Source organism: Hyperoodon ampullatus, assembly GCF_949752795.1.
Source record: "Hyperoodon ampullatus genome assembly, chromosome: 4".
In the NCBI taxonomy this organism is placed as follows: Eukaryota; Metazoa; Chordata; class Mammalia; order Artiodactyla; family Ziphiidae; genus Hyperoodon; species Hyperoodon ampullatus.
Window position 1 is genome coordinate 134144361 of NC_136917.1, and position 72089 is coordinate 134216449.

Genomic DNA, 72089 nt, shown 5'->3' on the forward strand with positions numbered 1-72089 from the left:
CCTAAGACCCAAAAGTCCTCTCCCACAACCAGAGGAGAAAAAGTAAATCAGAAATAACCCAGCTCATACCAGCCTTGGTTTATCATCACCTGGTAGTTCAGAAAACCTCAGGCCTTGAACTTGAATTAAGCTGATCCCAGATTGCCAGCACTCCCCAGAAACAAACAAAAGTCTTTTTTTGAGGATGATTAACACAAGTCTAGGCTTCAACATATTTCCATAACTTATTTTTCATATACAACCCCACCTCTCAATGATTGCCAAAACATGAGGAGACAAGGCCCTGAATAAGAACCAACAGGAACAACAGACAACAGATCCACAGGGAATCTAGCTATTGGAATCATCAGACACAGACTATACAACACAGTGTTCCCCGCAGAAATGTTCAAGCTTGGCTGATGTCATGTTAATGTAGCAGAGACTTTCTCACAGAACCAGTCACTTGTCCTCTCCTCTCCAGCCCTTCCCATCTCCTTCTAAGAGCTCCCTCCCTCATTTTATCTTTTCCAGAATCTTCTCTCTTTCCTGAAACACATCTTCTCTTCTTTTTTTCAAGGTTCTTAGATTTGCCTATAGTGTTTAAACAGGCAGGCTCTGGAAACAGCCTGCCTGGAATTCACTCCTGGCTCCACAGTTTACCCAGGGCAAGTTACTTAACCTTTAAGCTCAATTTCCACATCTATAATCTACACCTACCTCATAGGGTTGTTATGCGGGTTAAATTAATTGACACAGGCAGTGTATATAAGAGGGCATGGAGTTAGACAGTGTTCAATAACTATTAGCTATTAAAACTCCAGATCACTAAGCTTACTGTTAGGGCTATATAGTCAGGGCACACAGGCAACTTCTTCCCTACCTGAAGCTTCTATTATGGGTTTCACTTCCCCCTGAGCTTCAGTCATGTCAATCCCCCCAGGACCACCAGCCCCAGGGATCCACTTCCTCTCTAAAGCTGTGGCATAAGCTTGGACAGAAATCCACTCACCCCACCCAACATCGTAGCACCAGTGTCACATGTAGGGGTTTCAAATGTCTTTCTTAATTTATCAAAATACTGAAAGAAAACAAAAGAGAAAGTGTATGAAACGTGTAAACCCTCCGGCTTAAACGGTAGAGGTCTCTAGAAAACAAAAGAGAAAGTGTATGAAACGTGTAAACCCTCCGGCTTAAACGGTAGAGGTCTCTATTCCTACCGTAACTCAGCCTCCAGCCTGCCTGGCCTTGTTCCACTCTGCTCCCCATCTCAGTATTCTTCTCGCAGCTTCTAAAGGGTGTTGGGAGGTGCTCATGGGCTCCTCTCACTGACCCTTCACTCTCTACGTCTCAGCCCGTCTCCCTCCATCTAGGAGAAACCGTGTGGCCTACCACACGAGAGCCACCATTAGGCGTCTCGATTCTTCTGGAACTGAGGCTGAAGAATGAGTCTAATTGGTTTCTGGCAGAAATGACTTCGCCCTCAGGTGGGCATTGGCTCTTCTGTACAAGGAAGAGACCATCCCCATGATGGGTCAAAAGTTATAAGAGCACCGAGCAGGTCTGGGACATGTTTGCCGTCGGGTGCCCCCCTGGCCAGTCCCCTGCTTTGCTCTGTGTCCTGGGGCCTGACCGCTCCTGGGTGCATTTCCCAGGCTCCCCTGTCAGTGAATGTCCAGCTGGACTTGGCCATGGGAGGTGCTGGAGGGAGACTGGAGTGGGTGGAAGGGAAAAGCTAGAGTCTATCCGCCCCGCTATTCCCGGGATGCTCGGGCAGCAGCTGCACCTCTTCTTCAGCCAGTTTTCCCGACAGGCCCACCATTCCCAGTTTCTACAGGTGAAATTGGCCTCTGAGTTCCAGTGATGTGGCCTCTTCTCTTTGACCCTCTAGACTTGGCAAGGAAGTGGCTTCCTGCTGTTGCTAATTTCTAGGTTGCCTCACTGTCCTCAGTTTGGCTTTTTGACTTTTTCTGTCACCTACATAACAAATTACATGCATTAAATCCCCCTGTTTCAAGTAGTCATAGTGGCTTCTGCTTTGCTGGTGGGAACCGTACTGATACAAAGATCTTAATAACATAATCACGACATTTAATACAGGAAGGATCAAACACCTATGATACCGTGGGCTGTGTGTTCTGGTAAGTTCTATCTTAAAAGACCTTTGAAAAATCTGCTTCCCTTTCCTGATTTTTTTTTATTGCCCAACCTCTCAAAAGTGTACCCCCTCACCACGACCACATCATCTTAGCCAACTTAAAAGATGCCCTGTGCCCTGGGAGGGTGGAGAAGTGAGAAGCATGACAGGAACCAGGTGTTCCTTTCCTTACCCAATGTACTAGTGATGGAAGGGAAGAAACCAAGCTTCATTTCCTCTCCTCAGTACTTTTCAGCTCACTGTTAAACCTCCGGGCTTCGTACCTGTACTCATCTTCTACCACCCCTTCAGAGTAGCCGACCGGGAACTTCTTACATTGTGCGGATCAGCTGACTTCCACAGCACTGAGTTGCCCCAATTCCATCTTCCAGCGGTATTTCTCTCCATGCTCCTTCACCAACTTTTTTTCAGGGAGATTCACATGTTGTGGTTTCAGCTCTTAAATATATATGAAGTCTCAAACTCATACTTCCAGCCTTGCTTGTCTTCTAGGCAGACAGCTGGAAGGCAAGAATGAATGAGGACGTGTTTCACGGGCCCTGCCCATCGGTGGCCCAGCCCACGCACAGAGGGATCAGGTGCTGGTTTTGTTCTGCCATATCCTCATATTTACGTAATGTCCATTCAACCAAACTGAAACCCTGGAAGCCTTCTTTGGAACTAATATAATGAGCAATATAGAATTGTTCTTGAGTGGGCGGAGCGTGTTAGGGTTCATCCTGCCTTTTCTTTTTATCTCTGCATCCAAACCCCTGGCTTTCCAACCCCTCTATCAACCAGCCCCACCTACCTCTCAGCCTCCTGTTGCAGCCTCCAAAGTCCAAACCTTCACTCTGGTCAGGCTGGTCTCTTTACTGACCACCTTCACAAGGAAGGATTACCCTAAACCCCTCCCTTGGACTGAGAAATCACAAAGCAGGGTGAGGTGAGAGAATGGAGTCTGGGGTCAGACTGCCTGGGTTCAAACCCCTGTTCTATCTCTTACTAATATTGAACAAATTACCACTCTCTGTGCTCTGGTATCCTCAGCTGTAAAATGGGGGACATAATAATATTTAGATCATAGCGTTCTTTTAAGGAATAAATGACTAATATGTGTAAAGTACTTAGAACTTTCCCGGCACTTGGGTCACACGTGATTGGAAAATCAGGCAGCGAAGAACTACGTCACCTATTTCTCTGCCACAGCTTGGCTATGGCACCATGTAGTCATCAAACAGAAAATGACTTTCTAATTTTAACCAATATTTTATATTTTATTCCAATTTCATAGATGTGCAAATTGTTGCACAAATTTTAGGGAAAAATTGCTCTGCTTGCAGAAGGATTCTTTTTTCCTCCCTCCTCCCACCCAAGTTCTATCCCATTCTTTAAGAGCCAGCATAAGTCCCATTTCCATGAAACTCTTTTCTGTTGCTCAACCTACACCAGATTCTCATTTCTGGACAGGTTTATATGGTAGGTCCACACCATACAGGTTAGTATTGAATTGCTTTTATGGATCAGTATGTTCTGTTGGGGTCTCCAAGGGGGTCCCCTCAATAAATAGCTGTCCAGTTCTCAGACTGAGTTCTGAACAAATGGAGAACTAGACCAAATGGTTGGCTGGCAGAATCCAGTCATCACCTGTATTGTTGACCGAGCTAAGTTGGAGGATGTGCTGTAGAGTGAGGGTCAAATGAGCCTCCTGTACCTGCATTAAAAAGATGCACCTCTTCCTCATGGGGTTGTCCCCAAGGTCACCCCACTCCAACTGAGTCACTCCACTTCTCACGAGGAGGACAAGAATATGAGTGGCCCTGGATATGTTTCAGGAAAAGTCCTCCCCTTGCAAACCAAGAAGTGGGGAAAGACCCACACCTCTAACAAGGTCTTCCCATGTAAATCATAAACTCTTTGTGGGCAGGGCCTAGATCTTAAGCTTCTGCTGCATTCTCTGTAATACTGAGAAGGATGGGCACATAAGAGCTGTGCAATAATAGTAATTCCAGGATCTGTTCTAATCACTTCCCACATATGAACTTAATCAACCCTTAGAACAATCCTAGGAAGCAGCTGGTAGTAACACTATTGTTTTCTTTCTTTTTTTTTTTTTTTAATGGGGTGCTGTCTCAATTATCCTTTATTTGTAGTTTACCTTGAATTACTCTGGTAACCTATTGAGGTTTTTTTGGGTTTTTTTTCTCCAATTCACGCTGTCTTGGTGCACATACGTGTCACCAGCTCTTTTTTTTTAAATTTTATTTATTTATTTATGGCTGTGTTGGGTCTTCGTTTCTGTGCGAGGGCTTTCTCTAGTTGTGGCAAGTGGGGGCCACTCCTCATCGCGGTGCATGGGCCTCTCACTATCGCGGCCTCTCTTGTTACGGAGCACAGGCTCCAGACGCGCAGGCTCAGTAATTGTGGCTCACGGGGCCAGCCGCTCCATGGCATGCGGGATCTTCCCAGACCAGGGCTCGAACCCATGTGTCCTGCATTGGCAGGCGGACTCTCAACCACTGCGCCACCAGGGAAGCCCCAACACTGCTGTTTTCTTGATGAGAAAACTGAGTCATAGAGCTGAACCCAGTTTGGCCTCAGAGTTCTTGCTTTTAACCACTAGCTGACACTGCCCTGATTGAATTTCAAGGGCAATAGTGCTGGTAGAAGTGGAGATTCTGAGAGTTCAGGAGCTAGATGGGAGCAGCTTCGTTAATGTCCAGTTAAGGGAGTTCTGTATCAACTAATGCTTAGAGAGAATCATTGGAGAAGATTATATAGCCCAATTCCTGTTTTTAAACTGTCAGAGACTACCACAAATCCTGTGAAACAATCAGTTATGTACTACTATATGAACTTGGAAGGAAGTCTGTTAATTCATCCTACTGAACTAATTTCTTTATGTAATACTTAGTCATGAGTGCAAAAATGAATCCAAGTGGTCACCTTTGATTGAAAAAGAAAATAGTTTCTGGCTCTGATTCTTTTGTTGCTCATAGGATTAAACTGCAATTTGTTTTATAATAGGTAAGCAGGTTGTCCTTCATTTCATTGTTTTATAGGATGGTGTGAAAGTTAAAACCCTATCCAAATGTTAATTATATTTGACCCCATGGTTTTTACATTCTAGGTATTTCTGTGATTTCAGTCTGAATCCAAGTAAAAAAATAAATGTCCTTCAGGCGTTTTACCCGTTTACCACTAGAGGGCACTATCTAGTCTTTTATCTCTGAAACAAGCTCTAAGTGTTCTGCTGTTTCCCATATGTTTCTCACATATAGGAGGAGCCGTAAAAGGCTGTTATCAATCTGTCTCAGATTTATTATCGGGAAATCATTTAAAGTAGGAATAAATTTCAAGTCAAGCCCGCTGATATGCTTTATTTGGTGGAGACAACTATTGATTTGGGCCTATTATGGCCTAGCACAGAAGTGCTAGGTGCTTTAGATACATTACTTCTGAATCTCACATTACCCTCCTTTTACAGATGAGGAAATCGAGGCTCAGGAAAGTCATATAACTTCCCCAAGGTCACACAACTGCACAGCAATGACTTAATTTAGGCGCTGAACCTAAATCAGGATTGAATACAAAAGGAAAATTTCCATGATGCCACTGACTGATTTCCTGAACTGAGAAGAGGCCCAGAGAGTTTCATCCACCTGGCGGTTCACTCTGATGATGGGAAGTTATAAGGAGTTGAAGATAAATGATAGTAACAACTCTAAATGTAATTTAGAGCTAACAGATTCTAACAAAACAGCCATGGAGATGCACTAGAGCCTTTGTTTTAAATTCCACGTAATCTAATCTGTCCCCACCCTGGTTGCTTGAATGTAATTAGTGGGATCGTTTAAGGGGCCAGATAAAACAAGGCAGTTTATTTCATAAAGGAATCGTGTATTCTGCCTTAGACCTGACCTTCTGCTGACCTTCCTCAGCTACTCTTTCTTGGGTGATCAAGACACAAGTGTAAATGCCTAGGAAAGGGACCATTTTTAGTGGTGACATCTATGGGTCTTGATAGTACAATTTCTGTTATGAAGCGGTACTGTAATGACTTCCTATTTTTCCACAAACTTGGCTGCATTTGACAGTGATGTGCATTAAATTTACTCATAAACTCACACTAAATAATGACTCCATTGAAATTGATCAGGCATGCACTTTATAATCATTTCCGGTATTGTCCTGAATCTAAACCTGTTCACTAAGATCAGAATGAGCTTAGAAGTATTATAACACCTTTGCATTTCCTGGTCTAGGTGCTGTTTAATAAGGTGCTTATATTATTTTCTATGAGGAGAGGGAAAATAAAATTTCAGTCCTGACTGTACCAATTATATACAGAAAAAGGCATCCAGAGTCATCCTGTATGAAGCACACGCTACCCAGAGATAAAACTACTTAAACCTTAATCTTCAAGGGCAAGAATAAAGAGCACACACTATCCGTGAGAGTTGTTTTGTATGCAGGGCCAAGAATTATCCTTTTTGTTCTGTAATCGTAGGCTACCAAGCCATTCCATATTTAGCCTGTGAAATGTAACGTCATAGAGCTAAAAAATCTGAAGAAAGAAAGTACAAGGAATCTTTATACATTCCACACATATTCCAAACACATTTCAACTGAGTTAGACATCAGGCACTTTCAGTCTAGAAATGTCTTCAGCTGGGATCAGGTTTTTAATTCCCCCTTCTCCTCTGGAATCTTGGAGCAGCTGTTGTTTCCCAAATGAGCTTGTTAGTGTAGATTTGTTTTTTAAATTACTACTTTATTCTAATAATAAATAAGCTAGTTAATTCCATTAACTAAGAGCCTCTGAAAGGAAGCAATAGTATCTAAAGATTTTTTATTACTGAAATATAGTTGATGTACAATACTGTTAGTTTCAGATGTACTACATAACGATTTGACATTTGCATATATTACAAAACGACCACCATGATAAGCCTAGTAACCCTCTGTCCCCATACAAAATTACTACAATATTATTGATCATATTCCTCATGTTGTATATGATATCCCTGTGGCTTATTTATTTTATAACTGCAGGTGTGTTCTTCTTAATCCCCTTCACCCTCTGGCAATCTAAAAAACAAACAAAAACAGACTCATAAATACAGCATCTAAGGATTTTAAGATCTGTCTGTAGAAGCATGGCCTGCCGTGCAGAGCTGTTCTATCACAATATCAGTGCAAGAAGTAGACCCAAGTGTGCATGTGAAACAGACCCAATTATGGTCTATTTTGGTCACTGGCATTCCGAGGCCTCAGGCCCCTCTCCTGGGCCTGAGATTCATTCTTCCATATTCAAGGCAGCAACAGCTGCCTTCGTCAGAAGCAAGATCCAAATCATAGCAGATCAGGTGACTCTGAGTTTTCATTCTGATGAGACGAGAATGCAAACTAGCTCAGCGACTCCTGGGGAACTCTGCATCACTTTTAAAGCTTCAAGTTCGATTATCATAAGTGGAATGAGTGGAGTATGAATAAGGGAATGTGATTTTAATTGCATGTTTTATTTTGAAATGATTGAAGATTCATATGCCGTTGTAAAAAGTAGTTTTCCTGTACCCTTTTCCTGTTTACCTCTGGACATCTTGCCGGACTCTAGTACAAGGCCACAGTCAAGATACAGAGCTGAATATAATTTCCTAGGAAAGTAATACTCCGGGGATCAGACCCATGGCCTCTTTATGTACGATCTGTCAGTGGCATCAGGGACACTATGGGAGAAGAGAGGAGTAGTTTCTCTCAGATATCATCCTTAAAACTTAAGTATACCCCAACCTTTACAGTTATTTTAAATCACTTCTAAGAGGGAGCTGGTCATGAGCACATCTAATTCTTGTCTGCTGAACACCTTTCACTTTTGCCCTTGCAGAGCCACTTTCCAACCTCCTCCGCCCTGCCTTGTGCCACCGGGGACAGCCAGCAGGGAGCTGACTTGTGTGGGCTGCACCAACGGACTCCTGGACCGTCTGGCTCCCAGGTGAGTTTGGCGGAAACCCAGAGGGCAGGAGGAGAGTGAAGCCAGCATGTATGCCCTTGGCCCTGCCAAGCGTCCTTGGATCGCTGGGTCCCTCTCGGAAGGCCATGGCTCCTGATGGACAGCTTTCTCCACAAAGATCCTCCCCTGCGTGCCCTCCCTGCCCTCACCCCTGCAGGCCTGGTGGCAGGTGGTGCCTCAAGGTCCCTCTTGGTGCTCCCCCCACCCCTGACCACAATTCTGTCAAGAGTCCCTTCATCAAGCATTTTCCGTCTCTCCCCTTGAGTCTGTTGTCTGTTTTCTCCCGAGACCCCAACCGTTACATTCAGCGACCACCACCTTCTTCCTATTTCTCTCCTCCTCCTTGCTTTATGGACACCAATCTCCCTGGTTTTTCTACTCAGAGATGTAGAAGAAGTCAAGAATGACATCCCAGGAAACCCCAACATTTAAAAGGAGAGCAGTGGTAACGAAGAGAATAGGATGCATGGTGGACACTCCCAGACTCTCAAACTCTTGAGTCCTAGCTTACCAGCACCTTTTTTGTGCTCCGGAAGCTTCTTTCTGGAGGCCCATAGAAGCCCCAAACTAAACACTTCATGGTGAATGCTGTGATGAGCTGCCCAGATCCCTCCTGAGGAATAAAGGACGGAGTCACCCAGCTGGTGAGAATATTGTTGGTAAATAGCCTCAGCGGACTGCCCTCTTCAGGGGCTGCCTTAGCTGAAGGAAACGGCCTCGTCCAAGTCATCCTCCTTTGAGGAGCGGCCTGCACCCCATGACTAGTCAGCGAGTCAGATATAAAGGCCTGAACTCCTTGGCCCAACTCAGGACAACTCATTCCTTATCTATGGCCACATGATCTCAAAACTAGCAACTTAAAACATTTATTATCTCACATTTCTGGAGGCTGGGAATGCAGGAGTGCCTTAGGTTCTGTCTCAGGATTTCCCATGAGGTCGCAGTCATCTGAAGGGCCCACTTCACTGTTGGCAGAAGGCTTCGGTTTCTCACTACCTGGGTCCCTCCTCGGGGTCGCTCACGACATGGCAGTGACAGCTGTGTCAAAATCCCCTTTCCCGTGGAAAGTGGGCTTCCTTAGTGATGTCAGCCCAATGCTCTAACTTTCTGGCCCCCTCAGTCCTGAGAACAGTTACTTCCAGCTGTTCAAACAATGACTTCCTACCCGTAAGATTCAGTGATCTTGTCTCAAAGCTCTAGTTTCATCCCCAATCACTGTCTCTCTTCTCTCCCATCTCCTCTCCTGACCCCGCAGCAGAACAGGGCAGTGGATGCGGTCTGGCCCACACAGACCTGCCCATGTCTTTCCATCCCATACCCCTCTGGTAGAGCTCAGGAAGGAGGGTTAAGGAAGGGAGAGGGGCCTTGCGGGACCCAGCTTACTGTCCTTGTGCTCAGTGTGGGCAGATGGAGGCTGACAACTTCATCTGAGCAGCAGCTCTGGGTGTTAGGGGTCCCTCATGAGAGAGCTTCCTTCTCAGCTTCAGGCCCAGCCCCTAAGCTGGCAGCCATATACCCCATTCCTCTTTGCTGTGGCTTTCCCAGGTAAGAACAACGCTCCAAATATGATCTACTCACCACAGCCAACTCCTGCGTCTTCAGGCACATGTGGGATCCATCTTCCAAACCGTGTGGGGTTTGAGTGGGGACAGTCTTGGCCCTGCTTCACCCGGCAGGCCCGCACCATAGCATCTCTCCCCCATGTGCATTTCCTCTACCCTGGTAGCACGGGGGCTGGACAGTGAGCCTGTGCCCTCTAACCGTCCAGACAGGGACCGGCACAGGCAGAGACCCACACACCTGTGAGCAGTTCTCTTGTCACCTCCTCCCCTTGGCTCTGAGGATGAGAGGTAGCCCAGGGCCACCCTGCCCTGTTCTGGAAAATAAGTAGTTCTACATGAGTAACGTACTTCTACAAAAGGCAACAGCCTTCTCCCTTTCAACCTCATCTTATATTAGGGTGGGATGTGGTGGTGCTTGTTCTGCTTCCTGGTTTCTCTTAGCAAGCCCTGCTGAGGATGTATGGCCCTAACAGCTGTGATTCTAGGAATTTAGAATGTGGGGTATTTAGCTCATTGGATCCTCAGCTGTGAGCTTTAGGACAGCCTTAGTCACCAATACTTAGCAGCTGTCACCCATGTTTAAAGTTAATCATCTTGGGCTTCCCTGGTGGCGCAGTGGTTGAGAGTCCGCCTGCTGATGCAGGGGACACGGGTTTGTGCCCCGGTCTGGGAGGATCCCACGTGCCGCGGAGCGCCTGGGCCCGTGAGCCATGGCCGCTGGGCCTGCGCGTCCGGAGCCTGTGCTCTGCAACGTGAGAGGCCACAGCAGTGAGAGGCCCGCGTACCGCAAAAAAAAAAAAAATTATCTTTCTCCCAACCACACTCTGATGCCTATTACTTATTTTGGTAAAAGTTATCACTATCCTTCCTGTAGGGTGATCAACTGCCCTGGGCTGAGGGAGCATCCGTACTGAAAGCATGATACTCCAGGGAAATTAGAAAGGTCAGTCACCTTACTTCCCATGTCAATGACTCCAGCCAGAACCTGTGAGTAATTCAATACCTCCCTGTCTTCATGGCCCCTGCTCTGTTACTTAGTGGTGTTGTTCCTCTACCTTTAATAGCCCGAGTATCTATGCCCCCTTTTTCCATTCTGCAACCGTCTTATGCTACTGATTCTCAACTTCATGTCTCACTGGAATCACCTGGGACAATTTATAACTACTGATATCTGGATTCTATCTCCAGAGATTCTGGTTCAAATGGTCTGGGGTGGGCCCTGGACAGTTACCGGGCAATTCTTGTGTGCATTCTCCCAACTGAATGACTGCTAAGCTGAATGATCTTCCCTACTGCAGAGTTTCCCCCTCTAATCCATCCTTCACACTGCAGCCAGAATTATCTTTCTAAAACACAAAGCTGACCATGTCAGAGCCCGACATAAAACTACACTCTGGGCCCCCCCTCCCCATTGCTCTCAGGATAAAGCCTTAACTGCTCAGCATGACGGAAGGGGAGCGGAGCATGGGAGATGGCAGCTGGAGAGGGAGGCAGGGCCCGATCGTGCAGTACCTGGACCCTTTGACTGAACTACTTGCATCGTGTCTGTGCACATCCACCATGCTTTATGGCAACACCATCTTTTGCTCATTGAAAAGCTATTTACTGAGCACCTACTAAGTGTGAGGCAGTAGAGATCAATGATGAATAAATCAATCACAGTCACAGACCTTCTCCTCCAGAGCTGGTAGGCTAGATCTCTACAGGGACCACAGCCCAGGGAGAACAGACTACACCCTTACCTTGTAACCTGAATATGCTTTGACTCTAGCACCTTTCACCTTTATTATTCATATGTATGTAACTTTCTAAAAACCATAGCATCCGTGCCTTGAGGTCAAGAATTACACTGTTTTCATTGTTTTATCTACAACACCAAGCAGAGTGCTCAGTATGTATTAAATGCTCAATAAGCGGTTTGCTGAATGAAAACAAGGAGCAATGGTTGAGTCTGATTTCCCCCAGAAGTACTTGAGAGTCTTGGATTTCACTCCCTTCATCTGTTACGAATCTCAGAGTTCTGTGCTTTCCGCTAGAATGAATTAATTACGGAAGAATAAGTCATGTATTCAAAATTATCTAATTTTTCAAATAGGCATCGTGTGCGCCTGGAAGCAGGAATCCTCTCTCACAGGGGAAGTGAAGAGGTGACAAAGCTGCTATTCCTATGGCTCCTAAAAATAAAACAAACCCTGGGTCATCAGTTAGCATCGCAGTGGGGATGAGTTATATCATAGTATGGCCTTTGACTAAGGATATTGGCACGTTCAAAGACAATCTGAAGGTAAAAGAGGAATGGTCCTTTTCATGGTAGAACAACAGGGATGGTGAAGCTTGTTTTTGGTCAGATGCTTTAGCCCCTAACTACTGTAATTCGCTCTGAGCCAGAGCACTGGAGAAAGCCACAGAAGGCTCTTCGGGGCTCCACTGAGCCCCTGAGAGAACTCCCACTCAGCTCGCCAATGAGAAGTCTCTGATCCTGCAACTCAGACTGGTAAGACTCAGCCTCCACAATGTTTCCCAGAAGAAGGAAGAGCCATTTCTGCCTCTTCAATGCGTCCTCCTGATTTGTCGGTTACTCTGGAATAGACTACGTCATCAGTGGGTTTTACTCAGCTCAAACATCTCAGTGCCAAAACTCTCCTCTTTTCTCCACAGGCAGGGCTACACATCCGCTTCACAGCCTTCAGCTCTAATGACCAACTCAGTCTCTCACACTGATCTTCCAAGTCTCTTTTAGTCACATACTTGGTTTCTCTGGTCCTTCAGAGAAAGGACCAGAGAAACTCTTGCTAATAATTGGTTCTGACCCCTATTTGGTTTATTTGCATTTGCATGCTCTTCCAACAATCACTAATTAAAAAACTACAGCAACCCAGCAGGGTACTACCAATAACAGTGTTACTCCCCCCTCCACCTGGTGTCAGAGTATTATTTCCCCAGGTTACTGGTTAAGTGGAGTGATCAGCCATCCTGGTTGGCCTGGGACAGAGGGGTCTTAGTACAGGGCAAACTGGGACAGCTGGTCCTCCCACATCAGGCAGCTGGCCTGTAACATCCAAGGAATAATACAGGCACTAAAGGTTCTAGATCAAAAGGCCGGAGGGACTAAATGCTAGAGAGAAAATGAAAGAAAGAGAAGTAGATGGACAGAAAGTAAGCACAGGGGAAATGAAGGCACTTGGGGAAGAAGAAAATACAAGCAGAAAACTTAAAATAGGAGAAGACAGAACCCTAGGAAAATTAAACCTTCCAGGTATAGAGAACTATACTTGAGAACCACTGCAGGAAGAGTAAAAAGGTAAATGGACAAGCATTATGCATGCCATGTTGATGAGCAGTAAGTAGGAAGGGAATGAAGAACAAGACTTGTCAAAGAATATCTTTTTACACATGGTTATTTCTTTTCTTTCAGAATGTCCCTTCTGAAAGGAATAGTACTCTCTCTCCTGGTGTTACATATAAAACATAGCATTATATAATCTTTGAAGAAAATAAGAACAGGAATAAATCAGTTTAAAAATAATTGCTTGTATGAAAGTAATTTTCCCTTATCCCTCAAGAGGAAGATGTTATCATCATCTGCTGGAAAATTACCAGGTCAGCCTATATTTAGTCTAGCTCCTTGGGATATTGATAATTTTGTTAAGTTAACAAACGTTAATGGAGTGTCTAAATGAAGTGTAGAGTTCCATTTAAAATTCTCTACAGTGGTTGTCCTGTTTCCAGGGTTTGTTTTGTGTACTGTGTTGGCTCAAGCACTGTGAGATGTTTATCATCCTTGGTCCCAGGGCATTAAGTGCTTGGAGACGCCCAGGCATAATGACAATCCCTGGCTGAGAACCATTTCCAAACTTGCTCCATCATAAACGTTTCAGGGGACACCAATCAATTACAGGTTCAAGGGCTCTCCACCCCCTCTCTGAATCAATATCTCTATTGGAGGAACCCGGAAATCTGTATGTTTAATAAGAGCCCCAGGTGACTCTTAAAACCAGACAAACTTAGAAAACAATGGCTCTGCATCCCTTTCCCCTGATTTGTCAATGTGATCCCAAGAGCTTTTGGTCAGCCAGGAGTTTGCCACGATCTGAGGTCACCTGATAAGCTCCCTCCTAGTCTCTGCAATACCCGAGAATAAGGACAAAAGAGAAATTTATATCGTTAAATAGGACTGACAGGTAGGAGAGGACTGATAAAGAAGTATGCTCAGTAGGCCTTCTTATTTTTTATTTTATTTTTTTTGTGGTACGCGGGCCCCTCACCGGTGTGGCCTCTCCCGTTGCGGAGCACAGGCTCCGGACGCGCAGGCTCAGCGGCCATGGCTCATGGGCCCAGCCGCCCCATGGCATGTGGGATCCTCCCAGACCAGGGCACGAAGCCGCATCCCCTGCATCGGCAGGTGGACTCTCAACCACTGCGCCACCAGGGAAGCCCACTCAGTAGGCATTCTTAACTAGAAATGTTTCACATGGAAATATTGTATCCAAAAGCTTGATGTCCCCTAAATGACTTTTTATTTGTTGTACTAAAAAGATTATTCTACAAGTCATTTCTTATTGTGACAAAGCTTCTTATCTTGCCACAGTGCACTTCTGAAGAAATATGTACTTACGTACTACTTCACAGAGCGATGTGAGGTTTTTCAAGACTTGGCGTCAGTAAGCAAAAAATTAGACTTGTAGAATTTTAGAAATAACTAAGTAGACCTTAAAAATGGACAGTGATGCTGATCTACTAATGAAGCATTTTTCTGGTTATGTGTTTTAGTCTTTTTATAAAGCTTAAAGTCGAGATGTGTCTAATTAACCTATGTAGAAAACATGTCCATGGGAATATGCTTAAAGATATTTGTAATACATAAAATAATGGCTATCATTTATGGATACCAGGCATTATATAAGTACCTGACCTCTTATAGGGTGACCAGCCATCCTAGTCTGCTCAGAATATCTCAGCTTTAGCACTGAAAATCTTGTGTCCCAAGAAACCCCTCAGGCCTGGGCAAAAACCAGGCCTGTTGGTCACCCTATATCTTCATCTCATTTAATCTTCAAAACACATGTGATCAGTACTATAATTACCCCCATTTTACAGGTGAGGAAACTGAAGCATAGAGGGGTTAAGCAAACTGACCAAAATGACCAGATTAGAAAGTTGCCAAGTTGGTACTCAAACCCCCGTCTGTCTATATTTGTTTGCTTTCAAAGTCTACTTTCCTAATTACTCTGTTTTTTGGCCATGAAGTTACAATCCTTAGAGGTTTAGTTATTTCTTCCTTTCCCCAAGAATAAAGTTTATTCATAGACTTAGCACCAAAAGAGCCTATTTAGAATTTCCTGGCAAATTAAAAAAAAATCAGTTCCACAAGAAATTAATTGTATCCCATTTGATAGCAACTGAAAATTAAAGCCACACTGAGTTCTCCAAGACTTTGAGCATTGCTTGGAGAATTTGAGGATACTGGGCTTGGGGAGATGAAACAAGAGCACAAGGAAATTCCACCCTTTCGAAGAGTAGTGTTTCAGGAGAATGGTATGTGCTTGGCAGCTGCTTTGAAGACCCTGGCAACCCCAGTGTAGCATTTCACAGAGGGACATGATGGTGGCTGCCCCATCCAGTCAAATCCACCAGGAGAAGTGAAGAAAGGAGACATACTTTCCTGGCCTGCCGTTCAGCCAAGACAGCTCATTTGATCTCCCCCACTAATAAACTCTGAGCTTAAATGAAGTTCTGGGCTGCGTCTACAGTTCAAATTGGAAAATAATTTGCAATGCACTGAAAACTAGGCTTTTAGAAATAAAAGTGATCTGTGCTTATTGCATTTTATAGCTCATAACCTCTTAGGACTTTTGGTCCTTAAAATGCTGATTTCTTCAGAATAATCCAATAGAATAGAGATGGGACATGTTCATTGAATGAGTAAAACACTTTTGCCTATGCTGAACCATCCTTGTGACTCTGGAATAAATCCAGCTTGATCATGGTGTATGATCCTTTTTATGTATTGTTGGATTTGGTTTGCTAATATTTTGTTGAGGATTTTTGCATCTATATTCATTAAAGATATTGGCCTGTAATTTTCTTTTTTTGTAGTGTCCTTGTCTGGTTTTAGTTTCAGGGTAATGGCCTTGTGAAATGAATTTGGGAGTATTCCCTCCTCTTCAGTTTTTTTGAACAGTTTGAGAAGGATAGTATAAGCTCTCCTTTATATGTTTGGTAGAATTCTCCTGTGAAGCCATCTGGTCCTGAACTTTTGTTTGCTGGGAGTTTTTCTTATTACAGTTTCGATTTAGCTTCTAATGATCAGTCTGTTCAAATTGTCTGTTTCTTCTTGACTCCTTGGTAGGCTGTATTTTTTCTAGAAATTTGTCCATTTCTTCCTGGTTTTTCATTTTATTGGCAAATACTTGTTCACAGTAATCTCTTGTGATCCTTTGTATTCCTGTGATGTTGGTTCTAGCTTCTCCTTTTTCATTTCTGATTTTACTGATTTGGGCTCTCTTTTTTTTTTTTTTTGCTGTACGTGGGCCTCTGACTGTTGTGGCCTCTCCAGTTGTGGAGCACAGGCTCCAGACGTGCTGCCATGGCTCACAGGCCCAGCCGCTCTGTGGCATGTGGAATCCTCCCGGACTAGGGCACAAACCCATGTCCCCTGCATCGGCAGGCGGACTCTCAACCACTGCACCACCAGGGAAACCTGGGCTCTCTTTTTTTCTTGATGAGTATGACTAAAAGTTTATCAATTTTGTTTATCTTTTCAAAAAGAAGCTCTTGGTTTCATTGATATTTTCTACTTTTTTATCTCTATTTTATTTATTTCCTCACTTTATTATTTCTTTCCTTCTGCTGATTTTGGGCTTTGTTTGTTCTTCTTTTTCTAATTCTTTTAGGTGACAGTTTAGGTTGTTTATTTGAGATTTTTCTTTTTTCTTGAGGAAGTCCTGTATCACTATGAACTTCCCTCTTAGAACTGCTTTTGCTGCATCCCATAGATTTTGTAAGGTTGTGTTTTCATTGTTGTTTGTTTTGAGGTATTGTCTGATTTCCTCTTTGATTTCATCATTGACCCACTGGTTTTTTAGCAGCATGTTATTTAGTCTTCTTGTGATCATTTTTTTCCCCTTGTTTTTCTTTCTGTGGTTGATTTCTAGTTTCACAACATTGTGGTCAGAAAAGATGCTTGAAATAATTTCTATCCTCTTAAATTTGTTGAGGCTTGTTTGGTATACTAGTATGTGGTCAATCCTAGAAAATGTTCCATGCATGCTTGAAAAGAATGTGTATTCTGGGGTTTTTTTGTTTGTTTTTTAGATGTACTATCCTATAGATATCAATTCAGTCCAACTATTCTATTGTGTCATTTAGGATCTCTGTTGCCTTATTGATTTTCTGTCTGGGAAAGCTGTCCATTGATATCAGAGGAGTACTAAACTCTCCTATTATAATTGTATTCCTGTCAATTTCTCCCTTTATGTCTGTTAGTATTTGTTTTGCTCCTATACTGGGTGCATGTATGTCAATGAGTGTAATACCCTCTTCTTGTATTGATCACTTTTATTATGTAATGCCCTTCTTTGTCTTTTGTTATAGCTTTCCTTTTAAAGTCTATTTTGTCTGATACAAGTATTGCTACTCCTGCTTTCTTTTTGTTTCCATTTGCATGAAATATCTTTTTCCATCCCCTCACTTTCAGTCTGTGTGTGTCTTTTACCCTGAAGTGAGTCTCTCATAGGCAGCATATTGGAGTTTCTTGTTTTTTTATCCAGTCAGCCATCCCATGTCTATAGATTGGAACATTTAGTCCATTGACATTTAAAGTAATTATCGATAGGTATGCACTTATTTACTCAGCATCCCAGTATATGTGGGGGAATCTTTCTTGCAGCCTTGGTTGTGTAGGAGTTCTGCCAGTTTCCAGTTAGTTTTCCATGAGAATTGTTCCACTGGCAGATATATCTTTGATATGTTTATGGTGGGAGGTGAGCTCCATGTCTTCTTACTCCACCATCTTGATCCCTCTCCTCTTTTGGCATTTTTAAACTTAACCTTTGATTCTTCTCCACCTACAATAAGTTTTGACATATCCATATTATGAAGTACAATACTGCCATTAGAATCACATCCTAAACAAAAACTTATTGACATGGAGATATGCCCACTGAAAATAAAGGTGAGAATTTTATATACCTTTTGTAACTTGCTTTCCCTCCTTAAATTTAGTGAGCATTTTTCCACTTCACTCAATATTTTTCTGGAAGATGATTTTTATTGACAGTATAGTGTTTTATAATATGGATAGACTTTAGTTTGCTTAACAAATTTCTTACATTTTCAATACTTCAAAGTAAAGAATGCCTCACAAATTTTTGTGCAAGTTTTTATTGTATCATTAGAGTAAATTCTTTAATTCTTGCTCTTCTACTTCTAAAATTATACTGAGCCTTAACATACTAACTGGCAGAAAGATTGTGCTAATTTATGGTACAAATCAGCAACAAAGAGGTATTGTTTACCATATTCAGCAACACTGAATATCATCATACTTTTTAGTCTCAAACATAGACTAGACAAAATCCAAAAAATTGCAAATATTCCTTAATTTATAAAAATTTCCTTTTATGTTCTCCTATTTTTTTTTGTCTTTCTGTTTGTTTAAAGATGCCGTTTTTGTGCCAAAGGAAGAATATATAGGTGGATACATCATTCAGAGTTCCGAGGGGAAACAAAAAGCACACTTAGCTTGGATTTTTAAAAAATATATAATAAAGTGATTATTTACAGAGATGTGGGCAAGGCTGAGGGACCAACAAAAATGTTGAGGCACTGTGATATTGGGATTTCTAGTAAGAAATATATAGTTGGTCTTAGTCTCCATTTCTGTTACAGAGCTCCTAAAATCCTTGTAGTTTCTAAGTGGGGAGAGTCACAGAGTTGTCTTTTGTTACGTTAATGGTGACTTTTGGAAAGCCCCTTGGTAACCTAGGATGGGGACTGGTTGCCAGGGGAGCCAATCATGTAGTTAGAGGTTTGGAAAATTTTCAGTCCTCATCCCTGGAAGAGGAAAGGGGCTAGAAATTGAATTCAATCACCAATGGCCAAGGATTTAATTAATCATGAAACCTCCATAAAAACCCAAAAGGAAGGGGTTCAGAGAGTTTCCACGTTGGTGAACATGTGAAGATTCAAGGAGAGAGGCACTCAGAGAAAGTATGGAGGCTCCTCACCCTTTCCCCATTCCTTGTCCTATGCATCTCTTCCATCTGCCTCTTCCTGAGTTATATACCCTTTTATAATCAACTAGTACTCTAATAAGTAAAATGTTTCTCTGAGTTCTCTGAGCTGCTCCAGCAAATTAATCCAACCCAAGGAAGGGATCATTGGAATCGCCAGTCTATAGCCAGTTGATCAGAAACACAGGTAATAACCTGGGATTGCAACTGATGTCTGAAGTTGGGGTTAGGGGAGAAATCTTGTTGGGCTGACCCCTTAACTTGTAGGATCTATGGGTAGATAGTGTCAGAACTGAGTTGAATTTTAGTATACTCAGCTGGCGTGGCAGAATTGCTTGGTGATATGGGAAAAACTCCCACACATCAGAATTGATGCAGACTTATAGGCACCCAGAGACAAGTAACAATGGGAAGTCATTACCCCCTTGAGCCTGAGGAACAGGGAAAAGGAAACAGAACTATTGGTCCATTGTGGGCTAGAGCCAGAGGAGAGAGGGAAGTCTCATCAGAGCTGCTGACAGACGGAGACAACCTCTGCCAGAACCTGGAATAGAAACAGCAAGAGTCAAAGATCAAAAATACTCCAATCTGTCTCCAAGGCTGCTGTCTTGCTGGTGCCGTCAGCTGGGTAAATCCAACTTGAAACCAGAGAGCTGTCCCCTGGGGGCACAGAACAGGGAAGTGAAAGGCGAGAGAATAAAGAATAACCAGCACAGTGGCATTTTTTTGTGTTTTACATTTAGTACTTTTAAAATTCATTTGTAATTTTTCTTTTTGATTGTAGTGTGTAATAGGGATAAGCCTTTAATTTAATTTTTCTAGATAACTATACAGTTATCTTAGGTGCATATATTGAATCATACTCCTATTTATTTTATCAGCTACCATTATCAAACTAAATTTTTATAATGGGATTCTGTTCAGTGTTTCCTACTCTGTTCCATTGATTAATTTATTCTTGTGCAATAACACAGTGTTTTAATTATTGTAGCATGACAATATGTTTTAGCATTTGGTAGAGCAGCTCCCAAGTGTTCTTAAGTTCTGAAGAAAATTATTGGGAAAGAATAGCTTTGAAAACTGAGGGGAAATGTCAAATATAAAAAGCTTTGTTATTCAGATATGTTTTGAAATGGATACTGCTAAGTGGTATGTGCAAATTCTAATTCTCTAATATGGGATCTTAATATATATTACTAGATAATACAAGGAGGTTTTTTTTTCTGTTTTGTTATATTCATTAGTTTGTTTTATTTTTTAGATTCCACATATAAGTGATAACATACAGTATTTGTCTTTCTCTATCTGACTTATTTCACTAAGAATAGTACCCTCCAGGTCTATCCATGTTGTAAATTGCAAAATTTCATTCTTTTTTATGGCTGAGTAGTATTCCATTGTGTATATATACCACATCTTCTCTATCCTCTCATCTGTTGATTGACACTTAGATTGCTACCATATCTTGACTGTAGTAAATAATGCTGCTATGAACATTAGGGTGCATGTATCTTTTCAAACTAGTGTTTTTGCTTTTGTTGAATATATACGCAGAAGTAGAATCACTGTATCATATAATTCTATTTTTAGTTTTTTGAGGAACATCTGTACTGTTTTCCACAGTAGCTGAACCAATTTGCATTCCCACCAACAGTGTACACATCCTCGCCAACATTTGTTATTTGTGATCTTTTTGATGATAGACATTCTGACAGGTGTGAGGTGATATCCCATTGTGGTTTTGATTTGCATTTCCCTGATGATTAGCAATGTTAAGCATCTTTTCATGTGCCTGTTGGCCATCTGTATGTCTTCTTTGGAAAAGTGTCTATTCAGGTGTTGTTGTTTTTTTCCCGTTCTACAGAGTTTATTAGGTTTATAACTGGACGAAGTCACACATGTACAAAATGAAGCTCACACTATCCCAAAGCAGAGTGGGAACTGAGGGCTGGGGATCCATTTCTGGCCTTTGGGGGAGCTCTAAGGTGAGGGGCAGCCAATCCTCCCACCCCAGAGGGATATGGCCACAGGGGAGGGGAGCAGATGGGGCCCATCTGGCTTTGGTCGCAGAACTCAGAGCCTGGCATTGGGCTGGGGCAGGCAGATGCATGGAGGAGCAGGAGCCTCAGAAACCGCCCTGCCCAGGGAGCCCTGCTTGCAGTGTGGTTGGTCCAGACCTAGACTTGGGCTGGTGCAAATGGAAGGCAGCAAAGCAGGAGGGAGGAGACACTGATGTGTGGTGGTGGAGGGCACCCAGACCTATGGAACAGGGGTGTGGGGAGTGGGGCTAGCTGTCACTAGGCAGCTGGCAGCAGGTCTCATAAATGCCGCTGTGGCCAATGTAGCGCACCCATTTGATGACATCATGGTCGCTGTAGTCCAGCTTCAGTTCAAACACCTTCAAGTAGTGCACCTTGAGGCCAGAAGGCGCGAATGGCACCTCAAAGTTTTGAAATGGGGGGTCGAGCCCATCTCTTCTTGTTGTTGGTGGGCAGATGCTCAATCTTAGTACTGATCTGCTATTTCTTCATGACTGCCTTGCACTTGATCTTCCACATGATGGCATTCTTGCTGGCCTTGTACTTGTCCTTCCCCTTCATACAGATCACCTACACCCCACTGGTGTTCAGTGGGGTTGGGATCCTCACCTCAATCTTCTGAGCCAGTAGTGAGGGCTTGAAGTTGGATTTAATGACCACCTTGACCTCCAGCTTGGTGCGTCCCACTTCCCAAACTAGCGGGATCACTCGGAAAGGAATGATGATGTCCTTGGTGGTGCCATACCTCATGAGCTCAAATTCTCCATCTGGTGGGATGAAGCTGATGCTGCGCTCCGAGTCAAACTTGCTGAGTCGCACACACTGCTGGAAGGTGCTGTCGTCAATTGCAATTGATTGCTTCCTGCTCTTGCTTGTTTCATCAGCTGTGCCTTTGCCCTGCTTCTCAATGACAGTCTTGTCATTCATCCCAAACTTGCACTCGGGCATGCCACTCGGGTAGCTCTTCATCACCACCCGGCCTGACACATGGGCACTCAGCACTTGCCCCTGTGGGAACATGAGGAGGTTCACACTCTCCAGCACACCCAGGAAGAGCTCGTTCTGGCTATACTTGGTGCCCTCCCACCACCAGACAATCTGCCCAGTGTGATCTGAGACTGCTCTTTTTTGTCTGATGCTGGCTCTTGATGCCCTGCTGGGTGATGAAGGTTTTCAGTGCACCTGTCTCTGAGTTCTCTGGGTAGTCAAAGTCTAGGATCTCATCCAGCGGCTGATATATGAGCACAAAATTGTTCTTGATGTTCTCTTTGCTAATCTTGCCAAAGTAGGCAGCCATTATGTCACACATCTTACAGAGGAATTCGAAGACCATGGCAGCATTGACATTCTGCTTGGTGACAGTTGCCAGCCAGATGTTGGACCACTTAACATGAAAGAAACTGGTGCGAGTAATGTTGGTGATGGGGCTGCTTACCTGCTGCCCGGCTGGATAACATTGACCCGAAAGGCAACCGCTGCGTTCCTCCCAATGTCATCTCGGTAGACTTGGGAGATGAGCACCTCACCCTTGTGATTATAGATGAATAAGTCTCCAGTCATGGCAGCAGCTCAGTCTCCACGGTCCATCTCTCTGAGAAGAGACCTGGTGTCTGCAGCCCCCTGCTCAGCCGGCCTGGCCACTCTTCGGATCCCAAGATGTCCGCCTGCCCCCTGCTCGCATGCCCGCTGTCTCGGGTTTCACTGCAGTCTCTATTCAGGTCTACTGCCCATTTTTAATTGGGTTGTTTGGGTTTTTTTTTTTTTTGATATTGAGTTGTATGAGCTGTTTATACATTTTGAATATTAACCCCTTAGTGGTCATATCATTTGCAAATATTTTCTCCAATTCAGTAGGTTGTCTATTCATTTTGTCAATGATTTCCTTTGCTGTGCAAAAGCTTTTAATTAGCTCCCATTTGTTTATTTTTGCTTCTGTCTCCTTCTTTAGGAGATTGTTCATATATATTCTCAAATAGAAAATATACACATGGATTATTTTCATATATACATTGTGCATTTAAGAAAACTTACTACATACTGGGTCATGAAGAAGGTCTCAACAAATTACAAAGAATGGTATCATAGAGACCATTTTATCTTACCACAATATGTTTTTTTGTATTTGTCCTTGAAGTTAGAAAACATTAATAAACAGGATTTTATAAACATATACATGCAAACATACATGCTCTTATATATTAAACAATGCTAAGGAAATATAGAAGAAAATAGTTACTTAGAATCATTTACTCTTCAAATTTAAAATACTTCTCTGTTATTTTGTGGAGAACATCTAGCCAACTCAATTGCTAATACGGAGTTATTTTCAAAATATAATGTCTAAGCTATTAGCCAGCATAATGAACCAACATTTTAATTCTTCTTTCCAACTAATTATTTGAGAACCTCTGAAGAGAACAGTGGTCTTTATTGAAAAAATTATTTTTGTTAAGCTTGAGTAAATGATTATTAGGTATTTTGGATTTTTTTTTTAACCTGAAGTTGTTATTTGTATTTTTTGAAATCACTCTTCAGATGTGCTAAGACCCATTAACAGCAATTTTCAGATCATCACAAGTAGGTGAGAAATAAGATAAAGGCAGTTTGGACTTGGGGAGATCAGTGGAATCAAAATCTTCTGGACTTCCAGGATTGGTCCACTATCTTCAGAAAAAGAAAAATCCAGAGAAGTTTAAGAAGACTGACTTTGCACCTAAGCAGATTAAAAATTAGATCAAAATATAAGGTGATATTACAGTCCATAGTTTGAAGGCAGTGTAGATGCTGTAAGACTGTGTGATTTGCCTGGCACCCTCTTCCTACAGTTCTGGATCTGAGATTGTTGTGGCTACAGACCCTGTGTACCTTCTCACCTGCCTTCTTTTTTTTGAAAGTATCCCCTGCCTCCCAGACCGTGATGCTGCCACCTTTGCCAGAGCCTTTGTCTAGCCTCCTTAGGTAGCTAGAGTCCAAGTGGAATCCCCGAGGCTGCACTCCTCACCCTGACTGAGCCTTAATCATGCCGAGTCATCCTTCTGCTCCTAGCCTGGATGAAATGTCACACCGTGGGGCATGGGGTCTGATTTTCTGAGCAGCCACTAAGGGGTTGGATGATATAACTCAGAGTGTAGGAAGGTCTACTCCCTGTGAGTTGAACCTTGACTGATAAGATATAGGATATAGGACGGAATGGGGCAAATTCCCTTTCCTTTCTTCCCTGTGGATTGCTCTAAGATTTGATTTCTTCCTGAAAATTTTCTGGAGAAGTTCCAGGTGCTGAGCCAATATCCCTGCCCAGAGGCTTCAGTGTCTTTGTAGTTCATTGTGAAACAGTGGCCAGCATGGCAGCACATTGCATCACTTTGTTTCCCATTTTTTCTTGCTTCCTTCCCCCTATTTCCTCACCTTTACCATCCTGGGCTTAAACGCCCCAAATAAACTGTCGACTCTTCAATCCTTGTCTCAGGCTGTATTTTGTAGAAAAGCTGTCCTAAGAGAGAGCTATGGCAACAGTCCTCACTTTACTGAAGTGCTGGAGTTTGCCCCTGGACCCCAGGAGTCACTCTCCACTTTTCTCTGCCCTGGGAGGTTGTTGAACTGTATTTACAGGAAGCCCACACCCTCCGGCTATCAGATAAGTTCAGCCAATGGGGTGCCCTGGTAGGAGACTGGAGGGGGAAAGTATTTATTCTCCCAGTGCCTATGAGGTCACCTTGGGCTGGTCCCTCAAATGAAAGTTACAGCTGATGGTCTCCTCCATCTGACTTTCTTTTTGATTTCTAAGACCTGCTTCCTCCTCTCATCCCTCTGGACCGGGGGACCTAAGAGCTCCACAATGCTACCTTCAAGTTATGACACTGCCTTGTAGCTCCTCTCCACCCTGCTCACTCCTTTGTAATTAGTCTCTTTATAAATAAATTATTCTAATTTAAATTATTCCAATTTAATAGTGCCATCTGCTTCCTGTTGGGGCCAGTAGTGAAAAGGAATGGTTAAGTTATAATACCGTTTATCTGTGATGCAATAGTGCATAGCCATTACAAATCAGTTCATGTTTGCTAGCAAAAGAAAGTAATGCACTATTTTTTTTTAATCAGGTAAGAAGTAAAGCAGGGGGGAAATGATAAACTGGGAGATTGGGATTGACATATACACACTACTGTATATAAAATAGATAACTAATAAGGACCTACTATATAGCACAGGGAACTCTACTCAATACTCTGTAATGGCCTATATGGGAAAAAGGTCTAAAAAAGAGTGGATATATGTATATGTATAACTGATTCACTTTGCTGTACAGCAGAAACTAACACAACATTGTAAATCAATTATACTCCAATAAAAATTTTTTAAAAAAGAAGAGAAGAAGAAGAGGTCAATCAATCAGGGTTCTGGCAAAAACAAACAAACGAAGAAAACAAGCCAGAATTCCATCTCCTGTGTTGATGAAAACAATCAATTTAAAAATCTATAATAGGAATAGAAAAGAGTTTTATTTGAGCCAAACTGAGGATTATAGCCTGGAAGACAGCTTCTCAGATAATCGCTCCAGAAAACTGCTCCAGAGAAGCATGGATTTAACACACTTTTATATCTTGTCGGAACCAAGAACATCAAATAAGTCAGGAATCCATTCCTTCAAGGTTTCAGAAAAACAGATACATAGCAAGTCAGTATGGCCTTGGCACCTGGGAAGGGAGTCTTATCATCAAAGGAGTTCCAGCACCGGCAGGCCAGGAAGGGAGGCATTTGATCTTTATTTTTAACATGGACATTCTTTACTTCTAGTCAATGTGCCTTTTTCTTTAATAGTTAAAGCAGATGTACAATGTACATTTGATAGGGTACAAACAGGCTGTTTTAGTTAGCAGTTAAAATTCAGGTAAACTCATGTATTAGCCATGACTTCACCATATCTCAATATGTGAAAATTTCTTTTCTCTCCTGAAAAGGACTTTAATGAAGGAATCACTTATGGGACAGCAGGCAAAATAAAGGGAATCAATAGAGGCTCGTGAAGCACCAGGAACAAGAAAAGGCAGAGAGCATCACCACCCCATGTGCTGAAGGGGCAAAAGGATTAGGATGCCGGCATCCAAATCCTGGGGGAGAGGCTGTCTCTCCAAAGCTCCTGTCCTGGGGGGATGCAGGTCCTGCCAGAGCCTCCGTCTGCAGCAGGCTGGCAGTGGGGAAAGAACTGCCCTGACATTTCTCTCCTCCTGCCCACCGCCACCTCTCTCCAGCCCCTCTCTGCAGTCAGTGCCTCCCATTGGCTGAACCCAGTTGGAAACTAGAATGACGTGGCCTGTAAGCCTGCTTGGGCTCAGACTGGGACAAAGAAGGGAAGAGGATGGGTCTGGGTTAGTGGGACGTGGGGAGGGCAACAGACAAGAACGAGTATTATCAGGATATCAAACTCCTTGCAAAGATCCATATATATGCCGTCTACAAGAGACCCACTTCAGACCTAGGGCCACATACAGACTGAGAGTCAGGGGATGGAAAAAGATATTCCATGCAAATGGAAATCAAAAGAAAGCTGGAGTAACAATTCTCATATCAGACAAAATAGACTTTAAAATAAAGACTATTACAAGAGACAAAGAAGGACACTACATAATGATCAAGGGATCAATCCAAGAGGAAGATATAACAGTGTAAATATTTATCCACCCAACATAGGAGTACCACAATACATAAGGCAAATGCTAATAGCCATAAAAGGGGAAATTGACAGTAACAAAATCATAGTAGGGGACTTTAACACCCCAATTTCACCAATGGACAGATCATCCAAAATGAAAATAAATAAGGAAACACAAGCTTTAAATGATACCTTAAAAAAGATGGGCTTAATTGACACTTATAGGATATTCCATACCAAAAACAACAGAACACACTTTCTTCTCAAGTGTTCATGGAACATTCTCCAGGACAGATCTTATCTTGGGTCACAAATCAAGCCTTAGTAAATGTAAGAAAATTGAAATCGTATCAAGTAACTTTTCCAACCAGAATGCTATGAGACTAGCTATCAATTACAAGAAAAAACCTGTAAAAAGTACAAACACATGGAGGCTAAACAATGCACTACTAAATAACCAAAAGATCACTGAAGAAATCAAAGAGGAAATCAAAACATACCTAGAAACAAATGACAATGAAAACATAATGACCCCAAACCTATGGGATGCAGCAAAAGCAGTCTTGAAAGGGAAGTTTATAGCAATACAATCCTACCTCAAGAATCAAGAAACATCTCAAACAAACAACCTAACCTTACACCTAAAGCAGTCAGAGAAAGAAGAACAAAAAAATAACCCCAGAGTTAGCAGAAGGAAAGAGATCGTAAAGATCAGATCAGAAATAAATGAAAAAGAAATGAAGGAAACAATAGCAAAGATCAGTAAAACTAAAAGCTGGTTCTTTGAGAAGATAAACAAAATGGATAAACCATTACCCAGACTCATCAAGAAAAAAAGGAAGAAGACTCAAATCAATAGAATTAGAAATGAAAAAGGAGAACTAACAACTGACGTGACAGAAATACAAAGGATCATGAGAGATTACTACAAGCAACTATATGCCAATAAAATGAACAACCTGGAAGAAATGGACAAATTCTTAGAAAAGCACAACCTTCTGAGACAGAACCAGGAAGAAATCAAAAATATAAACAGTCCAATCACAAGCACTGAAATTGAAACTGTGATTAAAAATCTTCCAAAAAACAAAAGCCCAGGACAGATGGCTTCAGAGGTGAATTCTATCAAAACATTTAGAGAAGAGCTAACACCTATCGTTCTCAAACTCTTCCAAAATATAGCAGAGGGAGGAACACTCCCAAACTCATTCTGTGAGGCCACCACCACCCTGATGCCAAAACCAGACAAAGATGTCACAAAAAAAGAAAACTACAGTCCAATATCACTGATGAACATAAATGCAAAAAACCTCAACAAAATACCAGGAAACAGAATCCAACAGCACATTAAAAGGATCATACACCATGATCATGTGGGGTTTATTCCAGGAATGCAAGGATTCTTCAATATATGCAAGTCAATCAATGTGATAAACCATAGTAACAAACTGAAGGATAAAAAACATGTGATAATCTCAATAGATGCAGAAAAAGCTTTCAACAAAATTCAACACCCATTTATGATAAAAACCCTCCAGAAAGTGGGCATAGAAGGAACTTACCTCAAACAAAACGCCATATATGACAAACCCACAGCCAACATCATTCTCAATGGTGAAAAACTGAAACCATTTCTACTAAGATCAGGAACAAGACAAGGTTGCCCACTCTCACCACTATTATTCAACATAGTTTTGGAAGATTTAGCCACAGCAATCAGAGAAGAAAAAGAAATAAAAGGAATCCAAATCAGAAAAGAAGAAGTAAATCTGTCACTGTTTGCAGATGACATGATACTATACATAGAGAATCCTATAGATGCTACCAGAAAACTACTAGAGCTAATCAATGCATTTGGTAAAGTAGCAGGATACAAAATTAATGCACAGAAATCTCTTGCAATCCTATACATTAATGATGAAAAATCTGAAAGAGAAATTAAGGAAACACTCCCATTTACCATTGCAACAAAAAGAATAAAATACCTAGGAATAAACTTATCTAAGGAGGCAAAAGACTTGCACGCAGAAAACTATAAGACACTGATGAAAGAAATCAAAGATGATACAAATAGATGGAGATATATACCATGTTCTTGGATTGGAAGAATCAACATTGTGAAAATGACTATGCTACACAAAGCAATCTGCAGATTCAGTGTAATTCCTATCAAACTACCAATGACATTTTTCACAGAACTAGAACAAAAAATTGCACAATTTGTATGGAAACACAAAAGACCCCGAATAGCCAAAGCAATCTTGAGAAAGGAAAATGGAGCTGGAGGAATCAGGCTCCTGGACTTCAGACTATACCTCAAAGCTACAGTAATCAAGACAGTATGGTACTGGCACAAAAACAGAAATATAGATCAATGTAATAGGATAGAAAGCCCAGAGATAAACCCACGCACATATGGTCACCTTATCTTTGATCAAGGGGGCCAGAATATACAATGGAGAAAAGACAGCCTCTTCAATAAGTGGTGCTGAGAAAACTGGACAGCTACATGTAAAAGAATGAAATTAGAACACTTCCTAACACCATACACAAAAATAAACTCAAAATGGATTAAAGACCTAAATGTAAGGCCAGACACTATAAAACTCTTAGAGGAAAACATAGGCAGAACACTCCATGACATAAATCACAGCAAGATCCTTTTTTACCAACCTCCTATAGAAATGGAAATAAAAACAAAAATAAACAAATGGGACCTAATGGAACTTCAAAGCTTTTGCACAGCAAAGGAAACCATAAACAAAACAAAAAGACAACCCTCAGAATGGGAGAAAATATTTGCAAATGAAGCAACTGACAAAGGATTAATCTCCAAAATTTACAAGCAGCTCATGCAGCTCAATATCAAAAAAACAAACAACCCAATCCAAAAATGGGCAGAAGACCTAAACAGACATTTCTTCAAAGAAAATATATAGATTGCCAACAAACACATGAAAGGATGCTCAACATCATTAATCATTAGAGAAATGCCAATCAAAACTACAATGAGGTATCACCTCACACCAGTCAGAATGGCCATCATCAAAAAATCTACAAACCATAAATGCTGGAGAGAGTGTGGAGAAAAGGGAACCCTCTTGCAGTGTTGGTGGGAATGTAAATTGATACAGCCACTATGGAGAACAGTATGGGAGTTCCTTAAAAAACTAAAAATAGAACTACCATATGACCCAGCAATCCCATTACTGGGGATATACCCTGAGAAAACCATAATTCAAAAAGATACCTGTACCACAATGTTCATAGCAGCTCTATTTACAATAGCCAGGACATGGAAGCAACCTAAGTGTCCATTGACAGATGAATGGATAAAGAAGATGTGACACATATATACAACAGAATATTACTCAGCCATAAAAAGGAATGAAATTGAGTTATTTGTAGTGAGGTGGATGGACCTAGAGTCTGTCATACAGAGTGAAATAAGTCAGAAAGAGAAAAACAAATACCATATGCTAACACATATATATGGAATCTAAAAAAAAAAAAAGGTTCTGAAGAACCTAGGGGCAGGACAGGAATAAAGACACAGGTGTAAAGAATGGACTTGAGGACATGGGCATGGGGAGGGGTAAGCTGTGACAAAGTGAGAGAGTGGCATGGCCATATATACACTACCAAACGTAAAATAGATAGCTGTGGGAAGCAGCCGCATAGCACAGGGAGATCAGCCCGGTGCTTCGTGTCCAACTAGAGGGGTGGGACAGGGAGGGTGGGATGGAAACGCAAGAGGGAGGAGATATGGGATATATGTATACACATAGCTGATTCACTTTGTTATACAGCAGAAACTAACACACCATTGTAAAGCAATTATACTCCAATAAAGATGTTAAAAAACAAAACAAAAAAAACTCCTTGCAAATATAGTCCTAATTTTGTGAAGAGTGATACATGTATTTATGTGCAAGAGAAGATTGAAGTAGGAATTAAAAGTAGCTCTCTCAGGGCTTCCCTGGTGGTGCAGTGGTTGAGAGCCCGCCTGCCGATGCAGGGGACACGGGTTCGTGCCCCGGTCCGGGAAGATCCCACATGCCACGGAGCGGCTGGGCCCGTGAGCCATGGCCGTTGAGCCTGCGCGTCCGGAGCCTGTGCTCCGCAACGGGAGAGGCCACAACAGCGCGAGGCCCACATACCGCAAAAAAAAAAAAAAAAAAAAAAAAAGTAGCTCTCTCATGGTCGTAGAAGAATATTAATGGTTTTTTTTCCTTTTTTTTTTTTTTTAACCATTTCTATCCCCAACCTACAACCACAAGCATTTATACTTTAGAGTAGCATTTAAAGTAAGGAATGGTGAAGATTAGTTGAAAATGTTGTCAACCAATAAATGGTTTTTATTTTTGATAATGTTTGATCTATTTTCCAAATCAAAAAAATGGCTGTGTATTACTTTAAAATTTGTCTTAGAAAAAATAAATGCTAATTGAATGATGTGCTTATTTTAATGATAATTTTTAAACATTTCCTATCAGTGGCTCCTGGTGGTGAGAATTCACTTTCTGAACTTTCTCAGACGTAAGATCTCATCTAGAGTAAGATCAAGGCCACATGAGAGGGGTTTTTGTGTTTGTTTCTCAAAGCACTAGTTCGTGTTCACACTATTCTGTCCAGCAATGGGAAAGAATAATGTGGGACAAATGGTATCTCAGTTCTAATCATATTAGTAGATGCAATCCCATTAATTACCATTAACTTTGTTATGTAGCAGAGGTGGTCTGTAATATTCACTTTGTCAAACAGAATTTGTGATTCTAGAGTTGCATGCACAAACATCACTGCATGGGCCGTAACCTCATATGAACATGAAGCTTCAAAATCCTGTCAATTTAATTAGACTGTAAACAAACATCTCTGTTTTCAAAACCACTTGCTTAACTGTCCGATTTATTTTTCTGTTGTTTCATGTCTCTCGTGTTTGCATGTGAACTACGAATAAAGCACCATAGAGGAGTTCAGCAGTATTGTCAGCAGTCAGTAGCTACCCTGGTGTCTTCCACACCCGAATTCCTCTTCTATTCATAGCACTGTCCTCAGCCTCACATGGGGTATGGGGTAAAAGCAGCTCCTTCCTCAAAGAAATATTTCATATGTACAGAATGAGATAGCAAATCTTTGGAATGTCACAGACCAGCTGTTGAACACAATATTCCTAATCACCAGTGTGTCAGGCGCTCCCTTGGGCCAAAGTAGCAGTTGGGGGAAACAGAAGCAGCCCCTGTGCTGTAAAAACTCAGACTCCCATGTAAGCTCGGGCCTCCGAACTTCCACTGCCTGCCAGGCTATTTAAAGCCAAGGATTATGCAGTGAGAAGATGCAGTACATTTTGCCATCTTCTGAAATCTAAAATTTTAAGTAACATTTAAAAAGCATACTTTAAAATTTTTTGAATTCAATAATTGTACTTTTAAAGTGGTTTCCTAAACTCAATTTATGAGTATGAGTTAATACATCTTAATGTTTCATAAATATCCACAGAACATACGCTGTGCTTTAGAAAACACTGCAGATAAGATCCAGTTTAGCTTAAAAAAAAAAAAAAGAGGCACGTATTTGGAACTTTTAAAAGTCAGATTTATATCTGAAAATTCCAACATAAGTTTAAGGCAGTAACAAATGTAGTGAATCATAAATATATTTCAGACCCAGTTTTCAAATACTATATTTTAACCTTCAGACTGTTTACAAAGCTCCACTCCACTGTAATAAAATATACTGAAAAGAAAAGCTTATCAAGCAAAGGGGATCACAGCTCTTTTCAGCAATATAAAAAGTTTTCATAAAATGGATAAGAATTTCTTAAATTAGTGTGGCTCTTTTGCCATCAATTGTTAAAAATGCAGCTTCTCTGGCATTGTTGGAGTAACGAAGAAATAATTCTGAGTCATCTCTGCTATCAGACTATGGTCTCCTAAACTGTTCATGTTTCTCAGGTGTAAGAATAGCAACAACTTGAGCTGTAGGAACATATTTAACAATTTTCCTTTCTGAGTAAAAGTAACAAAGACAACCTCAACATACCAGGAACTATGTCTATATTTTTAATCTTCATAAAAATCATTTCAAACATAGGTAATACACACATTCTCGTGATACCATGGGCTGAACTAGAATCTTCCTCGTGCTGTATGAACAGGCACCGATAAGATTTCACTTGGTCCCAACTGAATCCTTTACTTCCACCACCAGAATTCCGTCGTGACAGAGGATGGCAGACAAATCTTTGGTTTCAGTGCCGTCGGGCAGTTTATACTGTCGGGTGAAGCTTCTTGAGATAAAACCGTGCTCGTCCATTCTGGTTCCATGTTGAGCCTTAATCAGCAGCCAGCCTTCGAAGGTCTGAATGATGATATCTTCGGGTTGGAACTGGACCACGTCCAGCAGGACCTGGAAGCGGGATTCGTCCCTCTGGGGCGGCATCTCTGCGGTGTCCACGGGGGCAGGCTGGGCCACCCTGGCTTTCCCCAGGTCCACGGTGGTTGGCCCGGGCAGTTCATATAAAGCGTGATCCAGCCTGCAGTCTTCCAACCCTCGAGCTTCAAACTCCTCCTCGTATCGCACTGGAGTCTCTATGAGATGCCTCAAGATGATTTTTGCCATAGTGGAGGCCAAGCCAGCATCGAACGCCTTCCGCCCCAGCTACGTTGTCCGTGTTGAACCCTCGCAGTTGCCGTCTGACTACAGCATCTGTTGGAGCCGCTCTTCGCTTATAACCCTGCGCAGACGCAACTCTCTAATTAGGCCTGAATCACAGCGCCGCACACTCCCTCTTGTCTTTTCACTGCTGCTGACAATGAACGGCTATTTATAGGGCATGTTTCGAAGTTGCTTTTAGCACACAGCCTGCTCGAGCTGCTGCGTCAAGGATTGCCCTTACATTCTCAGTTATCCCTGGCAAGTGTGTCTGCCTTGCTTACCCCCAAAGAAAAAGAGAATCAGAAACAGTGTTTGAGAAATATCTGAGGGGGTGCTCTGTCCTTGTGAACTACAGTGATCTAGCGGATCAGAACAGCCCAGAGATGTGCACTCGTCTTATGATATGAGCTAAAACTGCATTAATCCTAGTAGCCAAGTGCAAAGCTGGGGGGAGGTGAATTTAGCTGTAATTGATTAGGAATTAAGATACACACGCACACACATTCAAATATCCAACATTCAACAAACCCTCAGCCCTCTGTCCTATATATTTACTTTCACTTCATCCTTTAATCTTTTAAACTTAAGGGACATCTGAGCCACGCCATCTGGGTTTATTACGTTTGACTCATCAAAAATGAGATCCTAGGACTAAACCAGACAATGATGTCGAACCTCAGATGGGAGTTGGACAGGCATAGAATGGGGCATCTTAGCAAGGAAAATAGAGCCCCAGGGGAGAGAAAAATGTTAAAGCTTTGAACTATTTGATACTAAAGCCCAGAAAACTAAGGATTAATCCAGTTGCAGCTTTGCTGTTTCATTGGCAAAAATAAATAACATATAATTTCTTTTTTTTTTTTTCCTTTTTGCGGTATGCGGGCATCTCACTGTTGTGGCCTCTTCTGTTGCGGGGCACAGGCTCCGGACGCACAGGCTCAGTGGCCATGGCTCACGGGCCCAGCTGCTCCGCGGTATATGGGATCTTCCCGGACCGGGGCACGAACCCATGTCCCCTGCACCAGCAGGCGGACTCTCAACCACTGCACCACCAGGGCAGCCCAACATATAATTTATTAACTGTAATACCTTAACATTAAACTTACATTGAAAAAGCATGCGGCAACTCTTTATCCACTGCTATAGAAGGATCTCCAAGACATGTTAGGTACGAAAGAAAAGTCCAGAACAGCATATAATACACTACAAGTTACCTTTTTTATAAGTAGGTATTTGCTTGTACAAATAGAATCTCTCTGAAAGTTGTGTCATGGGGAATGGCAGGTACCTCCTGAGAGGGTAACAGAGTGATCAGGAGGCAGGGGCTGGGGGAAGCTTGCTTACCACTATAAACACATTTGTGCTTTTCATTTCTGCAGTGTGTATGCAATGCGCATACACTCAAGAAGGTTTTAAACATAGAACACTTCCTCTCCACAGAGGCTAGTATTTTCTAGAACGGGTAGACTCTGGAAAACCTTTCCTTAAAACGCATATCCGGGGCTTCCCTGGTGGCGCAGTGGTTGAGAGTCCGCCTGCCGATGCAGAGGACACGGGTTTGTGCCCCGGTCCACGAAGATCCCGCATGCCGCGGAGCGGCTGGGCCAGTGAGCCATGGCCACTGAGCCTGCGCGTCCGGAGCCTGTGACCCGCAACGGGAGAGGCCACAACAGTGAGAGGCCCAAGTACCGCAAAAAACAAACAACAACAAGAAAAACGCATATCTGTTTTCTTAGAATGAAAAAAAAATCTACAAAAAATAAAAAATCTGAAAACAGAAGGGAACCATTTCCTTTAGCTCTTTTCCATTACTCTAAAAATCTGTGTGGACATTTTGGTATATATTTAAGAACATGCCCTAATCATGTTCACACTCAGCTTTTTTGACCTTCATTTCTCAGGTTGGTGACCCTCAAGGGAAAAATGTACTCTTTGAGATGTTAATGTCCTCTAGCTCATAAAATATTGAGAGATGTTTTCCTCAGTGCTTCTCTGAGTGGTAAGTCAAAAACAGAACTCACTGCCAGTGGCAGGAAATAGATAAGGTACTAAGGATTTGGCTTTAAATTCCTAAAAAGAGTCCCAGGAAAACTGAGAAGAAGATACAGAGATCTTTCCATATACTCCCTGTCCCTACACGTGCATAACCTCCCCTATGAATATCCCTGCCAGAGCGGTACATTTGTTACAACTGATGAATCTACATTAACACATTATAATCACCCAAAGACAATAATTTCCATTTGGCTTCACTCTTTGTGTTGCCCATTCTATGAATTTGCACAAAGGTATAATTGCACGTATCCACCAAAATAGTATCATACAGAGTAGTTTCACTGCCCTAAAAATCCTTTGTGCTCCACCTATGCATCTCCCCTCCCCCCAACCCCTGTTCTAAACAACTGCTGTAAAAAAATGTCTATTTAAAACCTAAAACTAAAACTCCTCTAAAAAAATAAACTCTGTTAAAAAATAAATACTGGAAAGATGCTGGTAGGGTGGACAGAGAAAAACATGTCCAGTTAGTCTTATAGTTTCTTGCCTCCAGGGGTCTCTAACATGGGTAAGAAGGAGCAGATGTGAGTGGTGTTTCCACGTTGCTTGTGTGAGTTGCTGAGGTTAAAAAGGAGTATTCACATTTCCCACGCAAACACCCGAGATTTCTATTTTTCCCCAAACTGCCCTTTGACCCTAATCCTACACCTCAACTGCCTTCCTCCTCATCAACTCCCTTGACCCTTTTGGAGAATCTCCCAGGATTCTGATCTGGTCTCCCTGCCCCCACTCTTACCCTACTGTCCATCCTCCCCGTTGTAAGCAGAGCCACTATTCCAAAGCATAGGATAGAGTATGTCACTCCCTTGCTTAAAAATCCCAACCAGAAGCTTCTCCTTGTAACCAGAATGAAATCCAAAATCCTGACCATGGCCTTCAAGAACCTATTTCTCGGCCCGTGCTGACCTCCTCCCCGCCTCTCTCCCCAGATCCTATATGATTCAGCCGCACTGGCCTCCTGTCTGTCCTCGAATACTCCAACCTTTTTTCTTCCTCAGGCCCTTTGCACTTGGAGTCCCTTTTGCTTTGAAAGCTCCACCCTCAGAATGGCAGAAGCCATTCAGGATTCAGGTCAGTTGTCATCTCTTCAGGCAGGTCTTTCCTGATCATCTAGCCAGAGTCTTCCTCCTGTCACTTCCCTATTTTATCTCCATCGCCATTATCAGCATCTAAAACTATCTTACTTCTGACTTCCCTGGTGGGCCAGAGGTTAAGACTCCGTGCTCTCACTGCAGGGGGCCACGGGTTTGGTCCCTGGCTGGGGAAACTGAGATCCCACATACAAGCTTTGTGGCGGAACCGCCCCCCCCAAGAAAAAACCAAAATCCAAACAAAGTCTTCGGAACTTCCCTGGCTATCCAGTGGTTAAGACTCCGCGCTCACACTGCAGGGGGCTCGGGTTCGATCCGTGGTCAGGGAACTAAGATCCCACATGCTGTGCAGCCAAAAAACAAAAACAAAAACAACAAAAAAACCTATCTTACTTCTGGATTTAAATTCCAGCTGGGGAAGACAGACAATGGCACTTTGAGGTCAGAAACGTAGGGTTCACTGCTGTAGCCCCAGCACCTAAGACAGTGCCTGGAAAGTGTGTTAGGAAAAAGAAAAAATCCAACTGCTACAAATTTTGTGCTTTTCATTCAGCTGGCCCTCGATGTCACTTGGCCATCCTTCTGTGTATTTCGATCAGCTTCTCCTATTTCTCCAGAGTGGAGATGGCAAACTTCTTCCTCTCCTCAGGCCTTCCCTGTGCCCCGGGTCTCTCTCTCCCAGCTGAGGGGACTTGCCTCCACGTTCACGCCCAGACATCTGAGTGGGGAGAAGCTAGCTGTGCTTGCATCCCTTCTGCTCGGGATTCCCTTGTCCCCTCCATCCTCCTCTGGGCTTCTGTCCAACCACTTAGCCTTTTCTCAATGTCCTCTAGTCTCTCGGTGTCCACAGGCTCCTCTCCATCAGCCTAAAGTCCAGTGTGCCCCATCTTTCTAAAACAAAACAAGACCTTCTAGACCTTATGTCATCCCCTAGCTAATTATTCTATCCCCTCCTAGCCCCGCTCCTTGAATGGTAGCCTGTATTCAACGGTCACTCTCCACGTTGCTGCAAAATAAGTCTGCCCTCAATGAGGTCAACGGCAGCCTCGTTGCTAAATCTATACTTTAACCTTATTTTCCTTAACCTCTTCAGCATTTGACATAAGCCTCTTATCAAGAAAGAATGCGAACTAGTTTTGTCTTAGTGCTGTCAAGAGGACAAGTAGAGTTTTCTCTTATCCTATTCCATGCGTTCTCAATGGGGCAAAAATTTGTTCTTATGGAGCAAAAAAAAAAGAAAAAAAAATCCATATTATCTAAGATTTTTTAAAGATTTTTTTGAATTGTATTTTATTTATTTTTTTATACAGCAGGTTCTTATTAGTTATCTATTTTATACATATCATATTATCTAAGATTATACCAAATCTTAGCTATACATAATGGATTATGACTCTCCAAAGGACCCAAGTACATAAACAGACATAAAGAATATCTGTGGTATTAAAATTTCATCAGGGAGAGGGAGGCGAAATCAGGTGAAAAATGTCTTGAAAGACTCCTGGCGGGTGGAGGGATGGAGCAATAATTAAAAAAAGGTGAGAGACACAGTTCTAGTCAGCTTCATGAATTGCTCATCAAGACCTCAATGGCCCAGGGGCTCATTTGGGGAATTTCAGTACCAACTAGCTTGGGGTCTGAGAAGGTTCCCTAAAAAGAGTGATATCTCAGTCTGGATAAGCTGACAGAGGGGGACAAATGGAGCTTTGGAAAGGGAAGGGGGGATTTGAGTGTTCCCAGCAATAGAATGGCACATTCCAGGGCCTGGAGCCAGAAGAGAACCTGTGATTGGAGGACAAAAGGACGAGGTGTAGCCACAATGCAGACCACAGAGTAGGAAGCGGGAGAAATGAGGCTGGAGAGGTGAGCCTTGTATGCTATTTTTGTTTTCGAATATCTACTAGTTGTTCTAAGAGTGTCACCAGAATCCTTGTTTTAGAGTAAACACTAATCTTTCTCCTTGTAATCAAAAGGCCTATTGAAGTTTTTTTGTTTTTTGTTCCAAATTAAAGTCTAAATTCTGTTCTGAAATATAGAAGCTAACTTCATGAAGATCCAGATCAGTGCCTTTTCTACTTTTCTGACTATACCCACAATAAGAAAGATACTCAGAATCACCAGTGAACACACATATACACATACTGGGTACAAAACCCTTAGCTTTACTACATGTGACGCACTCTGATGGTCTCTATTTAATTCCATTTAGCTTAACAGTGAGCCTTGCAACTCACTAAATTGATTTCACAGCCCACAGTTTGCGCAACACTTAGTTAACTTTTTCCATTATTAAGTAAGGTAGTTTATCATCTTTGTGGGAAGAGTTACCCCTCTATGGGGAGACTGTGATGGTCTAGACTGGTTTTTCTTCTGCGGCTTCAGTGAGACATTGAGTAGGTAGGAAAGCAAGAGGTGTAGTGAGACCAGACAGCATGGCTTGTGTCAAGTGCTGAGAGGTTAAGGAAGATAAGGATGGAAACACAGACTTAGCAGTGAGGGTGTCTTTGACTTAAGGAGAGTCAGAGGCAAAGTCGGGCAGAGGTTAGGCTGCAGTTGGTTGGGTAGTGCATATTGCAATTCAAGGAGCTGGGTGGGAGGGGATGGAAAGGATTCACTAGAGGCTGACATGAGGTCTGGAAGGCTTGTTTGGTTTTAATAAGATGTTTTTAAGAAAAGTGACTGTTAGTTTGATGGAAAGGAGAGAACTGGTTAGCAAGGGGCCCTGAGGGACCATAGTTGATCGAGTCTGAGAGCTAGATGGCCAATATCCTGCTTTAAATATTCCTTTTAAACAAAGTAATTTCCTTATGTCATCCTCAAATCATGAATAAGATTTAGTTCAGCATTTCAGCCTGGTGTCAACTAGTCTTTGGGGGAATTAAGCAAGGGATTGTACCAGGCTTTAGGGAAACAAGTGCAGAGGGCCTCCAGTACCTGAGGAAGAAGTAGTGAGACAGAAGCAGATGATAGCAGCAGTCTGGAAAGAGATAAAAGTGACAACCAAGTTAGAACATAGACATCTGCCTAAGGGAATCCTAAAAATATTTGAATGGTAATTTGATTGGACCTTGCTGCAATCTTGGAGGCCAGAGTCAGCTCTGGAATGTTAGCCTTACGGCTGTGAAGGAAATCACATTTTAGATAGAAGCCATAAGTGCAAACACATTTTAACAGGGTTGAGAGGATGGAGGAGGTCATCTTCTCGAGACACCACTTCCATCACATCACCCTTCCTTAGATCAAATTCTAGCAGTGGTTCTAGGCTTTCTCACATGAAAACTGTTTGGTTGTACATTCTGATCTCGACTATTCTTTCTAAATCTACCTTTATGGAATTTCCTCCATCATATATTCCTAACTCTTTGGTCTGGGAGTCATATCCCCCACCTTATGACCAAAAAGGTAGATGTGGAAGCCATATTTTCTGGGGCTACACTGTATGATCCCTGTCCTCTAGACTCACTGTTCTGCTGTCCTCCAAACACTCCTGCTTCTCTCTTTTTCCCCCTCATGCTATTTCTTGTAGTCAGGATGCTATAGTAGGCTGAAGAATATCCCCCCACCAAAAAAGATGTCCGTGTCCTAAACCCTGGAATCTATAAATGTTCCCTCATATGGCAGACTTTACAGATGTGATTAAATTAAGGATCTTGAGATGAGATTTCCCTGGATTATCTGGACGAGCCCCAAATGTCATCACAAGAGAAAGGAGACAGAGGGAGATTTAACACACACAGAGGAGAAGGCGGTATGAAGACAGAGCAAAGAGAGATTTGAAGATGCTGGTCTTGAAGACTGGAGTGATGGGGCCGCAAACCAAGGAATTCCAGCAGCCACTCTAAACTGGAAGAGGCAAGATTCTCCCGTGGAGCCTCCAGATGGAGCTCGTCCTGTTGACTCCTTGATTTTGGACTGCTGGCCTCCAGAACTGTGAGAGAATAACAGTCCATTGGGTCAAGTCATGCAGTTTGTGGTAACTTGTTACAACAGTCATGAAACAAATACAGATGCCCTCATCCTACTTCTGATGCTCAAAATCTGTCCTTCCCTTAAGGCTCAACTCCACACTCCTTCTGCCTGTGAGTGCCCGTATTTCTTCAGTTGAAAGCAATTTTCCTCTACTTGCAGGGTATGAGGTTCCCCTGGCACCTTATAGACCCCTGGATCTAATTTTATGCGTTATTAAGCAAGGCATGCTGCTAGGAATCCTGGGAGATAGAGCAGGTGTTCAACAAGTGGTGAATGAGAAAAGCTTTGAAAGATTCTACTAGTTCAATGGATTCATAACGTACTTGTGAAGCTTCAGGTCCACAACTCTGAACTTGTAAGTTGCTTCCTGATGGCGGTGTTGTGGTCAGGTTCATCTGGCACTGCTCATGGGGGACCAGGAGTGAGCGCACACTGTGTTCACTCTGCCTTACCTGAGTCCTTCCTGTGGGGTTTACCAAGCCACCCCCATTCAGGATTGGCTCTGCTTCTGCTCCCGAGTCCATTATAACCAACGACTCATTAACAGCCTCAGCTACTATCGCAGGGATCCACATCAAAGCTGACCTTCCCAGAGCCTGTAGCATAGCCAACAACCAGGAGTCTGCCTGTCCTCCTGAGTCTCCAACCAGATTTCAAATTAGAGTTGGAATCGGCCGGCTCTTGGAGTTGGCCCAATTCATAAAGCTGAACATTGGCCAAGATTTTCTCCTCCCTTTGCTTTCTTCCCTGCCAAGTTCCACAGGCCCTCTTAAGGCCTGGATCCTGTTCTGAATTTCAGCCGGTGTCTGGGTCCAGGGGACCCATGGAGAACCCACCCTCTTCATTCTGTAGGCATGGGTCCTAGTTCCTATGCCCTCACCTGCTAGCTAGACTCATACCAGGCTGTCTAAATTCTGGTTTAAAACCGCACACGGGATCTTCACCTACCATGGAAAGATGGTCTGTAACCATTGCTCAAGCAGCTATGCTTTTTTTTTTTTTTTTTTTTTTTGGCGGTAGGCGGGCCTCTCACTGTTGTGGCCTCTCCCCCTGCAGAGCACAGGCTCCGGACGTGCAGGCTCAGCGGCCATGGCTCACGGGCCCAGCCGCTCTGCGGCATGTGGGATCCTCCCAGACTGGGGCACGAACCCGTGTCCCCTGCATCGGCAGGCGGACTCCCAACCACTGCGCCACCAGGGAAGCCCCAGCTATGCTTTTTGACTTAGTAATGGAGCCTGCAGTGCAGCCGGCAAGAGCAACCAGGTAGCTTCCTATTTACCCTGCCTCACCCTCCTTTTCCTGACATGCATGTTCTGAGCACCAGTAGACCTCACTCCTGAACTTGGTGCCAAGTCTCTGTAATTGGGCCCAACACATCTCCAACAGATCCACTGCTTCGTGGTGATTAAGAATATAAACAAACATGTATTCTTTGGCACATTGCTTCACCTGAGTATGTTTCAATTTCCTCATCTCTAAAATGGGCAAAATTGGGGCTTCCCTGGTGGCACAGCAGTTGAGAGTCCACCTGCCGATGCAGGGGACACGGGTTCGTGCCCCGGTCCGGGAGGATCCCACATGCCGCGGAGCGGCTGGGCCCGTGAATCATGGCCGCTTAGCCTGCGTGTCCGGAGCCTGTGCTCTGCAACGGGAGAGGCCACAACAGTGAGAGGCCCGCTTGCAGCAAAAAAAAAAAGGGCAAAATTAACAGAACATACCTGCCAGGGATGTTGGGAAAATTGGATCTGATTCTGGCCATAAAGCATTTTCACTATAAGGCATTGTGCAATGTGATCAATAAATAGAAGTGTTTCTGGTGGTCTCTCCAAATCATAAGCAGACTGGACACTTGAAGTTATTTGCTGTCTATCAAAAACTGTAATCCTTTTTCTCAGCTACTCTTTGGAATCCTCATGAAAAAGCATATAAATCTAATTTTCTAGGGCAATACAGGTTACTGAAACCCAGATGGTATTTAAATGGAATACATTATAAAATCTTGGAAACAGAAGAATGCTTTTGACTGTCCCTCAGTGTTTGGTGCAAGGTTTCTCCCTCCAAAATAGGACCAATCCAAGCAGCTATCTTGGCTCATGTTAACACTAGGAGTGGTTTCATATTTTCATGGGATAACTGCCCTCTGGTGGGAGAGATTAGAATTACCCTCATAAGAGACTAATAATAACTGAAATTCTAAATGAGCAACTCTTAGTCCTCTTGCCTTTTGACTCTGTATTCCAAATAAAGGTCCTCATACACGGAGCCCATTTATTTGTCCTAATCCTTGCAGCTTTTAGATCATTTGTATTGGGGTAGGGGGCGGGATAAGGATTGGGAAATTTTTGAAGAATAAATTTTAAACCCTTGCTTTCTGATTGAAAACTACCAAGCGTAAACTCTGCTAGTTCTATATAAAAGTACCTAAAGAAGTATCATAACAGTGTGATTAAAGGAGCGGTTTTCTTTTAAATGAATTTATTTATTTATTTGTTTGTTTGCTTATTTATTTATTTATGGCTGTGGTGGGTCTTCGTTACTGCGCGTGGGCTTTCTCTAGTTGAGGCGAGCGGGGGCTACTCTTCGTTTTGGTGCGCAGGCTTCTCATTGCGGTGGCTTCTCTTGTTGCAGAGCATGGGCTGTAGGTGTGCAGGCTTCAGTAGTTGTGGGACGTGGGCTCAGTAGTTGCAGCTCATGGCCTCTAGAGCGCAGGCTCAGTAGTTGTGGCGCACGGGCTTAGTTGCTCCACAGCATGTGGTATCTTCCTGGACCAGGGATCGAATCCGTGTCCCCTGTGTTGGCAGGCGGATTCTTAACCACTGCGCCACCAAGGAAGTCCTGAAGGAACAGTTTTTAGGGACATAAGGACCTAAATTTGAATCTTCACTCTGCCCTTTACTATCTGCTTGATATAGGGCAAGTCACAACCTCTCTGAGGCTCAGTTTCTTCTTTGCCAGGAAAATGGGGAACATACATATGTCTCTTAGGGTTGTTGTGAGGATTAGAAAAGAGATATAAGACACTTAGACTAGAACCTGGCACATAGAAAGTGTTCAGTAAATATTAGATATTATTATTTGTAATACACAATAGGATTACAGTTCTTTGGAGAAAAAAACTGACCCATTTCAACTCAGTAGTGGCTATTTTAAAAGAATAGCATGTGGCATTGCCCATGTTTCTTTAAACATTAATCAAGGCCTTGGCAAATGTGAGATGTTACTGGGTAACTATACAAGCCACTAATTCTGTGCAGGTAAGGTTCAGACCAAGCCAGACCCTGGGAGGAATGTATTAAAGCTTCCCTATCATGCCAGAGTGTCTTTATCAGCTATGATCAAATGATTTTTTTTTCTTTTTCCACAATTTGCTTTTAAGCCCTTTGGTGGTATTAACATTACTTTTTAGGTGCTGAACTACTAAGCTTGAGAAACTCAAGTCTGCTTTTTTAACCTGAGGGGAATTCCAAGGAAATATACCTTGCTCAAAACTGGTTCTTAGCAGGGGGTGAGGGAGTGGGTGAGGGTGTATGAGTTCTTTCTTCCACAACATAGTTTAACTGAGAGGTCAGATAAGGATATCAGGTTAGAGAAAATGCAGGATTGGAGACAGTGAGGCAGAGGGTAGAGTGAAGGATCAGCAGTCAGGGGCAGAGATAGAAGCCGGGAGTCCTAACCAGCTCTGTAACCCCAGGTAGGTCACCATCACACCCATGAACCTCCGTTCTCAGCTGGAAAAGTGAAAAAAAGGACTGAACTAAATTTATAAGGTCCCTTTCGAGTTAAAAAGAAAAAAGATAGAGAAGAAAAGAAGACACACTTAGGTATGATGCTGATTCCATACAGCCTGCTGAAATGTTCTCCAAAACATTATCATTTTCTTGTTTTTGTGCATCCACTTCCCAGCCCTGGCAACTCCCTTTCTGTCCATTTCACACTCATAACCTGGCAGCTACCATGTGGCCCGATTCCCAGTCCAGGTGAGTGGACCCAGGGTGGACCCCTGACAAGAGCTGAGCCAATCGGATTTTTTAGGGGACGGGGAATTGGGATTCTGAGACATCAGGCCCTGTTGGCCCTTGGGCTGAGGTGTGCATGGCATTGAAATGGCATTTCCTGCCATGACAGGGCCAAAGCAGAGAGGGCCAGTCCTCGTGTTCACCTCACTCTCCTTTCCCTGTGGGGAATTGCACTGAAGGGTGCTCACGCAGCCTCAGCGAGAATATTTGTCTTGGAATCAGGAATTCCCTAGAAACCAAAAAATTGCTTAGAACCAATTCCCAAGCCACTTTCTGCCCTTGTACTTTGGCAAACAACACTTGTATCATTTGAATAAAATTCTCTTTATTTCTAGAGCTAGTGGGAGTAGGTTTCTGTTAGCCTTTAAAAAGCGGATACCTATTGGCAAAGGAGCTTTGAGGAATTTATTCTGGGGCTCAAGACCCCAGTGAATCCATGACTTGAAGGACTAACTCCAAGAAGGGGCATTTCAGACACAATCCAAGCTATTAGAGACATATTTGGGGGCAGAAGGATCTTCTTATGGTTACTCAAATCCATAAGCAGCTTCCTGTGCTGTTTTCCTGGCCTTGATGGGAATTCTAGAGGAACACACTTGACTAGACTTTCTATGTTGCTTGCAAAACAAACAACAACTAAGATCTAAGGTGAAAGATCTTGCAGGTAAAAAAAAAACTCAAGTTGGTATTTTTATAGCCTAGACTCAGAAAGTTCTCTTTGGAGGCCCTTTTGGAGGAAGAATGAAGGCTTACCCAGCTGATGCAATCTGCTCACATGCTCATGTGGCCCACCCATTCAAACCTCAGGAGAGGCCATGTTGCATGACGGTCAAGAGCATAAGCTACAGAGCCAGTTGCCTGAGTTCAAATCCTGACTCCACCTCTGACCTGGACATGTAACTTAGTATCCACCTCATTGAGTTCTTTGAACATCAAATGAGTTCATATATAGAGCATCTAGTACCAGACACTGTTCTAAGTAGTTTTACATAAAAATAAAAGGTGGCCTGTGTGCATATAAAGTGCTCAGTTTGTTGGTCACAGGAGGAACTAGAGAGACAGCTAAGAAACTGGGTGCGTGGATTGTCTACATGTGCGGAAGCCATGCTTAGTGTTTTGATAGTAAGACCCAGTGGGAATTAATTAAAATTCATATTAGAAACTCACCACCCACAGCAATTGGTCAGTAATAGTCAAAAGGCAGAACAAACCCCAATGGTTTCTTTTTTTTTCTTTTTTTTGCGGTACGCAGGCCTCTCACTGTTGTGGCCTCTCCCGTTGCGGAGGACAGTCTCCGGACGTGCAGGCTCAGCGGCCATGGCTCACGGGCCCAGCCGCTCCGCGGCATGTGGGATCCTCCCGGACCGGGGCACGAACCCGTGTCCCCTGCATCGGCAGGCGGACTCTCAACCACTGTGCCACCAGGGAAGCCCAGTTTCTTTACCTCTATATATGTCAGTGGGAATCCTCACAGCAGACACTATTCTGAAGATGTCTTTTTCTAAGCCCCAGAGCAAGATGCACTATCTCATGGCCAGCTCATGGGCTTCATAGCTTGAAGGAAGCAAAGTCAATAGGCTTGTCTCCTTGAGTGAAATGTTATGTCAGGCCATCAGCACAGGGCAAATACTCAAGGGTTCATTTCTTTCTTTCCTTCTACAAAACATTAATTTTACTGTGTCACCACATCTCATTGCAACAATCTAACCATCTCTTAAGCACCTCCTTGTGATACATCATGGTAGTTACAGGGTGTGCTTTTATGGAATGTATTACTTTCATTTCTCACAACACTATATGATACTTTTCCCAACACCTGAAAAGTGTAGACTTCGATACTCTACTGCCTTCAAGACTGTAACCTCCAAGGAACCTATCTTTACAACTTCACTGCCTGCATCTCCTCCTTCCTACCCTTCCCACAAACACACACACACACACACACACACACACACACACCACTTGACATTTACCCACTGAAACTTTTTCCCAGATTTCCAAAACACTGTCCCAGGTCATTGCCTTACATGTGTCAGTCAAGTTCCCAGCAGGAAATGTGGCACCTGCAAGTTGAGTCATTTAAAAAGAGTTCAAAAAATAGACTGCTACAGAGGTGGGCAGAATTGAGGAAAAGTATAGAGTAATGCAACGCCTCCAGGGCTACCAGAGCAGAAAGTTACTACAACCTTTAGGAATAGTCTTAGTTTTGATTTTCAATGACAAGGAAACATTTGATTTCTTGATGGCTGTGGCAGCCACAGAAGTGTACCATTCAGTTTTCGCTCCAAGACAGAGCTGGGAGATGCAAGTGTGGAGTTAGCTGACGACTTCCAGAAGTGAGAACTGTGAGAGCCTTCAGCTTTTGAGCTGCGGCCGCACTTGTTCTAGGCAACCCTCCCCACCCCATGACTAAGCATCATGGGGGCTCTAGAGCCTGGATGTTTCTGTTAACACGGATCTCTTTCAGATCATCTTCGCTCTGGAGCCCCCATCATATCTGCATCCTGGTCTGAGGCTCTCCCTGCCTGATCCTGTTTCCTCCCCACTTTCCTCTGGCAAGGGTCAGTCAGATCTACATCATGCTGTGTCTGCTTCCCAGAGGACACAATTAACTCAATGGCCATACTTGGCCATCCATGGAGGTTGAGGAGAAGAGGAAAACAGTCTATGTAGAGATTGGGGTGGGGGATATTGTTGGTTTCCCTCTACCTGTTTCCACTCCCTTCTGGAGATCTGACTTCTTTTTCATCCATGACTTCCATGGGACCCTATTAATAAATTTCTTATCTTTTCTTGAGTTAACCTAGGCTTTTACTCTTTTGCCACAAGGACAAGTAATTCATAGATTTTTTACATCATCTTCAAAGAGAGGAGAGAGTCAGGGCCACAAAACCACCATCCTAATTGTACCCCTTACATAGCTCTACCAATACTCTCCCCCAGCCCACCCGCCATCCACAACATTAAGTCTGAAAGGGTTGGAAAATCACCAAGAAAATTCCCCAAGACAACGTGGAAAAAGGGAGCCAGGGCAGGAGATCATTAACACTAATTGAGAAAATCCTCTTATTCTATGGAGGAAATGGGCATTTCTGCTAAGTTAACCAAAAAAGAAAAAAATGTAAAGGTATAACTTTGAAGCAATTAAAAATAAACTGTTTTTTTTGTTTGCTTTGTTTTGTTTTAATGTGCTTCACTGGCTCTGTAAGCAGCAGAGGGAATAAACTACAGAATATATTTCCATGTTTGGTGGCCTCTAATGTTCAAATATATTTTAATTGAATATCTACTATGTGCCAGGTCTGGAAAAAGCACTGGCTATGCAAAGATAAAAGACTCATTTCTTAAAATCTCAGATAAGTTCAGGAGACAAATAATGAAAAAGAAGACTAGAGATAAACACTCAGAATAAAATTTCCTTGACTTGGGTTGTACCATTTTTTAGTAAAGAAAGGCAGTAGCCAGGGACAAGAGAAGTTTTCCAGTTACTGAAGCATTGGAGCAATAAGAAAATATAACATTTTTCAAAGAAGAATGGGAATTCTTTGAAAATTAGGCACATTTTGAAATGACGAAGAAGAATCATATACTAAATGTAACTACTGAGATCTATCAAGAGAAGAATGAAAAAGATCAGGCATCAATGTCAGCAGGAAATTATCCTGAGCCATGTCTCCTAAGAGCACCAGCTCCAAGCCTGGCCTAAATTCCTCCTGAGAAGTGTACATGGGCTGCACCACTGGTCAGGTTACCTTGGAACCTGAGCCCTCTACGGACCTCTCCATATCAATTCCTTCCAGCCTTACTAGCGGAGACACAATCTAGCCACCGTGATCTACCTCCTCTGTTTGAATTCCATCTCAATTTCTTTTTATTAGTGTGGTTGTCAGCCACCAAAATGGCTCTCAAAATCCTTGACTGCTGGTAATCTGTCACATTCAATCCAGCTGCCTTGTGTAACTAAGAGCACGTTGCAGAAATGACAGTGTGTGATTTCCAAGGCTAGATTACAAACGGTGATGAGGCTTTCAGCTTACTCTCTCTTCAGTTGCTCCCTGTGAGGGAATCCTGCCACTGTCCCACGTTGGGAGGAACTGAGGCCTCCTTTCAACAACCATCACCATGTGGATGAACCATTTTGGAAGAGAATCCGCCAGCCCCAGTGAAGTCTCCAGACGACTGCAGCCCTGATTGCACCTGACCTGCAACCTCATGAGAGAACCTGAGACAGAACCACCCAGCTAAGCTGCTATGGAACTTCTGACCCACAGACACTGGATAATAAGTGTTTTAAACCACTAAGTGTTGAAATAATTTGTTGCAATTAATAACTACAGGAGTCTGGGTGTTTTAGTTTTGTATCATCATTACTTTTGCTTTCCTTCTATCTATCCACCAAATATGCTGTAATAAAAATATTTTTAGAAATCATTCTTCATACAATACTGGAAAGATCTATTCATTTCTTTTTTTTAAATTTTTTTATTAAAGTATAGGTGATTTACAATCTATTCGTTTCTGAGATCACACAAAGTATCCTTCTGTTCATGTTTGCCTCAGGAAGATTAAAGAGCCATAGTAAGTAAGCAGCAACTCCACAGAGGGACTCTCAAGTGATCAAAGAAGAATGACAGCCAGAGCCCAACGGCATTCATCCCAGTCACCTAGAGGAGCAGAAATTAACAAGGCACCTCAGTCAAGGCCAATCTGCAGACAAAACAAAATCTTTCCTGTTTAGGAAAGTCATGTTTCCAGGTTACACTGCCCAGAAGGAACTGGCCTCAAAAATCAGGTTTGGTTTAAGAATTGGCAAATTAAATGAAGGATGCAAAAGCAGGAGATTCATCATATGGGGCAGTCATTATGGAGGCAAGGCTAGACTCTGCCAGCCAAGAGGAAGGTGGCTGTGTTCTACTCAAATTCTGCCTCCACCTCTGCCTGGCCCTACAACATTAGCCCAACTTGGCAGAGATGTCTGTCCCTACTGGACACCCAGCCTAAACTTCTCTAGGCAAGATTCCTCAATTCCAGCCTCATCCTCTGATCCTTATGATACCCTGAATCAGGGATCTCCAATCAGGAAAATCTATGCTTGTTTCTGAGGCCTAGAGGCCCAACATATCTTTTAGCTACTTTTGTCAGTAATCTGGCAAATCAGGGTCCTGCCCTGAGCTCCTGTACTCTAGAGCCTGCGAGCCACAACTATTGAAGCCCACACACCTAGAGCCTGTGCTCCGCAACAAGAGAAGCCACCACAATGACAAGCCTGAACACTGCAGCAAGGAGTAGCCCCCGCTCCCCACAACTAGAGAAAGCCCTCATGCAGCAACAAAGACCCAACACAGCCAAAAATAAAAATTAATTAATTAATTTTTAAAAAGAATGAATTAATACCATTTGCAGCAATATGGATGGACCTGGAGATTATCATACTAACTGAAGTAAGTCAGACAGAGACAAATATCATATGATATCACTTATATGTGGAATCTAAAATATGACACAAATGAACTTATTTATGAGACAGAAGCAGACTCACAGACATAGAAAACAAGCTTATGGTTACCAAAGGGAAAGAGAGTGGGGGAGGGATAAATTAGGAGTTTGGGATTAGCAGCAGATACAAAAAAAAAAAAAAGGCATGAAACCCAATGGCTTTCCCATCTAATTCTATGAATTGTTGATGTCTGCTCCCACTTGGTTGGAGAGTGGGAACATAAGAACATCAGCGGATATTTTTACTGGGTTTTACTTTCTTGATTTAAACACACATGAATGTCCCAAACCCATGAGTGGCTGCTTGCAGGCTGTCTGTCCCTTCCAACCACTCTGGAGTCCTTTGAGATGCTATTCAGGTTGTCCTCTGCCAACTCTGTCCCTTGATAGGATGCCTGGGGGGTTTCCTGACCCCATGTCTCTTCACTATCACCTCCCTATTTCCTATGTAGGAGAACCTTGCATGTTTTGATTGTCCTTCTTTTCCTCTTTGGTTAAACTGCTTAGGCTAAAGTTGTATCAGTATGGAGATCTTTCTCTTAGTCCCTGTTCATTTCTACTTCTGGCTTTTCAACTCACATTCTTCCATTTATTTCGTTTCATTTATTATAAAGTCAACAAAAAATTAATCAGTAGACAATCTAAAAAGAGAAGGAAATTTTTTTTTTTTTTTTTTTTTTTTTGTGGTATGCGGGCCTCTCACTGTTGTGACCTCTCCCGTTGCAGAGCACAGGCTTCGGACGCGTAGGCTCAGCGGCCATGGCTCACGGGCCCAGCCACTCCGCGGCATGAGGGATCTTCCCGGACCGGGGCATGAACTCATGTCCCCTGCATCAGCAGGCAGACTCTCAACCACTGCGCCATCAGGGAAGCCCGAGAAGGAAATTTTTATTTGATCCAACCTGAGGATTATAACCTGGGAGACAGTCTTTCAGAAAGCTGTGAGGACTCTTCCAAAGAGGTAAGGGGAGAGGCCAGTATATATGTGATTTTGACAAAAGGGTACATGCAATCAGGCACACATCTTGGTAGAATGTTACTGCATTCTCAAGGAACAGATATCTTAGTTAATGGCTTTAGTGCTTTTCTAAGTATGGAAAGATGCAAGAAACTGGATTCCTAACACTTTTTCCTGAAAACACCTAACTATCTGAGGGCCAGTTCTGCTGTTTTCCTAGAGCACAAAGTGTATCATCCTGATCTTCACCCTTAATCCCTTTCTGGGTTACTGTAGGTCAGCAACTGCATTGGCCAATGACTTGATTCTTATGGAGCTGGATGGTGGACAACATTCTTTATTTTACAATCCTTCCCCTTTCAGTCTTAATTTTGACCAAGGTTTGGGAGGCATTTTGTTATGGGTTTGTGCCATCGTGCTAAGAATGTTCATTCCCAGGTCAGGCAAGGATTTTATCAGTAGGCCACTCAATGTGCTATCATTGGACTAGGCCCTGTTAACAGTAGCCAAAAGCCTGTGGACTGCCTGTCTTACTGGTCTGTTATGGTCCAGGAAATTGTTCCCTCTTGTTGCTTCTTTCCATACCTAGAGTTACACTATTACAGTCGTTGATCTTACAGAACTATATATTTGGTCAATCATTTCAAGTCGCCTAGTCATCATTATTTTTATCAGAGACTCAGTCACACATTTGGTAATGCAAGAAACAATAATCTTGTAAAATAGGTAAAATAGGGGCTTCCCTGGTGGCGCAGTGGTTGAGAGTCCGCCTGCCGATGCAGGGGACACGGGTTCGTGCCCCGGTCCGGGAAGATCCCACATGCCGCGGAGCGGCTAGGCCTGTGAGCCATGGCCGCTGAGCCTGCGCGTCCGGAGCCTGTGCTCCACAACGGGAGAGGCCACAACAGTGAGAGGCCCGCGTACCACAAAAAAAAAAAAAAAAAGGCAGAATACAAGCAATATAGCTAGTAACATTAATAAAGTCATAAGTAAGTATTTAAGCTAAGGACTTCCATTAGATGTGGTCCAGTATCTCCCTAGATAGACTGACAAGTCTTTTCTGCACCAATTGCTGTCTTTAAGGGAAATGATACATTATCATTGTATAAAGTTCACCAAAGATGTGTGCATGTACAAGGCAAGTGGTGGATCATCGTGATCCCTTACAGGATTGAGAAAGGAATGTTATCTTCTAAGGGGTTACATGGCTGGTGCCGGAAGAAGAAAATTCAATCTTTATGGTTAGAAAAGTATTTCTGCCATGGGGAGGTCTGGCTAATGCATAATGCAGATGCACAGTGCACACTAGAGGGGAGGAAGGAGGTCCAAATGGGCAAAGAAAAATTTTATGTTTAAATTTTTCTTGTCTTGCCTTAAAATATGAATTTTTTCATCACTAACAAATCGATTATTTTCTTCTTTCTTATTATGGCTATGTTTATTAGTAGCATAGAAGGATTAGAAGTGCCCGAGCCATCAACACGTAATGGGATGAATTGTTTTGAAAATGTCTAGAATTTTTCTTTACATTCTTAAATATTTCTAAGACTCTGGACTCCTTCAAATTAAACCTGCTTTAGTTCAACAGTGGGATCTTTGGCCAATTAGTTGACAGACTTTCCATTAGCTTGAATTTGTTTTATTTAGGTAATAGTATTAACAGTTTTGTTGTGAAATAATTTCATACACACATATATATGTGTATATGTATACACTCATCTCTGCTCCTGTTTCCTGACACAGACCTCCTAAAACCCTTGTAAATTTCTAAGTGATAAGAGCACTAGAACGATCTTTTGCTCTGTTGAGGTGACTCTGGACAGCCTTCTGGATGGATCCTGGATGAGGCTGGTCACCAGAAACTCCAAGCCATAATTAGAAGCTTGGAATTTTCAGCTCCACCTCACACATACACTTTTTCAGAGAGGGGAGAGGGGCTGGAAATGGAATTAATAATTGATCATGCCCACATGAGGAAGGCTTCATAAAATTTCAATTGTATGGGGTTCAGCGGGCTTCTAGGTGGGGGAACACAGCCACGTACCAGGAGGGTGACGCACCTCAGCTCCACAGGGACAGAAGCTCCAGTGTTCACAACCCTCCCAGACCTTGCCCTATGTAGTTCTTCATCAGGCTGTTTATCTGCTCATCCTTTATCACATCCTTTAATAAACTATAAACATAGTTAAATGTTTCCCTGAGTTCTGTGAGCCGCTCTGGCAATTAATCAAATCCAAGGGAGGAGGAAGTCATGGGAACTTTTGATTTGTAGCCAAGTCAGACAGAGTTGTGGGTAACCTGAGAACCTACTACTTGAGACTGACATCTGAAGTGGAGTTGGGGGGCAGCCTCGTGGGACTGAGCCCTTAACCTATGGAGTCTGACACTATCTCTAGGCAGAGAGTATCAGAATTGAGTTAAATTATAAAACACCCAGCTTGTATCACAGAATTGCTTGGTATGGGGAAAAAACCCACACATTTGGTGACTAGAAGTGTTAGAAGTGAAGTACTCTGAGTGTAGTAATCATGTGAGAATAAAGGGAAAACTCAAGAGGGAAGACTGGGTTTTTGTAACTCATCAGTTTTACTGTATACTGTTACATATGTGAAGTATTTCAACCACTTTGAGGTAAACAAGTTTTTGTACCCTAGACTTTGTTACATTAGAACTTGAAATATATTGTGAAATAGACACATTATTTCTAATTAATTGTATTAGATAATTGAGTAAATGAATAACATTATAAGAGGTATTCGATTTATAAATAACCTAGGTACTAAATGCTTGGTTATATGTAATTTAACAAGGTTTAACTCTTCCTACCTTAAAAATTAATAGCATGTCAGTAAAATTGGCATTTAAGGTGTCAGGCTGCTATAACAGAATACCATAGACTGGATGGCTTAAACAATAAACATCTATTTTGCACAGTTCTGGAGGCTAGGAAGTCTAAGATCAAGGTGCCAGCAGATTCAATGTCTGGTGAGGACCCACTTTTCACTTTGCTCTCACATGGTAGAAGGGGCAAAGGAGTTCTCTGGGGTCTTTTATAAGGGCACTAATCCTATTCATGAAGGCTCCACCCTTACGACCTAATCAGCTCACAAAGGCCCCACCTCCAAATACAATCACTTTGGGGATAGGCTTCAACATGAATTTTGGGGACACAAACATTCTATCCATTGCATAAGGATCCTTGATTCATAAAGTACAGTAATTTCATGTGTTTTAATCTACGTAATGTCAGAGGTTTGGTTTTATAGAAGTAGATGCTGAGACAGAGTCTGGGGTACAAGATGTTGATTGGGGATCAAGACCTGTGAAAGGAAGATGAAACAGGATTGGGCAGAGGGAGAAGCCAAACAATGATGCAGACTTAACAAAGCCTGGACCAACCCACTCAGGAGCTCTGGAGCAAGTATTTACGGTTAGGATTGGACGAGAGAATGGGTTCTTTATACCCACCTTGCTCAGCCACTGGATGGGTTGCTCAGGGAAGGGTAAGGAGGCTCTTTGCAGCTTAGGCAGAGTCTGGAAAAGCAGACAGCTGAAGACAGTCTGCTATCACATTCCTTGCATCTGGGCAGCAGGTCCTACCTTAAAAGGGGATCTGGGTGGTGGTGGCCTATAATTCGTGGCATTTTCAAAATTATGTTCTAGAGCACCAGCCTTCTGCAAGATATACTGACAGTATCCCAAATGTATCTGTCCATGAAGTGCCCATTCATATTCCCTTATCATGGAAATCAGACTACCTACATGAGCATACTAGTCACTGAGAAGTAATCTTGCAGTAATCAAACCCATGTGACATTATCTAACACATTGGTTACCACTCATTTAACCACAGAACACTTTTGGGGACACTAATGACTCTTGCAACACCAAAAGAAAAATGCTGTCCAGCACAATAGACTTAGTAAGTATCTAGGCTTTTATTTGGATAGAAGCCTCAATTCTTTCTGATAATGGGAATAATTCCATGGTTAAGAAGAAAGTCAAAGCTTTGTTTTATATATCCTCTAAACCTCTAAAGAGAAGTATGGCTTATATTTTCTCCCATCTGAATTTTTTTTAAGTCAAGTGGTAGTGGGACTTCCCTGGTGGCACAGTGGTTGAGAATCTGCCTGCCAATGTAGGGGACAGGGGTTCAATCCCTGGTCCAGGAAGATCCCACATGCTGCGGAGCGACTAAGCCCGTACACCACAACTACTGAGCCTGTGCTTTAGAGCCCGTGAGTCACAACTACTGAGCCCACATGCCACAACTATTGAGCTCACACGCCACAACTACTGAGCCCACATGCCACAACTACTGAAGCCCGCACGCTCTAGGGCCCATGCGCTGCAACTACTGAGCCTGTGTGCTGCAACTACTGAAGTCTGCATGCCTAGAGCCCATGCTCTGCAGCAAGAGAAGCCACCACAATGAGAAGCCTGCGCACTGCAACGAAGAGTAGCCCCCCTTGCTGCAACTAGAGAATGCCCACGTGCAGCAACAAAGACCCAACGCAGCCAAAAAAAAAAAATGTGGTAGTAAATTAAAATGAGTTGGCTAACACCGCTTTCTATAACGAATCATCATAATTATAGCTACTGACTAAAACTTGGAGCTCAGGAAGAAAGCCCCCATGAAAATAAACCAGACACCCAGTAGAGCTGCCCAAACCCACACAAATGAGTTGGTTCCACATGGGATCATCATAATCATGCATGATATTCACTGCTGTTAGCTAAAGGATTAAAAAGAAGAATTTAATCACCAATTATTCAGCTTGCTGGAAGTTGATTTCTTTTGTGCCTCTGATCTGCAGTTGGAGAGTGCTAAAAGCAGAAAGAACAGGAGTTAACAGAAAGACAGATTTCATGACTTTCATTTAGTGAAATTGCTAAGGACATGATATTTTGCTGATTGCAACCGGAATATTCCAGGCCTCCTATATTCAAGTCGCATCCTTACGGTGCCAAGCTTACCCTTCTTCTCACTTTGCTGGCTCACTGGCCCCAACCTACCCCTACAGGACGTGAGTCTTGAGCAAACCTAATACCCCTTGGGCTCTGCCACAACACCTCGGAGAAGTGAGTGGTGGTGGGCAGATCCCCTATTGCCCTTCCTAGCTCTGTTTGCTGCTTCCAGCTTCTTCAGGGAGGCCTCCCCGCCTGCCAGAGCCCTCCTGAGTTCCCAGAGCTGCAAATCCCTCTGCGTGCTAAAGGGACATGTGGCTTCTGGCTCTTCTTTCTCCCTAGACACTGTACAAGGCACACCAGAGAAACAGAGAAAACAGCTGTGTCACACTTGGCCCTCTAAAGTTAGAGATGCAATGCTTCATACCCTAAGTCTCAAATTCATAATATCAACAGCTACTTCAACTGCCTTTGACTACCTGGAAACACAGGAATCAGAGCCAGTCCCTGATGTCGGGCTGGGAAACAGGGAAATGAAGAAGGTGGTAATCTTGCCCTATTACCCCTCAGAGAAACTTCTTCTTTCCCTTTCTTTCTCCATGCAAATCACTCATGTAATTTGAGGCTGTGGGACCAGCAGTAGCTCAAGCAGAAGCATAGTGGAAAAGCTGTACCCCTGACCAAGTGGTTCAAAAAGAGTTTCTTCTACCATATGATCCAGCAATCCCTCTTCTGGGCGTACACTGAAAGGATATGGTCGACAATGAATGGATAAAGAAATTGTAGTATGTTACGTATACAATGGAATATTATTCAGCCTCAGAAAAGGAGATCTCAGCATTTGCAACAACATAGATGAACCTGGAGGGCATAATGCTACCTGAAATAAACCAGACACAGAAAGAAAAAAAACTGCCTGACCTCACTTATAAGTAGATTTCAGGTCCTCTTACCATACACACACACATACACACACACACACACACACACACACACAATGGTTAACTATGTGAGATAAGTCAATTAGCTTGACTATAGTAATCATTTCACTCTGCATAATAAACCCTCATGTTGTGCACCTTAAATATATAATTTTGTTTTATTTTTTTAAAAAACAATCTCATCTCAGTGGGAAGGAAAATCAAACTTTTTTCTTTCCAGAGATTCAAAGTTGTTTCCAATGTCATTGGGAGCAAGGATGGATCTTCCAGGCATGTCAGCCCGATGTTTCTGTTGATGCCATCCTGCTGAGGTCTGTCCATGAAGAACATGGGAAATTTCGGGGGATGATGAACGACGTGCTTACTGTGGAGAGGATTACAAACCCACGCATGGTGACAGCAACTCCAGATGCCCTGATTCCATCTTCCTTCCTATCATGAGACACAGCTGGTAGGAAAAGTGGTTGGAGAAAACACATTTATTTTTCAAAGCTCCAAAAGATTAACATGCTACATATTTTTATTTTTTTAATTTTAATTTTTATTTTTTAAAGATCTTTGTAAGTATTCAAGTCCGTTCAAATCCAAGGCATTTTTAAAATTTATTTATTTATTTATTTATTTTTAATTTATTTCTGGCTGTGTTGGGTCTTTGTTGCTGCGCGCAGGATTTCTCTAGTTGCGGTGAGCAGGGGCTACTCTTCACTGCGGTGCATGGGCTTCTCATTGCAGTGGCTTCTCTTGTTGCGGAGCATGGGCTCTAGGCACACGGGCTTCAGTAGTTGTGGCACATGGGCTCAGTAGTTGTGGCTCGCGGGCTCTAGAGCACAGGCCCAGTAGTTGTGGCGCACAGGCTTAGTCGCTCCGTGACATGTGGGATCTTCCCGGACTAGGGCTCAAACCAGTGTCCCCTGCATTAGCAGGCTGATTCTTAACCACTGCGCCACCAGGGAAGCCCTATGATATAGGCCTTCTGAAGTTTGCTTTCCTGGAATTATCATAAGGAGTCTTAGATGGACTTTCCTGGGGTCACCTCTCAAATTAATAACCACCACCCAAATCTTCATTTTAGGGTCCGCTTTTAGGGAAGCCCAAACACAGAAACCATATACAGAAATCTGGGATTTTATTTCACAAGTTTTATATGCAGTCCTGCTGACCTCCTGCTTCTGAAAGGTTTTAATACATCAGCATTAGATTTACCAACCTCTGGAAAAATTCCTATGTCCTTTCACAGACCAGGAAAAAGTAGTGGATTGACTAGCTCAGAATGACCTTCAGCTGACAGTAGTTGGGAAAGATGGTAAGACCTCTCTCTAAAGAGAGGGAGGTGGTTTAAAAAAATGCCCTTAGGCAGTACAACCCTGGAGTTCCTGGCCAGGACAGGAGGAGACGGAGCATTCTGCTAGTCCTCATGGATGAATCCAATTCAGCTAATGTCTTGTAGTTTATAGGCAATTGCTTAACATCATGGGAAGATATGGAAAAAAGAATTCAGCAGTCATTAAAAAGAGAGGAAGGTTGTCTTTTGCAAACCTGTTGCAGAAAGCAGCAGAGGAGGGAGCAATAGAAAAGGATCAGACAAACCAGGCCACGTGGGAGCACGTTGGAGAAGCTACCTATAGTCACTGTGGGATCTCCTGCTGAGAATGCAGCCTGCGAATCCTCACTATTCAGTGCAACCAAGAGAGGAGGCGCCCCTGGAATCAGAAGGCCACTGGAGGAAGACCTAGGGGTCAGTGTTTCTTTTTTTTTTTTTCTTTTTGCAGTACGTGGGCCACACACACACACACACACACACACACACACACACACACACACACACACACACACACACACACACACACACACACACACACACACACACACACACACACACACACACACACACACACACACACACACACACACACACACACACACACACACACACACCAGGGGCTTACCCAGGATCAGGAGGACTCATGAAGGGCTCAGTGTAGGAATCAAAAGGCCTAGGGTAGGGTCAGCTTCTCATAGGGGAGGCTGTGAACTCTCCTCATAAGGAGACTTACACGGTCTTGGAGATTTGGAGTCTGCGAACTGCTGACTCTGCAAAGGAAATACCCCGGGTCCAGCTGAGGAGCAGCACGGTGCCCGAGTTATGGACTATCCATCTAGTCGTCCTCTGGGAGGAAAGCCATAGGGGGTGGAGAATACACCAGAGGGGCACTGAAGGACTGACTGGTGGGACGAGTACAGCCGGGAGGGAAGGCTGAGTTGAGTCTGGCCATGGGACTGTGGATCCACTTCCCAGGCAGGTATTTGCATGAGTGGATCTCACAGAGGGGAGGGAGGTCCTGAGAGAAGGACATTTGATGGTACAGGGACCCTGGGGGAGAGACAGGATAGTGGTGAGTTCATTCTGCCATCTGGTGTCCAGCCCAGCGTCACAGACCAGGTCAGAACCCCATGGAGAGTGGCAGTCAGCCCATTTCTGTCCCAATAAGGACTAACAGGCATGACTTTCCATTTAGCATCTGGAAGTTCTTGCAGCCCGAGACTCAGCACCCTGGGCAGGGCAGCAGGGTCCAAGAGATGACACATGACAAATGTGCAAAACAGGACCCACCCAAGGCAGCCCAGCAGACACAGGCTGATTTGTGAACACATGAGACACTGCCTAGGGTTCCCTCAGAAGGTTTGGAAGAGGGGGGCTCTTTGGGGGATAAAGTCTTCCTTTAATGAACAAGTAAGAATGATTCAACAAATAATGGGTATAAATGATAACATAACCAGTTCCCATAGGCTGCTGATACATAGACATATGAAAAAGGGGTGGCTTTCTTTTAGCCCTTCTAGCACATTGGCATGGATAGAAAATAATTGGGGAGAAAGGCATGATGGAAAAGAAATACGTAATAATAACTCAGATCTTTTCGAATGGTAGGTGAAGTGAGTGGGGTCCTAAGGGAAAGCCCCTGTAATGGGCCGCTCCAAAGGCACCGAACTTCCGAGGATTCTCATTAAGAGGAGCTCATCAAGAACTTCAGCTATCCTGGCTCTAGCTTCCAGGCACGGAGCCTCCACTAACACTGAAGGGGGAAAGGTAAATAGCCCAATCACTTGTTACCCTATAATTGCTGTAGACAAAAGTTCATTTTTCTAAAACTTTGCTGCCAGTTTCTACCAAGCACACAGAAAATATAACTGACCTCCAAATCAAGTTTACTGCCGTGCCATGTTTTTAAATCATGTCTAGTGTTTCCCATTTCTATTACACCTGTTTTGGAGCTCTGTGAGAGAATGAAGTCTTCTCAGTGGCTAAAAATAATGTTGTAGTAATAATAGCAGCTAACTTCTGAGTGTTTCATATGTGCTAGCCATATACAAAGCTCTTTACTTGCAGGTCTCTTTTTTTTTTTTATTTGCGGTACGCGGGCCTCTCACCGTTGTGGCCTCTCCTGCTGTGGAGCACAGGCTCCGGACGCGCAGGCTCAGCGGCCATGGCTCACGGGCCCAGCCGCTCTGCAGCACGTGGGATCTTCCCGGACCGGGGCACGAACCCGTGTCCCCTGCATCGGCAGGCGGACTCTCAACCACTGAGCCACCAGGGAAGCCCACAGCTCTCTTATTTAATCGTCACAACAACCCTATGAGTATTACTATGACCAAACCCATTTTCCAGATTAGAAAACTGAGGCACAGGGAATTGAAATCACTTGCTTATAGGTAGGGGAGCTGGGATATGAATGGTGGAGCCCTAGAGTCCAAGCTCTTAACCACTGGGCTACAAACGTGGTGGAGCTGTCTGCTCCCCACACCCCCCCACCTCACTGAGATTAGAGGACTATGTCTGGAAGTGCTATGATGATGGGGAAAATTCATGGAAACTTTTGGAAGTAAATAAGGGAGAGTATAAATTAAAAATGCACACACAAAACCAATTTTAATCTAGTAAAGCCTGGTTGGAAACCTTTTAGAAGAGCCCTCATTTCATGCCTCTGTGGTTGCAGTTCCTGAACTAACACAGGTGCCCCAGGAGAAGAAAAGCCCACCAGAGCAGATGCTTCCAGAACTTATGACTTCCATTCTCAATATATTTAAATGTCATTTCATTGCTTTTGTCTGGAGCAAAATGTATTTACACCTTGGAGTCTAGCGTACAATATGAACTATTAAAAGAGTAATTAAAACCCGTTGTGATCGATGTAAACAAATATTGAATCATGTTGTACATCTGAAACTAATGTCATATGTCAATTATACTTCAATTAAAAGAAACCAGTTTTGACCAGTTAAGTGAGGGAAAACCACCAAGAAAACATGTGAAAATACTTAAGCCTGTAGCAAGGCCAGAAGTATGCTGTGAGGCATAGTGAGCAAAGTCAAAACTTTGTTTAATCTGGTTCTGCTCCAATTCTCCTTTTTTGAATTTGATAGAAAATAGTAAAAGAAATATGAAATTAATAATAGATGTTTTGTGGACATAAAAATCTAAATTTACCTCAAATCATTACCACTAGGAGTAAAACATACCTACGGGGCAACAGTACTGTTTTCTCAGAATTAAGTGCAAATTTGGAAATATTCCTTTCCTCCAATTGTGGCAGAAGAGAAAAAAGAGAGTGACTTGCTGTCAAGAGTCCTGTATCATATTTCTGAAATACAACCTTAACTTCTCTGCTTTTGTTCCATTTCCCCTGTAACCATTCTGCATCTTCCCTTCTGCTTATGCACCATCCCCCTGCCAAAGGGAGCAATGAATTGGTGAAGATTTAAAGATTGCATTCTTCTTTCTATCTCATTCATATTAAATACTGAGCCAACAAGTTGTACAGTAAGTGATTTATAAAGAAAGAACTAGGTTGAATTTAATAAAGAATCACTTTATGACCAGAAAAAAAAAAAACTAGAGATATTGATAACATATTTAACCATACATTTTAATCAAAATATTAATGCCCAGAAAATATAGATAGCATCTAGACCATATAGGTTTGCCTGATTATTTACATAGGAACAACCAGGATATTAATTTATGATATAGGCCTTCTCTTTTTTTATATAAATTTATTTTTTAAACTTATTTATTTTTGGCTGCATTGGGCCTTAGTTGCTGTGCGCAGGCTTTCCCTAGTTGCGGTGAGCGGGGGTTATTCCTTGTTGCGGTTGCACGGGCTTCTCATTGTGGTGGCTTCTCTTGTTGTGGAGCACAGGCTCTAGGCGCACAGGCTTCAGTAGTTGTGGCACATGGGCTCAGTAGCTGTGGCTCACGGGCTCTAGAGCACAGGCTCAGTAGTTGTGGCACACGGGCTTAGTTGCTCTGCGGCATGTGGGATCTTCCCGGACCAGGGCCCGAACCCGTATCTCCTGCATTGGCAGGCGGATTCTTAACCTCTGTGCCACTAGGGAAGCCCTATGATATAGGCCTTCTGAAGTTTGCTTTCCTGGAATTATCATAAGGAGTCTTAGATGGACTTTTAAAAGGCTGTCCTGGAGGTTAGACACTTAGCCAAGCTGAAAAATCTCCCTCCTCCAGTAGCCAAGCTGAAAAATCTCCCTCCTCCAGATTTCACTGGCAACACCCATACTGTGAGAAAATTCCTCTGTTCCTCTGTTCTTCAGGTCCCCCAAATACCCCAAGCTTCCTGGCCTGCCCAGAAGTGAACTTCCTTAACTCTCCTGAAGGCTAGGTCCTGTAAGCTGGGTAACAGACCAGTATTTTAGGGAGGACTACTTTAGTTCCTCAAAACTCTCTGGTCATATCTAGTTAAATGGCATCCCTCTCCCAAATATGACATTCCAGGCAAGACCTTGATTGCACAATAAATTTTTCCAGTTATGGGCTGGTAAAAGGAGGCCAGATTCTTGTTAAACCTTTGCAAATAACTCTATTGCTGTGAAAAATAAGGATACTCGATAATATTTTCTGAATTCAAGTCGTAGTGGGGAGGGGAGTTCAGTGAAAAAATATACCATTTAAAAATGTTTTATTTCATTTTTTAAAAGCAAAGTCTACTAAATTGTTGTGGGATACAAACAGATTAAGAGGTAAGGGCTTCTTTTTATATCCAGAAAGTATGACGTTAAAACCATATCAGTGATATTCCAAACATATAACCACATCATGCCTCAGGAGTTCATTTGTCCCAGGTAATTAATTCTTGTTCTATTGTGTCTCAGGTTAGCAGTTTTATCACACCATCTATTCTCAAATAAAGAGTTGTGGAAGGGCTTCCCTGGTGGCGCAGTGGTTGAGAGTCCGCCTGCCGATGCAGGGGACACGGGTTCGTGCCCCGGTCCAGGAAGATCCCACATGCCGTGGAGCGGCTATGCCCGTGAGCCATGGCCGCTGAGCCTGCGCGTCCGGAGCCTGTGCTCCGCAACAGGAGGCCACAACGGTGAGAGGCCCGCGTACCGCAAAAAAAAAGAAAAAAGAGCTCTGGAAATCTCAACTCAGTCTTCAGCGATAGACTAAAAGCTGTCTAAGCAATGCCAACAGAAGTCTACTGCCAAAAGTCTGTTCTCTGAAGTATCATTAATTTAAAGTACCTGGTAGAGTCTTTTTCTGTGGGATTCTGAGACAGTATTGTTTGAAGACACAAACTCTGATCTGTAGCTGATTGCAGAACCTTCAGAAAAGCATTAGAGTAAAACACAATCTATTTGTAGATGATAAAGACTTACAACAGCTGTGGTAAATGTATTATTGACGGTTTTCAAAGTAAAAGGTCTGATGAGAGTTTATAACAAGAATATTGCAACTGATAAGTAAATTTGGTTGTTTTTGTGGCATGTAAAATAAAGATAATCAAGTCATTTCAAAAACACTTTAGATAAAATGTCTATAAGGACAATAATTAGTCAATTTTCAAAGTCAGTACATGTTTCATCTGATTCGTAAAAATGGATGAATCTCATTTTTACACATAATAATCTTGAGCCATAAGGTACATAACATACCAAGGACATAACCAGCATTTTCTAAGACTCTCTGGAGAGTATATCAAGAAAATCAAGTAAAGAGAGTCAGTAAGTCTGGAGTAAATCCTAAACATCTATATTTTCATAAAACTTCTTAGGTAAGTCAATTAAAAACCACTGGCCAAAAAGATGCTAGATTCAAATTAAAGAACTAAGGTTGCAACCAAGTTTTAAATGATAAGTGAAATTACGACTGATAACCCTGTAATGCTGTCAACCAACATCATCAGACAAGGAACCACCACAACTCTGATAAATATAGAAAACCTCATCAGAACTATTTCATATTATTTCAGTGTTTTCCCTAAGGTTCAAACATATGATTGAAAATGAGGGCATTGACATTTCTCCATGGACTTCCTGTTAAATACAGCATTTCTAAAGTATTATATTGATAACATTTTACTTATACAAATTTAATAGATTCAACCTACAGTTAAAAAGAAAAGCATGATTCTTTCATAAATAATTATTAATTATTAATTAATAATAACATTGAAAGGCAATCACTCTGGAATTGCTCATATCTGCTTAATAATAAAAACAAAATTCAATGTATGTTTCATTGGTATGTTGGAAAATAGTATACAACAGATCAAGTGAGGTATCGCATTAGAGAAGGGTGCAGAATTGCCACTAGAGGGCACTATAAACAGATTACAGAACGAACCTCTGTTTTTCATGATATGGAGCATGACTGCATTTGTCTTATAAAATCTTAAACCATTAGTAACAAAAGTGAGAAAGTACCTCTCTTTGAGACTTGGAAAATGTGCACTCTCATATCTCATTGCCACACTAGCTTCATGGATATTACGTAGGGGATTCCTGCTGGGGTGGAAGTGCAGAAGGTAAGGTTAGAAGGCTGCTCTGGTCCATTGCTAAACTAGACCCTTCACGTCAGATTCATTTATTTCAATAGCTTTTCAAATGTTTTGTTATACAACATGAAATTAAAGAATAAACGCATCTATGTACTCCTCCTATGGTTTAATAGGGAGATATAGGTACTTGCTTCGGATGTTTTCAAGAGACCAAAAACAGTACAGGTAGAGGTGAAGCCTTTTTTAACCCTCTCCCAGTTCCATTTGCTTCCCTCCCTCCTTATATGGAACAATTCCAGAATAAACCACTATTCTGAAACTGTGTCCATCCCACCCTGTGTTTAATACCTATATTACATATAAGGAATATACCATTCATATTCTATTGTCGTGTTCCAGGGGGGACTGTTCCTTCCCTACCTTTGTATTCTTTTCTTTATTCCTGCTACTGGGTTAGAAAATACGTTTTCTTCCTCTTCTTTTAGTATTGTATTTTCAGGCCAGTAGACATGCTGCATTTAAGGACCTTAGAATCTTAAATCTGATCCTCCCAAATCCCATACTTCATGTCATCTATCATATTGTTCTTTTTTTACCATCATTGCCCATCACCCATTAATATTCGATCCCATATTTCTGAGTTTGGTAGTGGGAGAAGCATCTGTCTGCATTAGTTCAGATTATCATGCTGCTGGAAGTCCACAGAAAACCTTCTAATTGGTCTTCTTTCCAATTCATTTAACCACTATTTTCAGATTAAATTTTTTTAATTGAGGTATAATTGATTTATAATATATTAGTTTCAGGTGTACAACATAGTGATTCTATATTTTTATAGATTATACTCCATTTAAAGTTATTACAAAATATTGGCTATATTCCCTGTGCTGTACAAGATATCCTTGTAGCTAATTTACTTTATACATAGTAGTTCATATCTCTTAATCCCTTATCCACTATCTTGCCCATCCCCCCACCCATCTACCCACTGGTAACCACTAGTGTGTTCTCTATATCTGTGAGTCTGTGTTTTGTGTCTGTTAATATTTGCTTTATGTATGTAGGTGCCCTATGTTGGGTGCATATATATTTATAATTGTTATGTCTTCTTCTTGTATTGATCCCTTGATCATTACATAATGTTCTTCTTTTTCTCTTGTTACAGTCTTTGTTTTAAAGCCTATTTTAAAACAAGATCTATTTTGTCTGATATAAGTATTGCTACCCTGGCTTTCTTTTGATTCCCATTTGCATGGAATACCTTTAAGTCTTTTAAGTCCTTTAAGTCAGTAATCCGAAAGAGCCTTTGGCCTGCTGGTGTGTTGGCTGGGTCCTGACAAGGCAGACTGTGGAGCTGCAGTGGTCCTGGAGTCTGTGTCCACCCACTGGTAGGTGAGACCAAGGTCCAGGAGATCCTGGGGTGGGTGCCCACCCACTGGTGGGTGAAGCCAGGGGTGGGTGAAAATCTGCAGGTGGGTTTGATCCAGGCTTCTTTCAAATTACTGCTTCTGCCCTGGGTCCTGGAGCATGTGAGATTTTGTGTGCACTGTTTAAGAGTGGAGTCCCTATTTCCCACAGCCCTCTGGGACTTCCAAAAGTAAGCCCCGCTGGCCTTCAAAGCCAAATGTTCTAGGGACTCAAATTCCCCTTGTAGGACCCCCAGGCTGGGGAACCTGATGTAGAGCTCAGACCCCCTTAACTCCTTGAGGAGAATCTCTGCAATTGTAATTATTCTCCTGTTTGTGAATTTCTCACTGGTGGCATGGGTCTTGACTACACTGCGAATTCGCTCCTCCTAGCCATCTCATTGTGGTTCCTTTTTTATATCTTTAATTGTAGAAGATCTTTTCTGGTAGATTCCGGTTTTTCTCATCGGTAGTTGCTCTGTAAATTGTTGTTGTTTTGGTGTGCCCATAAGAGGAGGTGAGCTCAGGGTCTTCCTATTCCACCATCTTGGCCAAGATCCTCTACTGTATATATCACTATCAGATTAATTTTTTTTAATATATACCTATATTGTATTTATCATATTCTTAGTATATAATAAAGATATGATTACAAATTATTAGGAATGAAGTAGACTTTTCAACAAATACATGAAAAAGTGTACTTAAAAATAATCAAGTCAGACCATTGTTATATCCAAAACACCCAAACTCCAGATGAATTAAAGTATTGAAAGTAAAATACGTAAACAAGTGAACAAGAAACAAATGAATCAAAAATCTAGAAAACACGGATCTCAGATCAGAAAGGGTTTTTCGAGCCTTCTAGTTCCTGAAAATTATATTACGAGGAAAAGACTGATAAATTTGTTAGATTAAAATTTTGAAACTATTTTGATGTTAAAATACCATAGAAAACACTTGAACATTCAGAAACATATTTAAAGTAAAAGTGACAAAGAAAGAGGATGTAGAAATATGACTGAAGCCCAGACACTGGGCAGTGGAGTACAAGTTATAGAAATAACTAACTGGCAAGTATTTTGTTGATAGCATACTATAACTAAGCCCCAGGATTTGCAGAAAAGCCTTAATTTCAATTTATATAGGACTTACAATTGGCAGGTTTTACACTACATTGATAGTTTTCTCAATATGGACACACCTATGACATGTGCATAATTTCGTCACCCTGAGTTATATTAAATCATGGCTTACATCCCATAAATTCTATCAGACTAATTTGTGCAAAGCATTGCTTTCTTTCATTATACCTATGAGCTCTATATTACTTTCTAGATCAAGTGCCCACTGATAATGTTTGAAACTATATAGTTTGTCTTATCATGTTTTCTTCTAACTTCTCTCACTGTTTCCAGACTCCACATGTTTCCCTAATTTAGATCATGACCCTTCCTCACTGGCCTGCAGTACCTTCTGTGTTCATGTCTACATCTGTGCTTTTCATTATCTTTGTAAGCAAGTTTTCTCTTCTTTTTCTCTATCCAAATCAGGTCATTCCTCCTAAATCCACTTAGGGACCCATTTGTGAGAAAGTCTTATGCCAACTACACCATTTCTATCTTCGTCTCTTGCCTCATCTCTTAACACTCTAAAAGTCTATCACACAATTTAACATTGATCACACACCCTCTCAAGCCCTCTGTATTCCTTAAAGGATCATTTCCTCTTGGTTGGAAAGTAGGGTTGGTTGTTTATTGGCTCTTTCATTTAACTGACAGATGCAATAGCATTTATTAATTTGAATTCAACTTCAAAACACCTTAGCAATTAAATGCAAAGCATTCGTATCCTGTGTGTAGAGACTTTCCTGGGCTAGTTTTATGAAAGAGTTTTTATTAAACCAGTACTCCCTCTCTTATTATTTAACATCACTGTTACAGTCATACAAGCATTTAATGAGAATGTATGTGCAAGGCTTTGTGCCACACATCATGGGGAAATGCAGAGACACATGATACAAAAGCTTACCTACTCACTAGAAGTCATACACAAGAGATGGTAGACTGGACTGCCTGAGTTCAAATCTCAGTTCCACCACCTATTGGCTACGTGACTTTCGAAAGTTCCTCTCCGTGCTTTCGTTTATTATGGGAAAAAAGTGGCACACCGCAACGTTCTGAAGCAGCGTTCACTGGGAAACACTAGAAGACAGGGAAACGACTGGGTGTATGGGTCTCTGGTTACTCATCCTAGGACAGCACACAGCAATCTGGCAGAGTTGGATATCAGATTTCAGGAGAGGGGCCCTGTACTTACTATTGGGTTGTGGAGCTTTTGAGCTGCATGATCAGGAAAGCTCAGGCTCCTCTCTGGAGTCATCAGGGCCTGGAATTACAGAAGCAGTAGGGTGGGGTGGGCTCTTGCCTCCAGTTCTGTCCTCCCAGCTCCCCAGCTCTGCATTCGTGATTGAGGGTAGCACTAGCTGTTCTGTCTGCAAGATCAGGGAACTGGGGTACAAGCCAGTGGCAGGATCCATCACCTCAACCTTCAGGGTTGGGGAAGCACCAGCTCTTCCTAGTAAGAAGAGAGAGTGAAGGGCAAGATGTGTGTTTATCTATGGTCCATGGTTTAAGGCAATCAGTCCTGATCAGTTTCCATAGAAACTTGCAGTAAGCCAGCACCTTTCTTCTGTAAGATCAGCCTGTAGTGGATCAGTTTTACATAAGTCATTCTTACCCATGATTTTCCTCATCTGTAACACAGGAATAATAACAGTACTTACCTTCATGGAATTAGTGTGAGTTTAAATGAGTTAAATATAGTATGTATAAAAGAGTAACTGGCACATACTAAGGGCTCAAAAAGCAGCCCTTATTAAATGTGCATGTAATTATAACACAAGTGCATTTCAAGTGATACCATGCTATAGGAGTTCAGAGTGAGTCACCAACTAGAATTTCCAGAAATGATCATCTACATCAATCCGTAGTTTGCCTCCTCTCAGATCTCTCAAATCTTGTTGTCAGCCTCCCTGTCTGGATTCTGCACTCTGCCTTTTTCTCCCCGCTTGTTTGGATCCCTGGACCCTAAGGCCTGTTCATATCTGGACCTCACTTCTGCCTGTGAGCTAGCTGGTCTGGATGGCCAAACACTGCCTGACTCTTCCTCACTGGTGGACATCCCAGACCTCCTGGAGCTTTAGCTCCACCCAAGGTCCTGCAGCTATTTGCCTTCCCACACTTTATGGCCTCTCATTCACCCTAGACTGAACTTCACTGAGAGTGAGCCATTTATTCAGGCTTGTCCTTCAGCCTCTCTCCCTCTGAAGCTCTGTCCTTTACCTTCCTCTCTCCTTTATGAAAGTCATTTTTTAACTTTTAAAAAAATTGAAGTATAGTTGCTGTACAATATTATATTTATGTTACAGGTGTACAATATACTGATTCACAGTTTTTAAAGCTTATACCCCATTTATAGTTATTATAAAATATTGACTATATTCCCCATGTTGTACAATATATATTTGTAGCTTATTTTATACCTAATAGTTTGTACCTCTTAATCCCCTACCTCTATATTGCCCCTCCCCCCTTCCCTTTCCCCACTGGTACCCACTAGTTTGTTCTCTATATCTGTGAGTCTGCTTCTTTTCTGTTACAATCACTAGTTTGTTGTATTTTTTAGATTCCATATATAAGTGATATCATACAGTATTTGTCTTCCTTTGTCTGACTTATTTCACTTAGCATAATGCCCTCCAAGTCTATTCATGTTGCTGCAAATGGCAAGATCCTTTTTCATGGCTAAGTAGTATTCCATTATATATATATATATATATATATATATATATATATATATATATATATATATATATATATATACACACACACACCATACCTTCTTTATCCATTCGTCTGTTGATGGACACTTAGGTTGCCTCCATATCTTGGCAATTGCAAATCATGCTGCTATGAACTTTGGGGTGCATGTATCTTTTTGAATGAGTGGTTTTGCTTTTTTTCAGATATATACCCAGGAGTGAAATTGCTGGGTCATGTGGTAGTTCTATTTTTAGTTTTTTGAGGAACCTCCATACTGTTTTCCACAGTGGCTGCACCAATTTACACTCCCACCAACAGTGTACAAGGGTTCCCTTTTCTCCACATCCTCACTAACGTTTGTTATTTGTGTTCTTTTTGATGATAGCCATTCTGACAAGTGTGAGGCAATATGTCATTGTGATTTTGATTTGCATTTCCCTGATGATTAGCAATGTCGAGCATCTTTTCATGTACCTGTTGGCCATCTGTATGACTTCTTTGGAAAAATGTCTATTCAGGTCTTCTGTCCATTTTTAATTAGGTTGTTTGTTTTTTTGGTGTTGAGTTGTATGAGTTGTTTATATATGCTGAATAGCAATCCCTTATTGGTCATATCATTTGCAAATATTTTCTCCCATTCAGTAGATTGTCTGTTTTGTAGATGATTTCCTCTGCTGTGCCAAAGCTTTTAAATTTAATTAGGTCCCATTTGTTTATTTTTGCTTTTATTCATTTACTTTAGGAGATGGGGCCAAAAATATTGCTGCAATTTATGTCAGAGTGTTCTATGTTTTCCTCTAGGAGTTTTATAGTATCTGGTTTTACATTTAGGTCTTTAATCTATTTTGAGTTATTTTTGTATATGGTATTAGAGAATGTTCTAATTTCATTCTGTTACATGTAGCTGTCCAGTTTTCCCAATACCACTTATTGAAGAGACTATTTTTTCTCCATTGTATAGTCTTGCCTCTCTTGTCGTTGATTAATTGACCATATATGAAGGTCATTTTTGACAGTTAAATCAGCTGTGTCTTTTTTTTTTTTTTTTTTTTTTAGTTTCTGCTTTATAACAAAGTGAATCAGTCATACATATACATCTGTTCAGACATCCCCTCCCTCATGCATCTCCCTCCCTCCCACCCTCCCCATCCCACCCCTCCAGGCGGTCACAAAGCACCGAGCTGATCTCCCTGTGCTCTGCGGCTGCTTCCCACTATCTATCTACCTTACGTTTGGTAGTGTATATATGTCCATGCCTCTCTTTCGCTTTGTCACAGCTTACCCTTCACCCTCCCTATATCCTCAAGTCCGTTCTCAAGTAGGTCTGTGTCTTTATTCCCGTTTTACCCCTAGGTTCTTCATGACATTTTTTTTTTTTAAGTTCCATATATATGTGTTAGCATACGGTATTTGTCTTTCTCTTTCTGACTTACTTCACTCTGTATGACAGACTCTAGGTCTATCCACCTCATTACAAATAGCTCAGTTTCGTTCCTTTTTATGGCTGAGTAATATTCCATTGTATATATGTGCCACATCTTCTTTATCCATTCATCCGATGATGGACACTTAGGTTGTTTCCAGCTCCGGGCTATTGTGAATAGAGCTGCAATGAACATTTTGGTACATGTCTCTTTTTGAATTATGGTTTTCTCAGGGTATATGCCTAGTAGTGGGATTGCTGGGTCATATGGTAGTTCTATTTTTAGTTTTTTAAGGAACCTCCATACTGTTCTCCATAGTGGCTGTACCAATTCACATTCCCACCAGCAGTGCAAGAGTGTTCCCTTTTCTCCACACCCTCTCCAGCATTTATTGTTTCTAGATTTCTTGATGATGGCCATTCTGACTGGTGTGAGATGATATCTCATTGTAGTTTTGATTTGCATTTCTCTAATGATTAATGATGTTGAGCATTCTTTCATGTGTTTGTTGGCAGTCTGTATATCTTCTTTGGAGAAATGCCTATTTAAGTCTTCTGCCCATTTTTGGATTAGGTTGTTTGTTTTTTTGCTATTGAGCTGCATGAGCTGTTTATAAATTTTGGAGATTAATCCTTTGTCAGTTGCTTCATTTGCAAATATTTTCTCCCATTCTGAGGGTTGTCTTTTGGTCTTGTTTATGGTTTCCTTTGCTGTGCAAAAGCTTTGAAGTTTCATTAGGTCCCATTTGTTTATCTTTGTTTTTAGTTCCATTTCTCTAGGAGGTGGGTCCAAAAGGATCTTGCTGTGATTTATGTCATAGAGTGTTCTACCTATGTTTTCCTCTAAGAGTTTGATAGTTTCTGGCCTTACATTTAGGTCTTTAATCCATTTTGAGCTTATTTTTGTGTATGGTGTTAGGGAATGATCTAATCTCATACTTTTAC

At 42.3% G+C, this 72089-nt stretch overlaps 1 protein-coding gene and 1 pseudogene across 2 annotated transcripts; both read right to left on the reverse strand.

The window, feature by feature from the left end:
- Positions 1-21211: 21211 nt before the first annotated feature.
- On the reverse strand, positions 21212-22523 carry LOC307051302 (AP-2 complex subunit mu-like; annotated as a pseudogene). Its single transcript has one exon. The product of its transcript is annotated as an AP-2 complex subunit mu-like (transcript).
- Positions 22524-32781: 10258 nt separating this feature from the next.
- On the reverse strand, positions 32782-33231 carry HSPB3 (heat shock protein family B (small) member 3; the record flags this gene model as incomplete). The annotated part of the gene is made up of 1 exon (XM_079702620.1): positions 32782-33231. The coding sequence occupies one exon, from the start codon at positions 33229-33231 to the stop codon at positions 32782-32784; it is 450 nt and encodes a 149-aa protein (XP_079558746.1).
- Between the last annotated feature and the right edge of the window lie 38858 nt (positions 33232-72089).